The following is a 72,089-nucleotide window of genomic DNA, read 5'->3' as shown; positions in this document are numbered from 1 at the left end:
AGACATTATAATACAGACTTATAATTTGCACTGATGTTTTTTCGAAATTCTATACACGAAAAGTGAGCGCGAGAGCCCTCGGTGCGCCTGCTCGCTGCCGAAGTCAAAGTAAACTTTATTGTCATCTCCGCTACATACAGTCCAGTAAATAGAGAGACGAGACGACGAGGCTCCGGTTACAGCAGTGCAAGTAAACAAACAATAAATATAAGAAGAGTAAGAAAATAAATATACACTTTAGGACCAGGGGTAAAGGTACGGAAGCGTAGAGCTGCCACCCAGGCAAAAGAAAAATACAAGTGTATCACGTTATAACGTGAAAAGTTTATTGTTCTAACAAGATACTTTTCCTGTTTGTACAATATACTATCATGTTTGTACAATATACTATCATGTTTGTACAATATACCTTTCACGTTTGAACAACATAATATCACGTTATTACAATATACATAATTATCACGTTCGTACAATATAATTATCACGTTCGTACAATATAATTATCACGTTCGTACAATATAAATATTATATTGTACGAACGTGATAATTATGTATATTGTAATAACGTGATATTATGTTGTTCAAACGTGAAAAGTATATTGTACAAACATGATAGTATATTGTACAAACAGGAAAAGTATCTTGTTAGAACAATAAACTTTTCACGTTATAACGTGATACACTTGTATTTTTCTTTTGCCTGGGTGGCAGCTCTACGCTTCCGTAGTAAAGGGATCGATAACAATTTAAAATTTATAATTTACAGTTTGATGATTTAAAGTCTCACACACAGCCCGTCGAAAGGGGAGGGGGCTGGCTGCTTCCAAATAGAACACATTTTAATCATAATGATGTAAATCCAAGCCCATTATGTATTCATGATTTGAATCCTGGGTTGTGTGAAATCTCAGAAATAAACCCTAAACAAAGTAATTCTGTGAACTAAGTTGGAGGTCTATTAGGTTATGTTGTGGTGATCCTTGAGTTGGGGGATTTGTGTTCATACTGGAGTGCAAAATTAAAACCAAGATGGACAAGAAAAGTTCAACGCCATCAGGTGCTCAGTTTAGAAAAAAGAGAAAGGAGGAGAAATGAGCAAAAGATACAGGTAAGCAGATGTGTCATTGGATAATGGCAGGTCATCCTGAAATCAGAATCAGAATCAAAATACTTTATTAATCACTAAGGAAATTATGTGAAATACAGCTGCTCCAAGAAGAAATTGTAAAAATAGTAACAGTAACAGACTAAACTCCAAACAATACAATATGTTACAGATTTTAATATTAATTAGTCATTGTCAATTGTTGATTTGTCCTGTTCTCATTGTATGATAAATTATGATGGCTGTTTGGTAGCTGTTTGCATACAATGCATACTCTCTCTCTCTTCATATGTGTGTGTCTGTGTGTGTTTCTCTGGTGAAATTCAGTATGGTTCCAACAACAGTTTTATGTTAATGTATAATCCTTAATATGTTTTGTGTGTGTGTGTGTGTGTGTGTGTGTATGTGTGCGTGTGTGCGTGTGTGTGTGTGTGTGTGTGTGTGGGGGGGGGGGGTGCCTACTGGTGATGGCCAGAGGGGCTGGTGGCGCGATATGGCAGCCTCGCCTCTGTCAGTCTGCCCCATGGCAGCTGTGGCTACAACCATAGCTTGCCTCCACCAGTGTGTGAATGTGAGAGTGAATGAATAATGGAATTAAAAGCGCTTTGAGGGCCCCAAAAAGCGCTATATAAATGCAATCCATTATTATTATTATCATAATACAAGTCAGAGCTTTATAAAAAAATAAAAAATAAAAAAAGTAAGTTGTGTTTTTGAAATTGGAGTTAAAGTTATTTTTACTTCCAATAGTGTTAACATACTACACAGCTCATGAACAAGATTTATTTATTAATTTTTATTGTAAGTAGGCTAAAGCAGTTAATTAAAAGTAGTCTAACATAAATGTAAATGCTGTAATTTGATTATTTTAATAAACCATGTAACTTGGATGGATAAGATGCTGGCGTGACCACAGTCCACACGTCTGATGTCGCTCACCTTGGTCAAAGGGATCGCTCAGGGAGTTTGTGTGTTCGCTCAGACGCGTGAAAAATTAGATCAATGTGTTATATCAGCCAGTCAACAGTACTCCAGCCCACTTAAAAAAACAGGAAATCACACCAATCTTAGATCTTCACTCCAATTACAACAAACAAGAGAAAATGATTTATTTTTTTGGTCAAAAAACATGAACAACACAGGCTGTTGGTTATAATTTGCTAATGCTACCCAGTCATATGGAAAGTGTCAGGGCCGATGTGTGAGCAGTAAATTGCAGTAACGTAATTGTTGTGGATAGGCGTAGCTTTGGGTCACGTGGTGTCGGTAATAGTAATAGTGATTGCTATATCACCTGTTCACGTCCCGAGGGAATTTTTGTGAATGTGTAGGTGATGGGGGAAGTCGACTTTCGCTGACCGCTCAAGCTTAGAATGTTTTTTGATCACTGTTTTTCTACGGATTTTAAGGATTTGATAACAAATAAAGGAGTTTTAACCTGGAACCTTGACTTACGTGTTGAGCAGCGTAAGTCAATATTCCCCTATTCAGCTGCTCGGCGACTCAAAGGTTTGACAGTCGCCAATATTTGTCAGCAAAAAGTGCGACGGCAATGGAGCCTCCCGCAATCAGCGCTGAATAAACGCCGACGCGAGCCCACACACCGCCGCCACTACACCCATAAAATTGACTAGTCTAACAGATAAGGAGAAGACGACGGTGGTATGTAAACTGTGTTTTTGTGCTGCGTGTTGTTTGTTTGAACGCAGTTTGGATTCTGACCATACTAAGATGTTTTTTGTGACACGCCCACCGCTACATTTGCTGTTGGATTTGGTGTGTGTGTGTGCGCTGTGGCTCTGCAGGCGTTCAACTGAGTTTGAAGGAATTGCTGTTGCCTTTGTTTTGGATTTTGGCATGCTGCTTATGTTGAATGCTTTAAATGAGTGGATCGCAGGTTGCATCTGTTGTTGGAAAAACTGAAAAGGATAAAAGATTAATTTCCCTCACTGAGAAAGCTCTTGCAAACAAAATTGAAACCATCCAAACAGATCGGAAAAGGCATGTAAACAAAATGAAGTGTTATTATGTCTCTTAAAGAGCTAATGAAAGATGATAAAAATTATTCACAAGTCAAAAAACAGTTTGATGAGTTAACACACCTGTTTAAGGATGCCAGTGCATTGCATGAATCTTTACTTTCTCTAATCTCATTTGATGAGAAAGATAAACAAAATACATGGTTCTCAAGCATCGCTAAATACAATAAATGTGTTATATCCACACATAACCCTGCGGACCTTGCCTCCAGAGGTATGAAGGCAGAGACCTTTTTACATGACACTGAGTGGATATCTACGGTGGCCCTGAGAGGCCAAACGGACTGCAACTTCAGAAAACACTTGCAAAAAGAAAAATGCTGCAAAAAGAAAAATGCTGCAAAAAGAAAAAACACTTGCAAAAGAAAAAACACTTGCAAAAAGAAAAATGCTGCAAAAAGAAAACGCTGCAAAAAGAAAAGCGCTGCAAAAAGAAAAAACACTTGCAAAAAGAAAAGCGCTGCAAAAAGAAAAACACTTGCAAAAAGAAAAACACTTGCAAAAACAAAAAGCGCTGCAAAAAGAAAAACACTTGCAAAAACAAAAAGCGCTGCAAAAAGAAAAACACTTGCAAAAAGAAAAGCGCTGCAAAAAGAAAAACACTTGCAAAAACAAAAACACTTGCAAAAACAAAAAGCGCTGCAAAAAGAAAAACACTTGCAAAAACAAAAAGCGCTGCAAAAAGAAAAACACTTGCAAAAAGAAAAGCGCTGCAAAAAGAAAAGCGCTGCAAAAGCACACACAACACAACGGAAATAGGAAAAAACACAACGGAAATGTTTCTGGGGAGACAATAACCGGACGGACCAGTTGACCAAAACATGCTAACAAGTGCACTGGGACTGGGAGACACTTCAACGAAGTGGAAGCAGAGCGGCCAAAGAGTAAACTTTCAAAAGTAAGTTCTGAATATTATGTCACTTATTTATGTGCAAATGTTTAATAACGAGGAACATTAAAACATTACTGTTGGCCACATGCCGGCAAAGTTATGACATTAGCGATGTTTGTACTTTCAGCGTTTACTTTGTTTTAAAGTCTTTACTTTATACGCTGTTAGATAGTCGACCTTAATCTTACAGAGAATGTAATGATTTTGTGGATAATTAAAGTCAGTCATATATCCACAAACACAACAGGCTGAAAGTCAGTGATGCTGCTCGGTTTGCAGTCCTGAATATCACGGCACAAGCAGGATTCACTGCACTGTTAATGTTAGCTATGTTATATTGCTGCCTCTGTTTGGTGGTGTTGAGCCAAACGGACTTTAACGTGTGTTTGAACAAGCTGACGGTTCACTCATTGTAGCGACTTCCACAGTCGCTAGAGGCCGGGGATGGAGCCCGCCTATTTGCCTGACGCGCTGTCAACTTTAGCAATAATGCGAGAGGTGGAATTGTTTGCTTGTTTATTAAAGTGTTTACAGAGTAATGTCATTTCGAGATTTGGACTCTTACAACGTCACAGGCTCTAATGTAACAAGACGAAACATGTTGTGCAGCGGTCAACAAAAACTAAGGCTACCCATCCCTCCTCTCTGTCAAAATCAAAACCAGTGAATGACAGACTGACAACGCCCTCTTAATGTCGCCGCTAGCACCCACGTGACTCCCATTACACATCACCATAGCAACCAAACAAATGAAAACCCAGTGATCATCAAAAAATTCAATACATTTAATTATGGTTCCTACACTCATTAAGCTGAAAGAAAGATGCTTTAATCACAGCAGTCACACATGTGTCCACTGTACCAGCTGGGAACTCTTCTTGTTTAGCACTCGTAATAACACTAAATCCTTCTGTTTGTAGCAGTGTATACACCTGAGACTGTCACCTGTGTGTCTGTCCTGCACTCTCTCTCTGTTTCTTTCTCTCTGATTGTGGAATAAAAGTATGAACATGTATTTATAAGTTACACTTGTGTTTGAATCCTGCAGCTTATCACACATTTGATTTCCATGTGTGACGACTGCAAGTGTCCAGAGTGAGGACAGACTGAGGGACCCACTGCTGCACATCATCTGTGAGGCTTTGCACCCCCAATGATCCACCAGGAGAAACTCAGCAGTGTGTGAGGAAGAGGAGGAGGAAGAGCCAGCAGCAGCTGACAGATGGAGAGAATAGACAGACTGTTCCCTGTTTGTGAAGGACTGCTAGGAAAGTTTAAAATCACTAATTGTCTGTCCTGAATCAGTCTTATTAGGTAATGTTCAAATAATTTTATCATTCCAGTGTTTGCAGTGTGGGAGAAAGTACTCAGGGCCTTCAAGTTACACACTATGAAAGGCAGCAACAAGTTTAATGTTCAGAAACCTAAAGTATGTATCAGCAGCAGAATGGAGCTAAAAATAAATGTTTGTTTTAGTTCTATGAAGCTTTGAGTATTTTGGATCAGTAGCACTGCTGTGTTTGTTGCATCATATTGCTGTAATTGTTTATATGCTTTATATATTCTGAGGTAAGTTGATCTATAGTGTTACATCATATTCTATAAGGATGTTATGTGTTTGTATACTTTCTGCCCAGTTTGACCCATTTAGCAGAAGTCAGCCTGTTTAAGGCTCTGATATCTATTCTGTATGACTTAAAGCAGTTATGACATGGTCTGATTTTCTCACCCAATAAAGGAATATTTCATATATCAGTCTACTCTTCATTTTATCAGAAACAGTTATCACAGCTCGTACATTTGCTTCTTCCACACATATATGTAAGCATTGAGCCAAATTTACTAATGCCAACATATTAAAAGAACAATATTTGTCTCTTATATATAATACATCTATATATACACTGTCACAGATACTTGTCTTTAAGTGAAGATTTAAGGTGATAGGAAATATAAATAAATGCAACTTGAATCTTTACTGAAGCTCAGTGTTTGACACAGAGTTCACTCACATGTGCTGTACCAGTGTACCTGCACATGTGATGTGACAATAGAAGTGATTTGATTTGAGAGTTCAAGCTCACTGCTGTAATAACTTATAATGATTAATATAATAACTATAATATTGGCCATCTCATATTTACACTGACTTTAGTCTCATGAACAACATTAACTATTTGTTATTTACTAGCTAATCTTATATGACTGTTCAGTACAGAAATGAAGCCCAACAATCATGTTTTACAGTCCTGTGGTCTCAGCCTCAGATACTTATCAAATCACACAAAGCTCGTGTAGAAACAAACAAACGAACAAAATATGTTCTCCTTCATTTCTGTCAACCACACGTTTCCCGCTATCATGGTTGCTAGGAAACCTGTGCAGCGCGTCGGAGGCTAGACCGTCCCATTTCACAAGCCTCACACTTCCGGCCTTAGCGGTCTTTGAGTACGCGGCCCTTGAGGACCGTTGAGGCTGCGTACTTTAAGGCTGCAGACCCTGAATTGGGATACAGCAATTCAGGGACTGTTTCCCAATTCAGGGTCTGAAATGGGACGGTCTAGCCTCCGACCCGCGCTGCCCAGGTTGCCTAGCAACCATGATACTAACAGCTGGAAACGTTTCATACAGCTTTGTTTGACAGAAATGAAGGATAACATATTTTGTACATTTGTTTGTTTGTTTCTACACGAGCTTTGTGTGATTTGATAAGTATCTGAGGCTGAGACCACAGGACTGTAAAACATGATTGTTGGGCTTCATTTCTGTACTGAACAGTCATATAAGATTAGCTAGTAAATAACAATTAGCTAATGTTGTTCATGAGACTAAAGTCAGTGTAAATATGAGATGGCCAATATTATAGTTATTATATTAATCATTATAAGTTATTACAGCAGTGAGCTTGAACTCTCAAATCAAATCACTTCTATTGTCACATCACATGTGCAGGTACACTGGTACAGCACATGTGAGTGAACTCTGTGTCAAACACTGAGCTTCAGTAAAGATTCAAGTTGCATTTATTTATATTTCCTATCACCTTAAATCTTCACTTAAAGACAAGTATCTGTGACAGTGTATATATAGATGTATTATATATAAGAGACAAATATTGTTCTTTTAATATGTTGGCATTAGTAAATTTGGCTCAATGCTTACATATATGTGTGGAAGAAGCAAATGTACGAGCTGTGATAACTGTTTCTGATAGAATGAAGAGTAGACTGATATATTGAATATTCCTTTATTGGGTGAGAAAATCAGACCATGTCATAACTGCTTTAAGTCATACAGAATAGATATCAGAGCCTTAAACAGGCTGACTTCTGCTAAATGGGTCAAACTGGGCAGAAAGTATACAAACACATAACATCCTTATAGAATATGATGTAACACTATAGATCAACTTACCTCAGAATATATAAAGCATATAAACAATTACAGCAATATGATGCAACAAACACAGCACTGCTACTGATCCAAAATACTCAAAGTTTCATAGAACTAAAACAAACAATTATTTTTAGCTCCATTCAGCTGCTGATACATACTTTAGGTTTCTGAATATTAAACTTGTTGCTGCCTTTCATAGTGTGTAACTTGAAGGCCCTGAGTACTTTCTCCCACACTGCAAACACTGGAATGATAAAATTATTTGAACATTACCTAATAAGACTGATTCAGGACAGACAATTAGTGATTTTAAACTTTCCTAGCAGTCCTTCACAAACAGGGAACAGTCTGTCTATTCTCTCCATCTGTCAGCTGCTGCTGGCTCTTCCTCCTCCTCTTCCTCACACACTGCTGAGTTTCTCCTGGTGGATCATTGGGGGTGCAAAGCCTCACAGATGATGTGCAGCAGTGGGTCCCTCAGTCTGTCCTCACTCTGGACACTTGCAGTCGTCACACATGGAAATCAAATGTGTGATAAGCTGCAGGATTCAAACACAAGTGTAACTTATAAATACATGTTCATACTTTTATTCCACAATCAGAGAGAAAGAAACAGAGAGAGAGTGCAGGACAGACACACAGGTGACAGGTCTCAGGTGTATACACTGCTACAAACAGGAGGATTTAGTGTTATTACGAGTGCTAAACAAGAAGAGTTCCCAGCTGGTACAGTGGACACATGTGTGACTGCTGTGATTAAAGCATCTTTCTTTCAGCTTAATGAGTGTAGGAACCATAATTAAATGTATTGAATTTTTTGATGATCACTGGGTTTTCATTTGTTTGGTTGCTATGGTGATGTGTAATGGGAGTCACGTGGGTGCTAGCGGTGACATTAAGAGGGCGTTGTCAGTCTGTCATTCACTGGTTTTGATTTTGACAGAGAGGAGGGATGGGTAGCCGTAGTTTTTGTTGACCGCTGCACAACATGTTTCGTCTTGTTACATTAGAGCCTGTGACGTTGTAAGAGTCCAAATCTCGAGATGACATTACTCTGTAAACACTTTAATAAACAAGCAAACAATTCCACCTCTCGCATTATTGCTAAAGTTGACAGCGCGTCAGGCAAATAGGCGGGCTCCATCCCCGGCCTCTAGCGACTGTGGAAGTCGCTACAATGAGTGAACCGTCAGCTCGTTCAAACACACGTTAAAGTCCGTTTGACTCAACACCACCAAACAGAGGCAGCAATATAACATAGCTAACATTAACAGTGCAGTGAATCCTGCTTGTGCCGTGATATTCAGGACTGCAAACCGAGCAGCATCACTGACTTTCAGCCTGTTGTGTTTGTGGATATATGACTGACTTTAATTATCCACAAAATCATCACATTCTCTGTAAGATTAAGGTCGACTATCGAATGGCGTATAAAGTAAAGACTTTAAAACAAAGTAAACGCTGAAAGTACAAACATCGCTAATGTCACATAACTTTGCCGGCATGTGGCCAACAGTAATGTTTTAATGTTCCTCGTTATTAAACATTTGCACATAAATAAGTGACATAATATTCAGAACTTACTTTTGAAAGTTTACTCTTTGGCCGCTCTGCTTCCGCTTCGTTGAAGTGTCTCCCAGTCCCAGTGCACTTGTTAGCATGTTTTGGTCAACTGGTCCGTCCGGTTATTGTCTCCCCAGAAACATTTCCGTTGTGTTTTTTCCTATTTCCGTTGTGTTGTGTGTGCTTTTGCAGCGCTTTTCTTTTTGCAGCGCTTTTCTTTTTGCAAGTGTTTTTCTTTTTGCAGCGCTTTTCTTTTTGCAAGTGTTTTTCTTTTTGCAGCATTTTTCATTTTGCAGCGTTTTTGTTTTTGCAGCATTTTTCTTTTTGCAAGTGTTTTTTCTTTTTGCAGCATTTTTCTTTTTGCAAGTGTTTTTCTTTTTGCAGCGCTTTTCTTTTTGCAAGTGTTTTTCTTTTTGCAGCATTTTTCATTTTGCAGCGTTTTTGTTTTTGCAGCATTTTTCTTTTTGAAAGTGTTTTTTCTTTTTGCAGCATTTTTCTTTTTGCAGCATTTTTCTTTTTGCAAGTGTTTTTTCTTTTTGCAGCATTTTTCTTTTTGCAGCATTTTTCTTTTTGCAAGTGTTTTCTGAAGTTGCAGTCCGTTTGGCCTCTCAGGGCCACCGTAGATATCTGGTCCTGCATTTCTTACACAGCCAGAGAACAATTGGCCTGTGAACCCAGAAAACTTGCAAGAACTTCCACATGAAGATCCTGAAGTTAAGGTGTCTGCTGCCATCGGGGTGTCACAAGCACACGATGATGATCATCCTCTGACCCTTTTAATCCATCGTGCCTCATCCTGGACTCGTCTCATCATGGTGATGTGTTGGGGTTTGAGGTTCAAGACATTGCTATTGCATCGCAAGAAGATACATTTCCAGTCTGCATCTGATATAATACAGTCTGACGATGCTCAACATTAGGTTGATTTCCGGCATGGCTTTCTTTCATTTGGAGAGATTGAGGATGCTGAGGCAGGTTATTGGCTGGTAGTTATCTGGGACAGGTCCTTTCTGGAGGTCTTTGGGGATCCGGACTGTTCGGCCTTCAGTTATCCATTCTGGGTCTACTCATGGGTTAGCAGCTGGTTCATTTGTGCTGCCATACGCTCATGGAGTGCAGTTAGCCTTTTTAGCCAGTAGATATGAATCATGTCGGGGCCTGGTGCTGTCCAACTCTTCATACTGGAGACCTGTTCTTGGATGTCTGCCACTGTGATGCTTACTGGACCCTGTTCAGAAAGGTTGCTGTGGTCTGCTCTTAGATCTACTAGCCACTGAACATTGTTGTCATGGGTTGTGTCCTTCTCCCAGATGCTCATACAGCATTGCTCCATTTCCAGCCACGGTGGGGCTGTTCTCATATTGTTCCCTTACCACTGAGAGTACACCTTGGATGGTTCAGTGGAGTACAGCCTACAGTTTATTCTCCTTCTGTCTCTCGGCTGTATGGCAGTTTCTAAGGCCTCAGAAATGGACAGCTTGTTGAATTTCGTAGGCAGCTCCAGTAGTTTGCTAACTTCCTTCAGCACTGCCTTGATTTTTGTTATCTGTCTTTTTTCATCGTCTCTGATGTGTTCGTGTGTGTGTAGGTGCCTTCTTGTTGCCTTACCTTTTCTTTGCTGTACTGTGTGGCATGCCACTCTTCCTCCTGGAAACTGTGATTGGTCAGTACACACAGGAGGGCACTATCACCTGCTGGACCAAGCTCTGCCCGCTGGCACAGGGTAATGAGATCATTTCTGTTTAAATATTTAGTTATAAATCCAGAGGATCTTAAAATGTTCTGTATGTGATGAGAATTCAGATTAAAAATATTAAAAGCAAAAAAAGCTTAGTGTTAATTTAGGCAGAATAGAGTTTTTTTTTTTTTTTTTGAAAAGCCAGACCAGCCATGTCTTAATAAAACAGATGAATGCTGTAATACATTTACTTATCAAAGAATGAGGCTTAGTCCCAGTCTTCTCTGCAGGCTGTGGTAATAATTGAAAAATATTTATGACAGTCGTTTTGAACAATAATTTATATACTATATACTTCATTTAGATTTTTTAACCTGCTTTCACTGGCTTACGACTTGCAGATGTACAGTGGGGCAAAAAAGTATTTAGTCAGCCACCGATTGTGCAAGTTCCCCCACTTAAAATGATGACAGAGGTCAGTAATTTGCACCAGAGGTACACTTCAACTGTGAGAGACAGAATGTGAAAAAAAAAATCCATGAATTCACATGGTAGGATTTGTAAAGAATTTATTCGTAAATCAGGGTGGAAAATAAGTATTTGGTCAATAACAAAAATACAACTCAATACTTTGTAACATAACCTTTGTTGGCAATAACAGAGGTCAAACGTTTACTATAGGTCTTTACCAGGTTTGCACACACAGTAGCTGGTATTTTGGCCCATTCCTCCATGCAGATCTTCTCAAGAGCAGTGATGTTTTGGGGCTGTCGCCGAGCAACACGGACTTTCAACTCCCGCCACAGATTTTCTATGGGGTTGAGGTCTGGAGACTGGCTAGGCCACTCCAGGACTTTCAAATGCTTCTTACGGAGCCACTCCTTTGTTGCCCGGGCGGTGTGTTTTGGATCATTGTCATGTTGGAAGACCCAGCCTCGTTTCATCTTCAAAGTTCTCACTGATGGAAGGAGGTTTTGGCTCAAAATCTCACGATACTTGGCCCCATTCATTCTGTCCTTAACACGGATCAGTCGTCCTGTCCCCTTGGCAGAAAAACAGCCCCATAGCATGATGTTTCCACCCCCATGCTTCACAGTAGGTATGGTGTTCTTGGGATGCAACTCAGTATTCTTCTTCCTCCAAACACGACGAGTTGAGTTTATACCAAAAAGTTCTACTTTGGTTTCATCTGACCACATGACATTCTCCCAATCCTCTGCTGTATCATCCATGTGCTCTCTGGCAAACTTCAGACGGGCCTGGACATGCACTGGCTTCAGCAGCGGAACACGTCTGGCACTGCGGGATTTGATTCCCTGCCGTTGTAGTGTGTTACTGATGGTGACCTTTGTTACTTTGGTCCCAGCTCTCTGCAGGTCATTCACCAGGTCCCCCCGTGTGGTTCTGGGATCTTTGCTCACCGTTCTCATGATCATTTTGACCCCACGGGATGAGATCTTGCGTGGAGCCCCAGATCGAGGGAGATTATCAGTGGTCTTGTATGTCTTCCATTTTCTGATGATTGCTCCCACAGTTGATTTTTTCACACCAAGCTGCTTGCCTATTGTAGATTCACTCTTCCCAGTCTGGTGCAGGTCTACAATTCTTTTCCTGGTGTCCTTCGAAAGCTCTTTGGTCTTGGCCATGGCGGAGTTTGGAGTCTGACTGGTTGAGGCTGTGGACAGGTGTCTTTTATACAGATGATGAGGTCAAACAGGTGCCATTCATACAGGTAACGAGTGGGGGACAGAAAAGCTTCTTACAGAAGACGTTACAGGTCTGTGAGAGCCAGGGATTTTCCTTGTTTGAGGTGACCAAATACTTATTTTCCACCCTGATTTACGAATAAATTCTTTACAAATCCTACCATGTGAATTCATGGATTTTTTTTTCACATTCTGTCTCTCACAGTTGAAGTGTACCTCTGGTGCAAATTACTGACCTCTGTCATCATTTTAAGTGGGGGAACTTGCACAATCGGTGGCTGACTAAATACTTTTTTGCCCCAATGTAGCTGCCATCTTTACTTCTTATTTTTGCCTAATTATTTTGCTTAACATTGACATGTTGTTGTTGTTTTTAGCTATATCAGTGCTCTGTCATATTACTGCTTAAACTGATTTATTTATTTTGTTTTTTGGATGCGTTCTCTCTTCAGGAGCTGGTTATTCTATCATCATGATCCAGCTATATTCCAGGGTCTACAGCATTGTTTTGGCCTGGGCCCTTCTCTATCTTGTTTACTGTTTCCGAGACCCTCTGCCCTGGGCTACCTGCAACAATTCCTGGAACACAGGTCAGATGATTTTTCCAGGCACCTTTTTTTCTGACATGTCCTCCCACACTCTACAGCTAGGAAAGCAGCTAGCCTATTTATATGCTCAAGCTATACCTTTCACCACAGAACAAGTCTCAATGCTTCAATGCTGTTTGAATGTGTTAGCAAACTGAGCTGTTAGATTGGACTTCAATCGGGTCAGCATAATGCATCCTCTCAGAATGGTGCAGGCAGCTTTAGAGGGCTGATTTAAGGCTAAACATTGATCAGGCATAATAGTCTGACAGGTAAAGTGAATAACACTGATTATCTGATATGTTAAAGAGCAAGTGCAGATTTTTTTTCTCAAAGTAAACATGCTAGAAGCAGAAAAAAAATCTGCCTGGGAAGCAACAGTAGTAAATCAGTGACAGGATCACGGGTGGCCAAGGCTCACTGATGCATGAGAGGAGTGAAAACTGCCCCCAAAAAGTTAATTCTAGTTCTCACAGAAAGGTGTCAGAATACACAGAGCATCACAGTTTGTTGTATATGAGGCTGCATAGCTGCAGACCAGTCTGGGCGCCCATACTGACCCCTGTCCACCTAAAAGCACCAACAATGGGCACAAGTCAGCATCAGAACTGGACCACAGAGCAATGGTAGAAGGTTGCATGGTCTGATGAATTACAATTTCTTTTACATCAAGTGGATGGCCAGGTGCGTCTGCCTCGCTTACCTGGGGAACCTTTGACCTTGATACGAACCACCTACCCAAGCAGTGTTGCAGACCCCATACAGCCTTTGATGGAAACAGTACTCGCTGATGGCTGTGGTCTCATTCAGCAGGATAAGGCGCCCTGTCACAAAGCAAAAAATGGCTCAGGAACAGTCTGAGGAGCACAACAAAGAGTTTGAAGTGTTAAATTGCTAACATCCCTCCAAAATACCCAAATCATCTTGCTACTTAGAGGACTTAAAGGATCTGTTGCTAACATCTTGGTGCACATACCACAACACACCATCAGGGGGACCCCAGGTCAGAGCTGCTTGACAATAAAAGAGCAACCAAAACAGTATCAGGCAGGTGGCCATGATGTTATGACTGAGTGGTGTATGTATAGCTGTTTAAGCAGTGCATTGTTATATGGTTGGTATTTCTACAATTTAGCCTCTGTACACCACCGCTGTGGATTTTAAATCAAAGTGTCAAGACACGATTAAAGTGCAGACTTTCAGCTTTAATTCACAGGTTTTAACGGAAGAATCACATTAATTGTTTCTGGCACTGATTCCAGGAGTTGAACTGGCCATGTACAAAGGCAAACGACTTTGTCGCTGTCCAAATACTTATGGATTGAAGTGGATACTTCTCATTACATTTCAATCACTTATAACTGATTCCTTAAGTTTCATGTGAATATAGATACATATTTGCGCTGTGTTGCAGCCAGTGTCTTGAAACAAACAAATATATGGTTTTTGTTGTTTTGTCCAGATTCAAAAACACCCATCACTCTTTTATTCACCAATGTTACATTCAAACAGAGGAACTAACCATTACATCGCTGAACTGATGTCCACAGATAGATGTGTGGACATTACCTCTGCAAACCAGACTGCAGTACACAGTGGCAACGCGACAATAGACTGGAAACTGGGAAATCTCACAACATCGTCAGTCTCAGAGTTCTGGGAGTGAGTCAGCTATTTTTACTTTTTTTCACATTACATGGCAGCTCATTTAACCAGAACTACACTATGTTCTTGTTAAATATTTATGCATAGCTAACCATCTCTGTTTACTCTCCACAGGAGACAAGTGTTGTCCATATCCGCAGGAATAGAGGAGCCTGGTGCAGTAAAATGGGAGGTGCTGCTTTGCCTCCTGGCCTGCTGGGTGGCCTGCTATTTCTGCATCTGGAAAGGCGTCCGCTCAGCAGGAAAGGTCTGTAAAGATGAAAAACCTATACTATGAAACTTTTCTGCAGAATGGGCAAAGTTTGACAGAGGAAGAAAACAGAGAAGAGCCATTTGAGATACATGCACAAGATTTTCATTGGGAGTTGTCCAGATGTCCTCCTGTCTTTTTGTCAATGCCACTTATCCAAACCAACATCGTAACAGGTTTCAAACCATCTTGTTCTTATATATTGGCCATTGGTACTCCTCCGCTCCCAAGGAGTGGAAGATTTTCACTTCCATGGCCTCTCACTCTCTAGGATTGTGGTAAATGTTTTCTATATAGCGTTTTTCTACTCTATTTGAGCACTCAGAGTGCTTTATACAACATCCCTCTTTCACATACAAGCATTTTTAAAGAAGTGCTTTCTATTTAATATTCACACTGATAAACTTATTGGAGAGCAACTTGGGGTTCAGTATCTAGGATATTGGTATATCTGTAGCAAGGATACTTGTTTAAAGACCAGAGTAGCTGGGAATCAGACCATCAATTTTCCAATTAGTAGATGACCTACTCCACCTCCTGACACGCCAGTTGTGTTTCGTGTCAAACAATGCACTGTGAACATGATCCAGACACCCTGCTATCTTCTCTCTGTTAAAGTTGATTTAAAATGGACTGAAGAGAAGTGGAAAACTGTTCTGTGGTCAGACGAATTCTAACTGGAAATTCCTTTTGGAAAACATGGACGCTGCATTGTTCTGAGCAGCAAGACAATACTAAACTGTGTGTGGCATCTACTACACCAGCATGACTTTGTAGCAGAAGAGCCTGGGTGTTGAACTCACCTGCCGGCAGTTCAGACCTTTCACCAACTAAAAACATTTCCTCACAAAAGAAAAACAAACATTACAAAGTGGACTCAAGAATGTTGAGCAGCTAGACTCCTGTATAAGACAAGAATGGGACAACCTTCCTCTCCCAAAAATCCAGAATCCGGTCTCCTCAGTTCCCAAGGTTAGGGTTAAGGTTAGGTTTGTGTTTACAGGCTGTTAAAAGAAGAAGGGATGCTACACAGTGGTATGCACCTTATTGAGATGTGTTGCTGATGTCAAATTCAGATTTGCAGATAATTACATTCTGTTTTTAGATTTTGCACAGCATCACAAAATTGTGAAATTTGAGCTATACATAGTGGTAAATTGAGACCCAGCTGGTGTAGTTTGTCAATGAGCTGAGACAACAGCGCTGAAATCAGAGCTTAGTCAAGAAATAACACCCCTATTTGAGCCCTGTCCTTCCAGATGGGTCAGGGCTATGTGGAGAACTAAAGATAAAGCATCCTTTGTAGATCTATTAGCTCTCGAAACCAACTGTTTTCATTTTACCAGCCAGTGTGACATCATTATGGGGGGAAACAGATCTGCCTTTTGGGTCAGTAATAGCTCTAATGCTTTTCTAAATGTCCCTGGTAAATGCAAAATTGTCTGCACATTTCCCGTAGATGTCTTTTAGAAGTTTTACTGTGGGCTGTTTTGTGACCCTAAATTTAGATGCTTGGTCATGTGCTTTCAGCAGGTGCTTCATCTTTTTGTTCATCTGTATTCTTGTCAATGGTGGTATTATTGACATGACTATGGATGTAACAATAAATAAATAAATCTTTCAGATCATCAAACAAGTCTTATTATTAGACAAAGATAACCAGAGTAAATAGAAAATGCAGTGTATAAATGATTATTTCATTTATTAAAGGGAAAAAAGCTCTCAAACCTACCTGGCCCTGTGTGGAAAAGTTATTGTGCCCCGCTCGTTCTGATTATTCCCACGCCTGATGAATCACCTGTTTGATAAACTGACAGACTATAAAAAATCTCCAAAACCAACACATCATGCCACAATCTAAGAAACACCTGAGGTCACAGACACTGACATCTATAAGTCTGGAAAAGGTTTACAAAGCCATTGCTAAGGCCTTAGTTACCATGGTGAAACCAATTAACCGAATCCTGAGAAAACTTGGAACAGTGGTGACCCTTCCCAGGAGCTGCCTTCCATCCAAAATTACCTCAAGAGCACAATGAAGGCTCATTTGGGAGGTCAAAAAAGAACCCACAAAAACATCTGAAAAACTGCAGGCTTCACTTGTCTCAGTTAAGGTCAGAGTTCATGATTCAACAGTAAGAAAGAGACTGGGGGAAATGGATCCATGGGAGAAATCCAAGGAGAAACCACTGCTGACCAAAAAGAACACAAAGGCTCGTTTGCTCATTTGCCAAAAAATAACTTGATGATTGACTTTTGGGAAAATATTCTGTGGACTCATGAGACAAAAGCTGAACTTTTTGAAAGGTTTGACTCCGTTACATGTGACATAAAACTAACACAGCATTTTATTAAAAGAACATCGTACCAACAGTTAAACATGGCGGTGGTAGTGTGATGTCTGGGGCTGCTTGCTGCTTCAGGACCTGGATGACTTGCTGTAATCGATAAACATCCTAAGTGCTTTCTGTCTGACATTCACACCCTTTGCTCCTGTTTATACATATTGGGAGACTGAGATAGTGTATTGCTATTGTTGAGAGTATCATACAAAAAAAGGAAACAAAGAGGGAGTTAGGAGACTGGAAACTGTGTGCAGACTCCAGGTCTCTACAGTTAATATATGGAAACAGAAAAAACAAAAAACAAATGACTCAACAAATGAATAAAAATGATGTTGATACAAGCGGGAAAATGAAAGCAAAAAAGACAAAATACTACAGAATATTTCCTCATTCTGCCAAACAAAATGATTTCTGTCTGCTTTCAGGTGGTGTATTTCACAGCTGTTTTCCCTTATGTGATGTTGGCCATCCTGCTGGTCAGGGGATTGACACTGCCAGGTGCCTGGGAGGGCGTGGTCTACTATCTGTATCCAGATCCTTCTCGTCTGGCAGAGCTTCAGGTGGGGAAACCTTTGAACTTGTTCGAGATACGGCATTCGTGAAAGGACTTTTATTGTTTTATTGTATAATGCTTTAATCCTGGAAAGTTAAACCTTTTACTTGCGATCGGTTGTGCTGCAAAGTAACAACATCTCTGTGACTGCATGATATACTGATGACTTTATGTGTTTTCTAATCTTTGATCAGGTCTGGATGGATGCTTGTGCTCAGGTCCTCTTCTCGTATGGTGTTTCATCAGGGAGCTTGATCACACTGGGCAGCTACAACAGAAAACACAACAACTGTTACAAGTAATTAATGTGATCATTAACTCTTGTACCACAAGCCTGCCGACGGGCACATTTCACAAGCGTTCTTCAAATGACTGTAACTCAGTTAATGTTTAAGCTAGAGACAAAATTCAAATGGTTTTGGAAAGAAGAGAAGACGAGCTCAGCAGTGATATTTGTTGGAACATGGTAGCACTGCTCCAGAGTCCAGTGACCATAAACGGAGCCAGTGGTTCACTACCTGAGCACCGCACTTACTGTTACCTTCAGCAAATGCTTTGCTGCACAGAATCTGGGTTTCAATACAGTTCATGTTGTACATAGAAAGACAAATGAGATGTAGGTGTATATACAGGTTTTAGAGCAACATCCCATCTCATGCTACCGTCCAGGTCAAGTCTTCTTCAGAGAAGACTGTGCATATTTCAGCAATGCAATAATAAACTGCATAATGCTGCTATTCCAACACAATGGCTTGATAGTAGAACTGGCCTGCCTGCAGTCCACACTTTTGACCAGCTGAAAACATTTAGAGCATCTCTAAATAAAAACAGGACAAAGCAGAGCCAGGATTGCTGAACAGCAAGGATGCTGTATCAGACAAGAATGGGACAACATTCCTCTCCAGCAGCTGCTTCTCAGCTCACAGACGCTTATGGATTGCTACACAGTAGGAAGCGTCACCCTGTCCCTTTTTTTGAGGGACAGTGAAGTGACCACTGTCATCAAATACTCTTACTCAAACCTGCACTGTGTGTGTGTGTGTGTGTGTGTGTGCGTGCTCAGGGACAGTCTGTGGTTGTGTGCGCTGAATAGTACCACCAGCTTTGTTGCCGGGTTCACGGTTTTCTCAGCTCTGGGCTTCATGGCCTATAAACAGGGAATTCCTATTAACATGGTGGTGGAATCAGGTAGGAGAAGCTTTTGTATTTAGAAATTTTGTATCTTATCTTAACTGTCACAAATTTGTTGCAAACGATATGATACAAGTCAAACAGAGGCGACAGATATGTGAATGACTCTCATGTCCTCCCAGGCCCTGGGCTGGCATTCATTGCATTTCCTCAGGCTGCAGCCATGATGCCAGTTCCTCAGCTGTGGGCAGCATGCTTCTTCTTAATGCTCATTTTGTTGGGGATTGATACAGTGGTAAGGTAAAACTCTCATATGCTATTCCCCCAAAATCTTTTCGTTTAACTTACTAAGACTTGTCGCGGCCGCTCAGGCTGCTTCACTGCAAACACATGAATCAAAAATACTTTGTTTGAATAATGACACCACTTAAAGAGCACTTCATAACATCACACTGACTTATGAAACTCCTAAAAATCCTGTTTGATTTTTTTCTCACCCTCCTATTCTACCTACATATTTAGTTGTCATAGTAAACTAAATGGATACTTTAAAAAGGGCCCTTTTTCTGGCTTTATTAGATAAGTACAGTGAAGACTTGACAGGAAAGTGGAGGCAGAGAGAGGAAGACATGTGGCAAAGGGTCTAAAAAAGGTTTTATGTATCAGGACACAAAAAAAATTGTTCAATTCAATTTAATTTTATTTATAAAGCGCCAAATCACAACAATAGTTGCCTCAAGGCGCTTTATATTGTAAGGTAGACCCTACAGTAATACATACAGAGAAAAACCCAACAATCGAATGATCCCCTATGAGCAAGCACTTTGGCGACAGTGGGAAGGAAAAACTCCCTTTTAACAGGACGAAACCTCCGGCAGAACCAGGCAATATTATCTGGTCCTTACCAGGATCTAAAATTATCATAAGCAAGATTTTTAGAGTTTATACCATGTAATTATCAGTTCAACAAAAACAAAACGGAGCAACTTGCCCCTAACCAGTGGCTGGACTTTAAGACACTTTTGCATAAATGAATGTAAACCTCAATGAGCTGACCTCACTGCTGTAAAAAGACTGGGCCAGAATTCGTCCACAACGATCTGAGACTAATAAAGTCATACATAAAAAAATAAAAAAAATTACTTCAATTGCCAAAGATGTTCCAAAAGCTAACTTGTTATGGGGTCCACTTAGTTTTTTGTTAAATAAATAATTACACTGTGTTTCATGCAGTGTCGTTCATCTGAGGTTGTATTTATGTTATTTTGATTCCCATCAAGCACCGGATAACTTTTCCTATGTTCTGATACCTAAAACCTTAGAAATGAAACTCTTTGGTCTCTCTCTTATTATTTTGTCCAGAACTGATAATGCAACAATATACAAACTGAACTGTGGTTTACTGTCAGAGCTTGTGACAGTGGATGCACATGTAGTTAATTTTTCTTGTTCCAATGCAGTTCAGATAGTATCCATACAAATCCGAAATCCTTCTGTAGTAACAGGGTTGAGAGGAATGACAGCTGAGTTTAGGAGGTGCCATACAGACACAATATGACTCCTGTAGTTCAGACACCAGTAGTGTTCTGTTGAGATGTTGTTACCATGCATCTGAGCTCAGCAGCTTCCCAGTGCTGTAATTAGCTGAGTGTTTGTTAAACACCATAGTTTTTGTGGACATTTTTAAGGGCTCCTTCACCTGAAACCTTCTGGTATCATTCGTCATTTCTCTTCCACTACTAAAGTAAGCCCTCGTGTTTACAAGTGTGAAGAAAAGAAGAGTGATTGAATATCCAGCCAGCATTATGACAGAAGCTTGTTGATGGCGAGCAAAAGGACCTGAACATGGTGCCACATGCTAAGGGACATTTCACTAAATATTAGTAGGGATGTATGTATATGTATACTTTTGACTCAGTGTGCATTAAAGAAAATCCTAAATGAATCTTTAAAGTCATTAAAGATCCTGGAAAAACAAAAGCTCAAGAAATGATTAAAAGCCCCAAATTACCATGGCTCTCATGCCCGTGGATCTAAACTGTATTCTCTTTCATTGTTGTCTTGACCCACAAAGAAGAAAAACCATCCTTGACTTTATTCTCCTTCACTGTCATTTATTATTTTTTTCAACCCTGTGTGCGTGTGCTAGTTTACAGGTTTGGAAACTATAACATCATCAGTGATTGACATGTTCCCAGGACAGATGCGCAGACCTTGGCGCAGAGAAGTCTTCCTCATAGTCTTCTGCTTAGTCTGCTTCATCATACAGATCTCCCTCACCACTCAGGTACAGCACAGGACAGCTAACACGCAACAGATTTACATAGGAGTCGAAATACACCTTTCAGTTAGGGGTGCAACGATACTCGTATCGATATTGAACCGTTCGATACAGTGCTTTCGGTTCGGTACGTATATGTATCGAACAATACAAAATTTTTAATTTATTTTATCAACTTTTCTTCTGACGATGCTGTCTGTGTTGAGCGCTCAGTGGATCTGCTTTCGACTACTCCGCCTAGGCTGCACTGTCGAGCGCAGATCCACTGAGCGCAGCGAGATGCTGCTGAGAGTATACCCCAGAAGAAGCGTATAATAGTATAGCATATTAATATAGTATAGCTTTTATTTTGGAAAGAGCCATTTCTCTGTAATAAACTCTCTTTTCTAAAGATGAGTGTTTTCTCAATCAGATAGAATTATTATTTTATCGCCTTGTTGTTTCAGCAACATTAAATTTAAAAACTGTACATTTGAGTTAAAATATATATTTATAATTTTAATAAATGACAAATTAAAAAAAGCATTAACATTTTTTTGTATCGAAAAAATATCGAACCGAACCGTGACTTTTGTGTATTGTTGCACCCCTACTTTCAGTGTATATGTACACGATGTCACTGTGGTCTGTTGTCCAGGGAGGAGTCTATCTGTTCCAGCTAACTGACCACTATGCTGCTAATGGAGCATGTATATTATTCGTGGGTCTGCTCCAATGTGGGGCTGTTGGCTGGGGCTTCGGTAAGTACTGAATTCCTCGCTATTAGCCTTCGTTATCAGGAGGCAGAAAATACACAAAGGGCTGGATTTAAATTGTAAATAGGTAATCAGAGTTATTAAACACCTCAGTCTTCACTGAGGTTTTTGGCTTTAAACTATAGTTTAGGAGAATCTTTCTTTTGGGGACAAACATATTCTGATTTTGAGAGTGAGAGTAAAAATTAAATACCACTGTCATGTCAGTGTGGTCAATGTAAAGCTATAGTCTGCAGTTAGTTTACAGAACCTAAAGAAGGCTTTGGTACTGAAAACGTTTATTAATAATTCTTATTTCAAACCTTTAAAGGCTCATGAACTGCATCAAGGAGCCTGTTATAGTCAAGACCACATATTTTTGAACAGTGATGCAGTTTTTGTGATATTGCATCTTTGTACTCCACTGTAGTGGATTTTAAATCAAGCAATCAAGATGTGATTGAAGTGCAGATTTTCATCTTTAACTCAAGGGGGTTAACAAAAGCACTGTATTAACTGTTTAAGAAGTATAGCCAGTATTATAAACAGTCGCCCTTTTTCACTGGATCAAAAGAATGTGCGTAACTGACAGACAGTTTCCTGAAGTATTAACTTTTTTAAGAAAAATGTTTTCACAACATTTAACCAAGGCAACAACACTCATGAGGCATTGTTATGGAAGGAGGTGTATGGCTGCCAGTGGAAGTGGGTCACTGGTGTTTGTTGGTGATGTGACTCCTGATAGAAGCAGCAGGATGAACTGTTGCAGGGCTGTACTCTGCTCACATTTAGACTAATGCTGCAACACTGAGCGAAGAGAGCAACCCAAAAGTTTCTCAAGGTAAATAAATGGGATATTCCTCAATGGCCGGTTTAGTAACCTCATCTAAACCCAAAAACAGCAACTGATGTTGTTCGCAATAAAGACCTAATGGAGTATTTCAAGTGAGGAAACAGAATTTGGTTTCTTTCTATTTACAGTGTTCCAGAAAGTTTGCACCTAAAAATCTCATAAGCCCACATTTAACTCACAACAGAATACTGAAAACATGTTTAAACTGAGGAATATAAATTAAGAAAAATAATCTTCTTGAATTTGATAGCAGCAACATAAAGCTGAGGAGAGCAGCTGCTGCACTTTTATTAGAGGAATGTTGCTGATAGAGGATTGTAGCGTCTCTACAGTCGTGGCCCTTCTTTGTTAGTTTTCATTTCATGATGCTCCAAATGTTTTTATGAAGTCAGAGGTCTGAACTGCATGCAGGCTAATTCAGCACCCAGACTCTTATGCTATCAAGCCTTTACTATTGTACTTGTGATAATGAGACAAATAACATTCCCAGTGAGCAGAAGCAAAGAGCAGCAGACAGTTTTTAAAGGTCTATTGGTTAAACAGTAAATAATGGGAGTTAATGAAAGGGCACAGGAGGAGATCCTCAGCTCCACAGATTTATACTCAGGGAGTCAGAGAGGACACACAATGTTAGCAGGGCAGAATGAAATAGGTTTAATAGAGACTGTGTGTGCACTAGAGACTATGTGCAAACATATAATCTTCCGGGGTTACAATAAAACCAGGTGAGAAGTTGACAAGGAACTGAAGGAAACGAGAAAAGTCAAGGTTACTTCCTCAACACGTGTAAAAAATCTCAAGGAATGAGAAGAGTCTAGTGTTCAACATAATGAAGACAATGATTTTTTGGAGAATTGTTGCAACGAAGCTGCACAGCGCAAAGTGGAAAGCATCACAGGATGATTTCCAAAGCTGCGAAATGAATTTGTCATGGTTTCAGCTGTGTGGCAGGCAGGAATTAGACCCAAACGCAAACTCACGGGGACACGGGGGATAAACTCAAAAGCACAGCTTTATTGCTGGAAAAACAGATCACAAGTAATACAAAACTAAACTGGGAAAAACTAAATATAAAGCGCACCGGGAAACAAGGAGAATCACACACAGCATGAGGGAGAACACGACACAGAACTGAGGGAGACGCGGACATAAATACACAGAGGGTTAACGAGGGAAGTAGGAGCACACGGGGAACACAGCTGACACAGATAATCGTAACGAGACAGGGCAGGAGTGAACACAACATGACGCATACTGACGAGAGACAGACAGGCAGCGAGAGAGCACAGACATAACGGGCTGGGGAAAACATTGAATGAAACACAAGGAGGGGAGACGAGGGCTCACAGATACACAGAGGGGCACACAGGGGGTAAAAGTCACAAGGGGAAATCAAATAAGGAACAACTTAACAGAGCAACCCAGGAACCATGGCCTAAATGAAGAACAAAATACAAGAATACATGAAAACTAAGAATGCTGGGCCAACATGGCCCAGGATCATGACAGAATTTTCTTCTCTCAGAAATTTTACCTAGTGCGATACTATCTAAATGGAAAACATGCTGAATGAGTAGCTGGGCTGTTTCTAGTGCAGTGGGCAGTTTTGGGAGAGTTAGGAATTATGCTAAATCTGTGAATGACTGTGAATTGGTTTATGAGGTTTGTAAATCATTGCATTCTTTTTTTCCATTTTACACAGACTTCCAACTTTTTTGGACTTGGGGGTTGTATTTTGGAACCTTTGAACGTAACTGGACTTTGTATACAAATGGCAGCAAATTCTAAAGAGTCAATTCAAATTAGTTAAATTAAGTTTGCACTTCTTCAATCACATCTTGTTTGACTTACAGAGGAAAACACAAAATAAAAAAATGTGTTACTGTCCAAAACCTTTGGACCTAACTGTACATAAAGTCCTTTGGTAGGTAATATAATATAATGCATATAATATAATGTAATATGTTATACCAATACATTTTTCTACAATTGCTTTAACATACAGCAAAACTGCAAAAGGGATCCTTTTTGAAATATTTACTTTTAGTTTCACTGTCATAATTCCAATACATGCTCTTACTTGTAAAAGTTTTAAAGAATTAAAGTTTAGTTTAATAATTGTTTTGTACGTCATTCAGGGGCTGAACGGATGTGCGATGTAGTTGAAGATATGACAGGACACAGGCCATCGGTATTCTTCAAGCTGTGCTGGCGTTACTTCACCCCCCTGATCTCTGTGGTGAGTTACACATTGTTAAGATTTGCAGGAGTGACATTTTTTAAGCTACTTATTAAAACATTTATTTGCAGCTGATTCAGGATAAATGTTACAGAAGGCAAAGCCTGTCGTTTTAAGGGTGATCTAGCCATGGTTTATTGCACAGTGCCTGTATACTAGACAACGTGATCCAGGAGTATGTCTGTTTGCATTGTTCACGGAGCAGTGCTACATCATTAGACAGAGATTCAGCTGCTTTGAGTTGTAGTTCATTTAAAGGTTTTAGTGGCAACAGCTGTGAAGATGAAGATGGCCCCAACACTGCCAGTCAGGAAGAATTTGATTTTGTGCCATTGATGAACTTAGGAAACATGTCTAGTTTGTGTCTCAGAGAAGTTGGGACTGATTACAAATCTCATGCACTACCCTCTGTTGTCTCAACAACGCTATAAATAGCTGGAAGCCAAAATTTGCACTCCCACAGTGGACCTCAGCTGTGCAGTTTTATGCAATAAGTGTCGGCATGTGATGTGAAAATGAGTAAAGCAAATCAAATAATTTTGGTTTGGTTGGTGTTTCTACAGATTTTATTGTTATCAAAACAATCATGTCTGAGGTTTGTCCAAATGTGGTGTTTCTAACTGGCACATATTGTCCAGTAGTGATTTTCTTTTAGTGCTGGAACCTAGATTGTGAAAATTTTAATCCCGGTAACATAGATTGTGTTAAGTGTAGGCTGTGTGCAGGCAGGAGTGGTAGTAGGAGGACCCAATGTGCAGAAGCTCAGAGGTGGAACGTGAACTCAAAACAGCTTTAATGCTGAACTCACAGGGGCAACAAAACTAGGAATACAAAATACACTTACGCAGACAGAACACACACAGCTAGATAAGGGTAGATCGCAACACGGACACAGAGAAACACAGGGCTTAAATACACAGAGGGAGCAGTCAGGGAATAGGTAACAGGATGGAAACACAGCTGGGGCAAATCAGGCCTAACGAGACAAAGGAAGCAAAACCAGACACATTTACATAAGACACAGACTTTCAAAGTAAAACAGGAAACATAACACAGACTGAGCTTACAGACACAGACTCACAGGCAGGCACTACAACAGAGGGAACAGAGACGTGGGACCAGGGCAGACACAGACACTGACTGGACACGGGGATATAGCAACTGAGGATTACACCGAGACATAAACCATAAGAAAGAACTCTAACAAAGAAACCAAAGACTAGAAATGATAAATAATATAATAAACTCAAAACCCTGGGTCAACGACCCAGGCATCCTAACAGATTGCCTTCAGATCAGTTCAGTGTATAACACATTGCAGGGTAATAGACAAAATATAATATTATATTTGTAATTTAAGTAGAATTTGTATAAAGAACACGTGAGACTTTTTGTGGATTTGCTGCACAAGCAACACAAGAGCTGCTGTTCACCAGCAGCTGTAAACCTGGAGATAAGACAAAGAATGATGGAACTGATAAGCCAGCTTGTAACATTCAAAAAAAGGACCATTTGTGTCTTGAATGCTTCATTTTGATGATTTGGGCTCATAGCTAATAAAAATCAGGAACTCACTATTTCATTATATTAGAACATTACATTTTGACTTTGAGTAAATTGGTGTTCAAACAGCATGTATAGCATGTTTCTCTCTGTCCAGCACACGGAGCAGGGTAAACCCCAGAAGACCAGTGCTAAAAATTCTGGCTGTTCACAGTTTGCTGTATTCATGGAAATTTGACTGGAAAGGGAAAGTATATTAGGAAAAGGTGTACAAAACACAGGAAGGATTGCAGCCAAGAGGGCTGGTGACAGAGCATCAAGAACCACCACACAGAGATTTTCAGGAGAGGAACTACAATTGTCACATTCTTAATATCAAGCTACTCGTGAGGCAGAGATGATGTCAGAAGATGGTGACTGACTGTTGCTCAGTGGCCCAAAGTCATCTTGTCCTCAGGCTTAACATTTAAGATGGAGAACCATGTGACTGCATGCATACAACTAGTATAGTAGCATGTTAAAAACGAAAGAAAATTTAATTAAAAGAAAAAGTTGTAAAGGAAAAATCATGATTAAAAACAGTGTAATTTCTGAATGAAAAGTTGCACATGTTGGTTGCTAAGGAAACAGTTCTTCTATACTATCTGTTCATATGCTTGATGATATTAGTGCTGCCTGTTTATTCTTGTGTTACTTCCTTAAAGGTTTGCTTCGTCGGCTTCTTTCTGGACTACCAGCCCCTGACATACAACGAAGGCTACATGTACCCAAACTGGGCCTACCATCTGGGCTGGGTCATGGCCCTCTCCTCTGTGGTTGTAGCACCCATCTGGGCTGTTAGCAAGATCTGCCTCAGCAAGGGCCCCCTCAGAAAGGTAACAGCACTGATACAATTCTGACTTTTCTTTCCAGCGATATATTTATGAAACTTTCAACATAAACTAGACACTAATAAAGAAAAAAAACCCTTCTGATAACATCTCTGTCCAAAGTGACATTTGAGGAAAAAGGCATAATCACAAGCAAATCATTTCATTTCATGGGTGCAGGTATTCATTGTGACTTGCCCAAAAGAAGAAGGGGCCCAGTGTGATTGATCACTTTGAAAGCAGTGATGCCACAGCCTACGACAATTAACAACTGACAGTGGATTACTTTAATGTTCAAGAAGTCATAAAAATTGGTGTCTTCTAAAGCAAGTTCTGGTTCTGATCCCTCTGTACTCATTAATCTGTTGTATAATGTCAAATACGTTTTATGATTAAAAAATAAACAATTGAATTAAATTTTATTTATATAGCGCCAAACCACAACAACAGTCGCCTCAAGGCGCTTTATATTGTAAGGTAGATCCAACAGTAACACATACAGAGAAAAACCCAACAATCATGCGAGCCCCAATGAGCATTCACTTTGGCGACAGTGGGAAGGAAAAACTCCCTTTTAACATGAAGAAACCTCCGGCAGAACCAGGCTCAGGGAGGGGCGGCCATGTGCTGCGGCCGGTTGGGGAGAGAGAAGGAAAACAGGATAAAGACATGCTGTGGAAGAGAGACAGAAATTATTAACAAATATGCTTTAAAACAATACTTATTGCCGCCATGGTGTGCCTCAGTTTAACACTGAAAACTGAACTTGTCCATCACAGCCCCTGTGATGCAAACTGCTAATTTAAAGCTTATAGCTGGGGTTAGGCTCGGGTTGTAGATCATCTGCTACATGTAAGGTTGCTGGTTCAATCCCTGGCTCCTCTGGTCTGCATGCTAAATATTCTTGGGCAAGATACTAAGTCCAAGTTGCTCCCCAATGCATCCCTTAGAGTGTGAATGTTAGATAGAAAGCACATGTGTAGAAAAAGCATAGAAAAAAGTGTTTGTGTGAATTGGTGAATGAGACAAGTGCTTGTTGGCCCTGTTGTGCTCAGGTAGAGTAGAAAAGTTTAAGAACCAATTCCTTTGCCAGTTACAGCACAACAGGGCCTGTCTAAATGGTGTAGCTATAGCTGATTATTCTGTGTAATATATGGCACATTACGAAAACCCTGCCTTCCAGTTGGAAATCTGCTCAAGTCTTTATCATCAACTTCTTTTATCAAACTGCCATTTTTTAAAATTTTACATATGATATTTTAGGATTAAATATTAGCAACTCTTTTTGACATCATATTGTCAAAACGTTTAGCTGCTTTTTGAAAGAGTATAATTAGAGCATCATTCAGACAATGTGGAAGGCTTATTTGGAAATGTCTTTGTGTAACTTTTGGTTTACCTCTTAAAACTACCCTTGTCTTATTAATGGAACTTTACAAATACAAAACTGGATGCAAAATCTGACATCTAACACAGGATTTGTGCACAACAAAGTACCAGCTTGAGACAAATACTGCCTGGGCTTTCATGCTGTAGCCATTTTGGACACTTTCACTGAGCAGTGCCTTCTCAGGTGGCTTTGGCTCAGAAGATAGAGCATGTTGTTTCAGGCCAGACCGTTCTCACTCCCTAGGCGTGAGAACGTGTTGTTCAGGCAACTGTTGATGTTGTGCATATAAATAACATTGAATTGAAAAATTGAGTTGAAAGATCAGTGCTTCAGTCCTCGTCAATAAGACAGTGTGACTTAAAATCTAAAGATTGGCTTGAGTCCCCAGTAAGTATACTCTTTCAGGAGTATGAAAGCATTTGCTTTCATAAATGCTTTCCCAACTCTTGAGCGATCGTGGCTCAAGAGTTGGGAGTTCGCCTTGTCGTCGTTGTGTCCTTGGGCAAGACACTTCAGAGGTCAGTGGTCAGAGGGCCCGGCGTCCGGCAGCCTCGCCTCTGTCAGTGCGCCCCAGGGTGGCTGTGGCTACAATGTAGCTTGCCATCACCAGTGTGTGAATGTGTGTGTGAATGGGTGGATGACTGGTTGTGTAAAGCGCTTTGGGGTCCTTAGGGACTAGTAAAGCGCTATACAAATACAGGCCATTTACCATTTCCATAATTGCATCCAGTTAATAATGGATGGCAATACGGTTCCCATTTCTGTATCTCCCTCCCCTCCAGGGTCACAGTCTGCTTCCATGTTCATGCCATCACTGACTGTTTTCATCAGTGAGCTTCACCTGCTTCATTGTTTTCATGCTTGTCCTGCCAGAAATCAACATCGTTTTCTATATTTTACATCTCTTTGACCATCTTTCTCTTTGTCTGTTTGTCATTTTTATTTTTACAACAGCGTGTGATCGATATCTGGAGCCCTGTTGATGCCCCCATGGTGAGACCAGAAGATATCCAAAATGAATTAGAGATTAAAGCAGTGTCACTGAGTTCTGAGTAGAGAGAGTATTTCTGATGCACAACATATTAATCTATGTATCCATATTCTTTACTTAATAAATATTACTAGAAAATAAAGCTTTGACATTTGAGTGCTCAGATAAATCTGCGTCTTGGTCATTTACCCTTATAATAGCACTTGCAGCACCTTCTCTAATAATGAGGGGAAAGTCTGATGACTGTCCTTTTGGCACTTATTACTAGGGATGGGTATCGTTTAGGTTTTATCTGATACCAGTACCAAACCGGTACTTTTGAAACGGTGCCGGTGCTTAAACGGTGCTCAAACCGGTGCTTAAAGAGTGGAGAACACAAAATTTGTCCAAAAACCTCTCATGTTTAACTGTTTTCCACTTTTTCTTTGGTCATTTTAGCTTTTTTGGCCAGGGTGAAGGGAGTAGCTGCCATGAAACAAGAAGACAGCCGCATGTAGCTATGATGATGTTTGCTAGTTCACCTTACCTGCATTAATGTAATAACGTGGTTAGCATACTCAACGTAAATTACACACGAACAACATTAAGCTACTCACGCAGAGAAGAACGGCTGCTGCTGCCATCATCATCCGTCATCATTTCTGCTACACTGGCAGGGCTAGGGGCCAGGACTCTCCTCTTCGGGTTTTGGGGGGATGTTGCTAACTCCGGCTCCGATAACAGGCAACCAACCCGCAGTAGATGTGCACGGTGTGAGGTCTCGCAGCAAGCTATCAAATACGGCGCATTTCTCGGCTTTTAACAAAATGCTATACATCGCCAGGTGTTTCATCGGATTTGAGGTGTTACCTCCTTTGCACAGTATCACAGTATCAGCTTAAAGCACTTGTTGCAGGCTGCTGAGTTTGCATCTTTTGCTGTGAAGTACAGCCAGACTTTTGACCGCTTCGCCTTGGGCATTTTTAATCTGTAGCTCTGCTCTAAAAGAACGTACGTACCTGGGCCCGCCTACTATCCTCGGAAACGTAAAATGATTGGCTAGAATCTAAAGTGTATCACAGCTCAAGAAAAAAAAGCACCGAAATGAAGCACCAAAATGTGCGCTGCTTTTTGGTCTGGTTACTACCATTTATGGCAGAACCGGTGCCCTTCCCTACTTATTACACATTAGAACACTGGAAGTGGATTTACCTTAACATCAATTAATTTACATTCCTCAATCTTTGTCTAGTTCACAGAGATGAGAAATACCAGCCCAGTATATATTTAATTGGCATGGTTTTTTTTAGTGAAAAATAGTTGCAGCAAATTCTCTTGAGGTGTCTCAGCTACTGCTGCCTCTTCTTATGTCACTGAACCGCTCTGACTTCAACCTAGGGGCCAGCAGAATGTGGTGCTGCACATACCATGTACAGAGACGTGTACATGCATGCAAAAGATTATAGGCATACCTAGGTGGCTCCAATCTCATCAGATAAACCGCTCTCCCAGTCTTCATGTTCACTGGTCTTAAGTTGCACTTCCTCACAACAATGAGAGTTCAACATTTAGTTCAGAAGACATGACAAAAGTAACAGTTGAATTTAATTCTATTCAGTTCAATTTTATTTATATTGTGCCAACATTTGCCTCAATGGTCTTTATATTGTAAGTTACAGAGCCTTTAATAACACGGAGAAAAATACATCAAAAATCAAATGGCCCCTTATGAGCAAGCACTTGGCAACAGCAGGAAGGAAAAGCTCCATGCAGCATATGGTCACCTGCTCACCCACTGAGCTAAACCGGCACCACTAGGAAAAACTCCTTTTTAATTCAATTCAATTCAATTTTATTTATATAGCGCCAAATCACAACAAAAGTCGCCTCAAGGCGCTTCATAGATACAGAGAAAAGCCCAACAATCATATGACCCCCTATGAGCAAGCACTTTGGCGACAGTGGGAAGGAAAAACTCCCTTTTAACAGGAAGAAACCTCCGGCAGAACCAGGTCAGGGAGGGGCGGCCATCTGCTGCAACCGGTTGGGGTGAGAGAAGGAAGACAGGATAAAAGACATGCTGTGGAAGAGAGACAGAGGTTAATAACAGATATGATTCAATACAGAGAAGTCTATTAACACATAGTGAGTGAGAAAGGTGACTGGAAAGGAAAAACTCAATGCATCATGGGAATCCCCCGGCAGCCTACGTCTATTGCAGCATAACTAAGGGAGGATTCAGGTTCACCTGGTCCAGCCCTAACTATGTGCTTTAGCAAAAAGGAAAGTTTTAAGCCTAATCTTAAAAGTAGAGATAGTGTCTGTCTCCCGAATCCAAACTGGAAGCTTGTTCCACAGAAGAGGGGCCTGAAAACTGAAGGCTCTCCCTCCCATTCTACTTTTAAATACTCTAGGAACAACAAGTAGGCCTGCAGAGCGAGAGCGAAGTGCTCTAATAGGGCGATATGCAGGGCTGGACTGGGACAAAAAATCGGCCCGGGCATTTTGACTAGAGACCGGCCCACCAGGTATTATAGGAAAAACCATAAAGCCTTTGAATGAAAACAAACGCTGTTGTCACAGTGATGTACACTGTCTCGTTGGTATATATGTATCAGTCTAATAAACTTAAACCTACACCATCCTCCCTATTCTGGTATTCTAAACAGTACCCGAAAGTAGACTGCTTGGTCGAGTTAACCTCCTAAACTATCTAGAACACATGGTGAAAACCTGAAATTAAGACAGAGAAGACTAGAGGTGAGACATGATTATTACTGATTACTGATGACAGATTTAGATATATTTTTCATAAACCATTTCGAGGATGCCAATGTTCACATTTTGGACAGAGAGGACAGATGGTTTGAAAGAGGAGTGAAAGAAGCCATCTATGTCCACTGTGAGCAACCATCTTTGAACAGAGGCGGTGGTTTACGACACCAACTCTCTGCCATCTATAATCCAGTTTTGAGATCCCTCCTGTTGGATTATAATATTATTTTATGCCATGTTAGACCCCTAATTAAAGATTGTGAATTACTATGTAGTTTTAGTTTGCATTATTCTCCTGAATTAGAAGAAGGTGATAACTATTACATTTGTTAAACTGATTTGCATTACATTAGACTGCTGATTTATTGTGAATGAATGATATTGTTTTATGATGCATTATACTGCTGAGTTATAAGAAATACTGTTCGGAGAAAGTCATCGCCTTATTTGTCTGATTAGAAGAGAACAGAGCATACTGCCCCATCTCAGCAGGAGCAGATAAACAGGGAGCCAAGGTTGTAGCTTAGGCGCTGTGTGAGAGAAAGAATGTGAATGTTTAGGCTTTTATGATTAGGTGGGGGCCACTAGAGGCTATAAGAGTTTGATCAATGCTCCACCATTTTGAGATCTGATGCTGTCTGCTGTATGGTGTCCATCTCCCACGCGTGTTCATTAAATCGTCGTTTGACTCAACCCGGCCGGACCAGTGTTGTTAATTTGGTTTTTCCTCTTGTATCCATCCCCAATATTTGAATCCGTGACACTCCCCAGACACCTTAACGCCCACTTACATCTTGGGCCATCTGACCTCAGGAATTCGCATGATAAGGTGGGGCCAGGTTTCACAATGAGCTCACCCGAAACTCTGGCTAATTGGGACCCACACCCAGTTTCACACCTTGGCTCAGGCGATTAGAGGATCATCAGGGGGTCCTTTTGTCCCTCTGTGGGGGGACACTCCCACTAGGTTTATATCTGGGACTCTCCACCATTTGACCTTAGAACTGAAGAAGCTTCTCGGATGAGAGGTGAAACGTCTTCAAGTAACTTAAAGAAGTCCAGACGCTTTTCTTTGCAAGCTCCTTTGACTACGATGACCTGGATGACTGAGAACCTTCACAGACACATAAACCATTCATTTGCCACATCAATAAACAGCATGGCAGGGCAAAATATTTTTTCTAACATGGCAACCTTTAAAAAGTGAAAGGAGATAGAAAGACAGGTGAGAAAGAATAAAACTTAATTGACTTTTTAATGGCATTTTACACAGAGTACTGGTACAGTATCTAGAAAATGTGGGAAAATACTGGCAAAATCAGCTGATCACTGATCAGTTTCATGATTGAAGTAGAAACAGGAGAGGGAGGGGAGAGAATGAGAGAAGAAGAGGCAGCTGTGCAGCAAAGACAGAATAACTCCAGCTTTGTGTCTTTTTCATTGTAGCTGAAGTCCGGGACAAACTGTGGTCCTTTTCACCTCAATACGAAAAACGCGCAATATTTTCTCTGAATACGAGACAATTCCGTTTTTTACAGGACGGTTGGCAACTCTAATAACTAACCTTATAAATAAAATAAGATAAAACAGGTTCAACATCAATAACATCATAGCACCCGCCCAGCAGTATATAAACTCCACAAAATATGAAAACACAGGAATATTATTCCAGATTAAATAAACTAAAAACAAAACAAAACTTTAACTTTTTAAAAATTATGCAAGTTAGAAATATGAACATGCTGCCAAAACCCCCAGAAAAAATAAATGAAAGCATACACAAGGTTGGAGCCGCATGTAGACGGAGCTGGGCATTGCTTCAGGAATGGAACTAATAAACTGTGCGGGCCATTCAGTGTCGTACTTTCCCTGAGTGTATCATTGGTCGTGTCCAAATTCATGGGCTGCATCCTCCTGAGGCTGCATTTGTAGACCGATTACGTCACAGCGACGCGCCGAAGGCTGTCCAAATTCGTAGACTCCTCCGAATGCAGCCGACAAATGCGTCCTCCTTTTCCCCAAATTTGAAGGATGGGTCGGGTGTGTCCTTCGTGGCCTACCATATCCCAGAATTCATAGCGCGGCCCAGCCAAACTCCAGTTTCCAACAATGGCGGCCGCTACTATGTTTTAAAATTACTCATACTAATCTTTCTGGGTCACAAAATAAACTTTTAACATATTTTCAGGCGAAAAAGTAGCTGTGTAAACATCAAATGTCTGCTCGGTTTATCAAGATATTGCATATTTTCAAAAGTCATTCGATGTTTTCGGAGACGTCTGCTACCGACCAGCTCGATAGCTAGCCAGGAGCTCGAGGGTTACTGATGCGGCCGAGAACGGCACAACTCCCAGCACATAATTTTCAGATCACCGCGGACTTTCGCTACTCAGGTTAAACGTAATATATAAGTCACTTAGACAACGGTGTGTTCACACCGAACGCGATGGACGCGAATAGAGCGTCAGGTTTACATGTAAAGTCAATGGAAAAGCGCGATGACGCGCGATTGTGGGTCCCGCGAAAATTCGGAAGGCAGATCCAGCCAAAGCCCTTCATTCTTCATTCAGTATGGAGGAAAAGCTAATCAGTGCCGTGGCTAATCACCCGGAGCTATATGATGCTAGCTACTACTTCTACCGAGACAGGAATAAAAAGGACCTAGCTTGGAGGCACATAAGTGAGGAGATCGGGCAACCTGGTAAGTTCATTCCTTCTTCTTTTTAATTTTCAGACTGACCCGATGAACCCGCGCAAAAGCTAGCAAGCCCGCCTACTGTCCCGCTATTTTCCCACTGATGTACAAATACCTTTCCGCTAACAAGATAATGCGTTTATTCAGAGGACATCTGCAGGAGAAAGTGGAAGAGCCTCAGGGACACTTATAATAAGGAGAAGAAGACAGAGAAGGAGAAGAGGAGTGGGTCTGCAGCAGGATCGGGGAGAAAATGGAAGTTCTTCGCGGTCATGGGGTTTCTGGACCCCTTCCTCACCCCGCGGGAGACTAGCGGTAATATGGTGCGGACCGTGGAGAACTTCTCCCCCGAGGACCAGGGACAGCCCGAAGAGGCAGCAGGGGAGTGTCAGTCAGAAGGTATGTTTACATAGAGTTAATGTAGGCAGTTAATTTATGCGTGTTGTCATACAGGAACATATTTTGTTTATTAATAAACAGTATACAGTAGTCCCGCTGTTCATCCGTCACTGCCTCGCCTTTTCGCTGATTTTTTTTTTATGGCACCGTACAGCTTTCAACAATGCGCATTGCATTCTGCAGCCCAAATGACAAATCTCCTCCGTGTCGTGTCTCCTGCGCTTGCCAAACTTATCATGTTTGGTTTTGATAACCATCACGTCCAATAGAAAAAAACAGCACAAAAACACTCATAACTATGACCCTCATTCGGAAATAGACACCTGCACCAGGAGCAAAAAAGGCGCACAAAAGTGGCGCCGCAGACGGAGAAAAAGCGCGGCATAATACTTTTACGTTTTAAAATCGACAAAGGTTTTCACTTTGAGAATCAACTTGTGAGAACTGTGACTACTGTTCATGTGCTGCAATAAATGAGAGACCACTGTATATAATAAGTATATAAGTATATAATAATATAATATTCTCTATGACTATTGTCTTCAACCTGTTAACATTTAATATTGTCTTCATAGAGTCAAGTAATCATGCAGCAGAGTCCACCCCTGTCTCTTCTCCTGGCTCCCCAGTCCTTGGTCCCTCAGCTCCTGCTGCTGCACCCACAGGTATGAACATCAAGCACTGACAGCTTTTTACTTGCTTGAATTCCCTTGTGATCACCTTTACTAAATATCTACAACCAATCTGTTTATATCATGTTTTTTTCAATTTTGAAAATGAAAATCTAGTAGCAGCCTTCTCATTACTTTGTGTTGTTTTGTGCTGTGTTTTACAGGCCCACAGAGGAGGACAGCTCGAAGGCGGGCGAGGGACGGGTCCCAGGACGGTCCATCGGCGGTGGAGCTGGCCATCCTGGAGTCCCTAAAGAGGCCACGCCCGTCTCCAACTGAACATTTCCTCCTCGGCCTTGTTCCTGTTCTGGAGAGCATGCCGCCTCAGACACGAGAATTCGTGAAATTTCAAATTTATAAATTAGCTTTTGAAAACAGCACAGCTGTGTTAAATTTGGAAACATTGGACCCTAATGATCAGTAGTTTTCTGATGAGGCAGCAGCTCTCCAGGGCAGAAACAATGTTCTTATTTTTCTCCTCCTTCTCCCTGAGGCTCTTCCACTCCAAGCTGGGTCCTTTTTATTCCTGTCTCTCTGTAAATAGTTAAATTTCATATATTTATGATAAATGTTTTTGTTAATGAATTTATATTTTTTCAAATAAACATTTATAATGACAAAATGTCTCTGTTCTACTACACAGCAAATATTGGCACCCGACTTGACACAAGTAGAATTTATTTCATATTATACTAATGACAAAACATACTAATACAGTGGGATGCAAAAGTTTGGGCAACATTGTGAAAAGTAATTATTTTCTTGTACAAATCATTGGTTGTCACAATAAAAATAGTCAGTTAAATATATCATATAGGAGACACACACAGTGATATTTGAGAAGTGAAATGCAGTTTACAGAAAGTGTGCAATAACTGTTTAAATCAAGCAGGTGCATAAATTGGCGACACAAAAAAAGAGAAATGAAATAAATATTTAGTGTATATCAATGTGTGTGTCTCCTATATGATATATGTAAGTGACATTTTTCATTGTAACAGCGATTCATACAGGAAAATAATGACTATTAATAAGGTTGCCCAAACTTTTGCACCACACTGTATATAGGAACATAGTGAAGACAAGTTACTTAAGAGAGTAAAAAGAGGTTAGTTTATTTTGGAGTAGAGCTCCATTTATTAAGAAAAATTTAAAAAGACAGGAACACTCTTTAGAGGTTTGTGGGTGGCTCTTAAAAGAGCCGTTGTGGGGAAGTCACTCAGACTTCAAACAGGCTACTCCTTTGGTTGCCAAGACACAGCTCCCTCCGCCGAGAAGTGAGCCATGAATTTCTCCCTCACCAGGACAGCCTCTCTGGAGGAGTTGTTTGCTGGCAAGGAACCTGGACAAAATTGTTTAAAATGAGTATTATGTGTACTGCAGTTACAAAATACATTATTGAAATTCCAAAATTACAAATTGCAAAACATAAATCTTACATAAAACATTTTGTAATTATAAGGATAATTACCTGCGGTGATTATATACAAATATTCAACTATCCCAGAATTAAACCAGGTCTAAATAAAAAGGAGTGAGTATCACTACAAAGGTTAACTCAGTGGTCCTAATGCTACAGTTTGATATCAGCAAACACCGAGCGCATACATTGATATGACACCACAGCCATGCTATCATTCAAACACTGATAACAGCATAAATCGAATTAAATCGGGACTTGATGAGACCTTCTGAGTATCACTAGAAATATTATAAACAGTCGTCTCAGTACCACAGTTTGCTTTCAGTAAACACCGAGAGCATTCACTGTTAGCATACCACATCCATGTTAGCAGTGTATAAATGGATGGTTTAGCATATATTAGCACAGGTATCAATAAAGGACTACCATATTAAATACTTTTACTAACCTCAGGCAGATGGACAGGCGCTCTGCAGGTGGGATTGAGCGCCTGTAATTGGTGTCTAGGCGGGCGATTCTGGGACCGACGCGGGGAAGCAGGTCCTCAAACTGGCCGAGTGAAAGACGGTGATGTCGCTGGAATCGGCCGTCATCCAGGCGCAGCTCCTGGAGCAAATGGTGAAACTCACCAAACTGCTCATGCCTCTGGAGGACCTGATGGACCCAGGTACGGCGAGGGCGTCTTTTACGCCGCTGCTCTGCTCTCCACAGTACATAGAGAAGTGAGACTCTCTCTTCAAGCGCTAACTCGACAGCTGCCATCTTGCAAAGATACCGGTCTGGCACAACTTCCTCCCACATCCCTCCCACATGGCTTTTTCTTGGACACGCGTTGAGGCGCGAATGTGCACGCGTCAAATTAGGGGCGTTTGGGGCGTTTTTGTTCACGTCCATCGCGTTCGGTGTGAACAAAGACACAATATTGAAAAGTGATGACGAAGATGAGGACGACGAAGATAAGAATGCCCAGGCCTATGCAGAGTTAATACAGATCCTGGATGATAAGAGTTTATCGCTCGTGATGAGAGAAGCTGCCGACGATGGACGCGAGGCACTGAAAAATTTAAGAGACTATTATGCGGGAAAAGGTAAACCAAGAATTATCAGCCTTTATACTGAACTGACTTCTCTGAAGAAAGCAAGCAGTGAGAGCGTCACGGAGTACATCATACACGCAGAGACATTTATTACAGCCCTGAGAAATGCTGGAGAGACAATTAGTGATGGTCTGTTTGTAGCGATGGTGTTAAAAGGTTTACCAGAAGCATTTAAACCTTTTTCTGTTCACATTACCCAAAGTGAATCAGAAATCAAGTTTGCGGAATTTAAAACAAAACTCCGCAGCTATGAGGACACTGAGAAAATGCGCTTAGTGGAACAAGAGGATAACATCATGAAGGCGAGAGTGCAACCTAGCGCGAGACCCACAGCAGCTGCTAGTGACCACAGGAGAGACATGTTAGACATAGTCTGTTTTAAGTGTGGCCAGCGGGGACACAAGGCCAGAGCATGCCGCTACAGACAGTGGTGCGGTCACTGTAGAAGCAACACCCATCGAGAGTCGACTTGCAGGAGACGACAACGGAATGATGAAGCGCGCACAGCCTCGGAAGGGGGCGGCAACGCAGAGAGCGACGACACCTATGTCTTCCGGATGAGTGATGACTACGCGGAACCTCAACAGCGACAGGACATCAGGACCAAAGGCCTGATGGTGGATACTGGCGCAACATCACACATCCTGAATGATAAAACAGCATTCAAGAAATTTAATGACGACTTCCAGCCGGGAACACACTGTGTGGAATTAGCTGATGGCACCAGGTGTAAAGGAGTGGCTGAAGGCAGAGGAGATGCAGAGGTGTGCTTGATTGACAGCAGAGGGAGACAGTGTAAAACAACACTGAAAGACGCTCTATACATTCCCTCATTTCCACAGAATATCTTCTCTGTAAGAGCGGCCACCGCGAATGGAGCTACTATCATCTTTAAGAAAGGAAGGACCGTCCTTCAACACAGAGACGGTACAAAGTTCTACATCCATGAGCACAACAGACTTTATAACCTTGAAACTGTAAGTGAGTACGATGATAAGTGTAATAATTGTTTTGATGTGCAGACATGGCACGAAATTTTGGGACATTGCAATCATAGTGACATTCTGAAGTTACAAAATGTGGTTGAAGGTATGAAAATCAAGGGGAAAACAGACAACCAAAGTTTGAACTGTGAGGTGTGTATCCAGGGAAAATTTGTCCAGACTAGGAATAGAAACCCTGACAGAAGAGCCGAGAAACCTCTTGAGCTGGTACATACGGATCTAGCAGGGCCGATAGATCCAGAATCACGAGATGGACACAGATATGCATTATTGTTTACTGATGATTTTTCCGGTGCAGTATTTGTATATTTTCTCAAAAACAAAAGTGAAACAATGCAAGCAACTGAAATCTTTTTGGCTGATACAGCCCCACACGGTGATGTTTCTAAATACGGGATGATTCCGTTTTTTAAGGGATGGTTGGCTACTCTTCATCCATTTTGAATTGAGCTTTATAAGTTTTCATAATTTGGAATTCTGTTGCTGTATACCTGTTTGGACTTTTGAAGTAAATATTGAGAAACTATCAAGGACTGTTTGGGGTTTTTTTGGATATGGAAAGAGGGACTAAGCGGAGCGTCAAGCTAAGGCTCCATTCGCAGGAAACCTACAATATTGTTACACTGATTTTTTAAAAGCATGTAGATAAGCGACATCATCATAAATGTGGAACTTTGTTTATGAGGGGCAACATGTTTCTATGCAAAATACACATTTTGCTACCAAAACATTACCAAAATAATATTATTAACATTATTATGAATATTATTTAAACACAATGAGACCAATATTTATTTTTCAAGGGAGACCTTTTAACAAAAAAAAACAAAAACAAAAACACCCTATACAGTGGCCCCTCGCTATATCGCGGTTCACCTTTTGCGGCCTCGCTGTTTCGTGGATTTTTTTGCGTGCAATTTTGCATCCTTTTTTTTTTTTCTTACAGCACATTGTGTTCTGCGTCCTGATTGGCTGTAGACCACTGTGAATCAATCTCGTGTCGTGTCTTCTGTACAGTACAGAATGCGTCCAGCTTGTCAGATTTACATAAATCTTTGATCGCTAGCAGTGTGACTCTGAAGTGCTGCACTGTATGTTTGTAAGTTTGCTCTCCAACAAACACAACAATGTCGAAGCGCTGTTTTTGCCTTTGGTTTCATTCTATAATACTGGATTTATTTTTCTACAAAGGTGTGAACTTTGAGGGTGTTTAAACAAGAGAGGGAAGTGTGGAAATGTGTAGGTTTGAAACTTCTATAATAATTGTAAAACAGTTGGCTGCTTTGCGGATTTCACCTATCGCAGGGTTTTTTTTGGAACGTAACTCCGAATTAACAATAAATGAGGGACCACTGTACAGAACCCTGAGACATAGATCTACATAATAAAGTAAACAGTTATACATGACAAAAAGCTTTTCACCAAGTTGACGGATCTAGGACTCAGCTCATCACTGTGTCAGTGGATCCTCAACTTCCTCACAGACAGACCCCAATCAGTGAGGGTGGGAAAACAAGTCTCCCCCTCCATCTCACTCAGCACTGGAGTGCCTCAGGGCTGCGTTTTAAGCCCCCTGCTGTACTCACTGTACACTTATGACTGTGTAGCCAATTCAGACACCACCTCCATTGTCAAGTTTGCTGATGACACTGTTGTTGTAGGCCTGATCTCCGACAACATCGAGACGGCCTACCTGGAGGAGATTAGGAACCTGGAGACCTGGTGCCAGGAGAATAACCTCCTCCTAAACATCAGCAAGACTAAGGAGCTGATCGTGGACTTCACCACAAAGCAGGCGAGGAATTACAAACCCCTCATCATCAGTGGCACGCCAGTGGAGAGAGTGGACAGTTTCCGATACCTGGGTGTCCACATCACTCAGGACCTGTCATGGTCCTGCCACATCAACACCCAGGTTAAGAAAGCTCGTCAGCGTCTCTTCTTCCTCAGAAGACTTAGAGACTTCCATCTGCCACTGAAGGTGCTCAAGAACTTCTACTGCTGCACCATCGAGAGCGTCCTGACGGCAAACATCTGCACCTGGTTTGGGAACAGCACCAAGCAGGACAGACGAGATCTGCAAAGAGTGGTGCGCTCAGCCGAACGCATCATTCAATCAGAGCTCCCTGACCTGCTGTCCATCTACACCAAGCGGTGCAAGTCCAAAGCTAGGAAGATTATGATGGACCTCTCCCATCCCAACAATGGACTCTTCTCACTGTTGAGGTCTGGGAAGCGCTTCCGCTCCCTTAAGGCCAAAACAGAGAGAATGAGGAGGAGCTTCTTCCCCCAGGCTATTCGGGCCCTGAACCAGGTGTAGGACTGTACTCTCCCACACACATCACTATAAGACTGGACTCTCACACACATCACATCACCACACGCACCACCACACATTTCCTATAATTTCCTATAATTTATAATCTTTATAATCTCTCTCTGCTGTTTGCACATTTTTATTTATTTTTATTTTTACTGTAAATTCCTAAGTTAATTTGTAAATTTTGTAGTAAATTGTAAATACTGTAAAAACGTTTTTCTGTCATTTAATGGTCGGGCATTGCGCAGCTACAAGCATTTCACCCCCATGTCATACTGTGTATGGTTGTGTGTGTGTGACAAATAAAATTTGAATTTGAAATAAGAAAAGCATGTGCAAGAGTAGTTGTAGATAAATAAAATAATCTATTTTCAAAATGTTTACGTGTTCTGTATTGGATTCCAGAATTGAATTTAAAATCCTTCTACTCACATAAATATTCTTAAATAATCAGGCCCCAGCTTATAAGCTTACTTATAGTACTGTATCACCCCATTAGAGCACTTCGCTCTCAGACTCTACCTACTTTGGGTTCCTAGAGTATTTAAAAGTAGAATGGGAGGCAGGGCCTTCAGCTTTCAGGCTCCTCTTCTGTAGAACCAGCTTCCAGTTTGGATTTGGGAGACAGACACTATCTCTACTTCTAAGTTTAGGTTTAAAACTTTACTTTTTGATAAAGCATATAATTAGGGCTGGGTCAGGTGAACCTGAATCCTCCCTTAGTTATGCTGCAATAGTGCTAGGCTGCTGGGGGATTCCCATGATGCACTGAGTGTTTCTTCTTTACTCTCTGTGTTTATACACCACTCTGCATTTAATCATTAGTTATTATTTATCTCTGGCTCTCTTCCACAGCGTGTCTGGGTCAGTCATTTCCCAGTCAGTCAACATTTTAGAGTTGGTTGTTATATACAGTCTGTATAAGTATGGTTAATCTAATAAACATTTGTAAGGAGATGGCAGTTACTGTGAATGTACAGCAGGTGATTAGTAATAAACAGTCAGACAATGACCCAGACAATCTCATTCAATCTTTCAGATTGCACCTTCTGCGGAAAGTGGTACCACACAGTGTGTGTGGACTTCCCCTGTGCAGAAGGCGACTACTAATGTTGTGGGTGCTAAATAAACAGAAAACATTGATCCCTGTTGTCTTTGTTTACTGATTGTTTTTAGTGTTGACAATCCACATTGCTGGGATTGCATCTTTCAACATGTTTGTGGGTAGATTTGGATGTACCAGGGGTAAGTGCAGCCACTCAGCCTCTACTCAATGTGATCATAGCAGCAGGTGCAGATGTGTCACAAGTTAATCTAGTAGGCTATGGTATTTGGCCACAGGTGGCAGCAGTGGACTGACCTCCATTGGAGACTGCTCCAGCTGCTATGTGATAGTGGATCTGCTTCAAATTGAAGATCATATGCAAGTTTTGGAAATTAACCCTTGTATTATGTTGAAAAACAAAAAAATGACATTGATTTTGTTGCGGGTCATTTTGACCCGTACTGTGTAAATCCACTCAGGATTGTCAAGAAACTGCACTGAAACAATAGCAACTTTATTTCCCATGAGATAAACATGTAGAACACAGACATACAACAGTTTGACTTTCCATAACTATTGTAGGAACAATTTGGTTTTTCGTTCTTACAAACACATTTCTTTTGAACCTGCCCAACGTTCTCAGTTTTTCAATGTTCAACATTTTCAATTTTGTCCACATGATGGACAGAATGTAACTGTGTGCTTTCTGCAGATGTACTTCTTTCTCACAAAAAGTGCTTGTTTTAAAACAGGAATCTTCCTAACTTAGATTTAAAACAAAAGATTTCTACGTCTCCTCCAGTCTGACAAACAGATGACAAACCAATCGACACACTGTCACTGACTTTCTTAAATCCACTCACTCTCACTGGCTCTGTTTATTACTAATCACTGTGTAACTGCTGTGAATTCACAGTAACTGCCATCTCCTTACAAGTGTTCATTAGATTAACCACACTTATACAGACTGTATATAACTACCAACTCTCCAGCCATGTTGATGAATTGCCTATATTGGCTGGAAATATTCATTTCCAGAGAAAAGACACAGGCAGACTCTGCTTACAGGATGTGATGTGACAACACTAATGAAATATTGATGTGTCATATTTGTCCGAGGCGTATTTCATTGTTATGGAAAAAGAGAATATTAAAATCATGATGAACAGGGGTGGTGATTTCTATGACTTTGTGTATATAATTTGGAATTTTGTACAAATGTAGGCCAATAAGGAATATATGATATCATTTCATTCTTGTCAAAGGTTTATTTGCATGACGCACAAACAGAGACAATTGAAAGGTACAAATGTGTTGTGCATGAAACGAATTCAAACGTGCTGCAGATGTGTGTCACAAGTTGATCTGGCTGTAGGCTGTGGCACTTGGCCAGAGGTGGCGCTGGTTGATTCGAGTCCATGTTAGTGCACAAAGTAAACTGCTTGCTTTAGTTGTGAAGCAAAACCGCTGAAACCGGAGAAATAAAACGTGCGAGGGGAACGATAACGACGACAAGAGTCTCCAGATCGTTTACTCTTGCTGTCCTGTGAACAACATCGGCGTGGTGTTAATTGTTTGCTGTTTTCGCAATCGCGTCGCGCATGAGGATATCACCAGGTAAACTCGCGACATTTTTAAACATTGTGTTGTTCAACAGCATCAAGACTGACGGAGTGTGTTTGAGATAACCTCACAAGTGTCACAGATGACACATTTGGCGTGTTTTTGCTGATTTGTCGGTAGCAGCTCCTGAAACGCAAGACTGCCACACATCTGTTCGACCAACGGCAGTTGATCTAAACGCCAGTAGATCTGGAACACCGGTTGCAGCAGATGGCCGCCCCTCCCTGAGCCTGGTTCAGCCTGAGGTTTCTTCCTGTTAAAAGGGAGTTTTTCCTTCCCACTGTCGCCAAAGTGCTTGCTCATAGGGGGTCATATGATTGTTGGGTTTTTCTCTGTATCTATGAAGCGCCTTGAGGCAATGTTTGTTGTGATTTGGTGCTATATAAATAAAATTGAATTGAATTGAATTGAATTAAAAAGGAGTTTTTCCTAGTGGTGCCGGTTTAGCTCAGTGGGTGAGCAGGTGACCATATGCTGCATGGAGCTTTTCCTTCCTGCTGTTGCCAAGTGCTTGCTCATAAGGGGCCATTTGATTTTTGGTGTATTTTTCTCCGTGTTATTAAAGGCTCTGTAACTTACAATATAAAGACCATTGAGGCAAATGTTGGCACAATATAAATAAAATTGAACTGAATAGAATTAAATTCAACTGTTACTTTTGTCATGTCTTCTGAACTAAATGTTGAACTCTCATTGTTGTGAGGAAGTGCAACTTAAGACCAGTGAACATGAAGACTGGGAGAGCGGTTTATCTGATGAGATTGGAGCCACCTAGGTATGCCTATAATCTTTTGCATGCATGTACACGTCTCTGCACATGGTATGTGCAGCACCACATTCTGCTGGCCCCTAGGTTGAGGTCAGAGCAGTTCAGTGACATAAGAAGAGGCAGCAGTAGCTGAGACACCTCAAGAGAATTTGCTGCAGAAACTATTTTTCACTAAAAAAAAAAAAAACATGCCAATTAAATATTTACTGGGCTGGTATTTCTCATCTCTGTGAACTAGACAAAGATTGAGGAATGTAAATTAATTGATGTTAAGGTAAATCCACTTCCAGTGTTCTAATGTGTAATAAGTAGGGATGGGTACCGGTATCCGGTGCCATGATGGCACCGGTTCTGACATAAACGGTAGTAACCAGACTGAAAAGCAGCACACATTTCGGTGCTTTTTTTTCCTGAACTGTGATACACTTTAGATTCTAGCCAATCATTTTACGTTTCCGAGGATAGTAGGCGGGTCCAGGTACTTACGTTCTTTTAGAGCAGAGCTACAGATTAAAAATGCCCACGGCGAAGCGGTCAAAAGTCTGGCTGTACTTCACAGCAAAAGATGCAAACTCAGCAGCCTGCAACAAGTGCTTTAAGCTGATACTGTGATACTGTGCAAAGGAGGTAACACCTCAAATCCGATGAAACACCTGGCGACGTATAGCATTTTGTTAAAAGCCGAGAAATGCGCCGTATTTGATAGCTTGCTGCGAGACCTCACACCGTGCACATCTACTGCGGGTTGGTTGCCTGTTATCGGAGCCGGAGTTAGCAACATCCCCCCAAAACCCGAAGAGGAGAGTCCTGGCCCCTAGCCCTGCCAGTGTAGCAGAAATGATGACGGATGATGATGGCAGCAGCAGCCGTTCTTCTCTGCGTGAGTAGCTTAATGTTATTCGTGTGTAATTTACCTTGAGTAGGCTAACCACGTTATTACATTAATGCATGTAAGGTGAACTAGCAAACACCGTCGTAGTTACATGCGGCTGTCTTCTTGTTTGATGGCAGATACTCCCTTCACCCTGGCCAAAAAGGCTAAAATGACCAAAGAAAAAGTGGAAAACAGCTAAACATGAGAGGTTTTTGGACAAAGTTTGTGTTTGTTCCATTGTTTAAGCACTGCTTCCAGCCAAGAGTGATACCATATATGCCCTATAGCTGCAGAAAAGGCTAACATTGTTATATTTTTACAAAAAAACCAGCTAAACCTGAGAGGTTTTTGGACAAATTTTGTGTTCTCCACTCTTTAAGCACCGGTTTGAGCACCATTTAAGCACCGGCACCGTTTCAAAAGTACCGGTTTGGTACTGGTATCGGATAAAACCTAAACGATACCCATCCCTAGTAATAAGTGCCAAAAGGACAGTCATCAGACTTTCCCCTCATTATTAAAGAAGGTGCTGCAAGTGCTATTATAAGGGTAAATGACCAAGACGCAGATTTATCTGAGCACTCAAATGTCAAAGCTTTATTTTCTAGTAATATTTATTAAGTAAAGAATATGAATACATAGATTAATATGTTGTCCATCAGAAATACTCTCTCTACTCAGAACTCAGTGACACTGCTTTAATCTCTAATTCATTTTGGATATCTTCTGGTCTCACCGTGGGGGCATCAACAGGGCTCCAGATATCGATCACACGCTGTTGTAAAAATAAAAATGACAAACAGACAAAGAGAAAGATGGTCAAAGAGATGTAAAATATAGAAAACGATGTTGATTTCTGGCAGGACAAGCATGAAAACAATGAAGCAGGTGAAGCTCACTGATGAAAACAGTCAGTGATGGCATGAACATGGAAGCAGACTGTGACCCTGGAGGGGAGGGAGATACAGAAATGGGAACCGTATTGCCATCCATTATTAACTGGATGCAATTATGGAAATGGTAAATGGCCTGTATTTGTATAGCGCTTTACTAGTCCCTAAGGACCCCAAAGCACTTTACACAACCAGTCATCCACCCATTCACACACACATTCACACACTGGTGATGGCAAGCTACATTGTAGCCACAGCCACCCTGGGGCGCACTGACAGAGGCGAGGCTGCCGGACGCCGGGCCCTCTGACCACTGACCTCTGAAGTGTCTTGCCCAAGGACACAACGACGACAAGGTGAACTCCCAACTCTTGAGCCACAATCGCTCAAGAGTTGGGAAAGCATTTATGAAAGCAAATGCTTTCATACTCCTGAAAGAGTATACTTACTGGGGACTCAAGCCAATCTTTAGATTTTAAGTCACACTGTCTTATTGACGAGGACTGAAGCACTGATCTTTCAACTCAATTTTTCAATTCAATGTTATTTATATGCACAACATCAACAGTTGCCTGAACAACACGTTCTCACGCCTAGGGAGTGAGAACGGTCTGGCCTGAAACAACATGCTCTATCTTCTGAGTCAAAGCCACCTGAGAAGGCACTGCTCAGTGAAAGTGTCCAAAATGGCTACAGCATGAAAGCCCAGGCAGTATTTGTCTCAAGCTGGTGCTTTGCTGTGCACAAATCCTGTGTTAGATGTCAGATTTTGCATCCAGTTTTGTATTTGTAAAGTTCCATTAATAAGACAAGGGTAGTTTTAAGAGGTAAACCAAAAGTTACACAAAGACATTTCCAAATAAGCCTTCCACATTGTCTGAATGATGCTCTAATTATACTCTTTCAAAAAGCAGCTAAACGTTTTGACAATATGATGTCAAAAAGAGTTGCTAATATTTAATCCTAAAATATCATATGTAAAATTTTAAAAAATGGCAGTTTGATAAAAGAAGTTGATGATAAAGACTTGAGCAGATTTCCAACTGGAAGGCAGGGTTTTCGTAATGTGCCATATATTACACAGAATAATCAGCTATAGCTACACCATTTAGACAGGCCCTGTTGTGCTGTAACTGGCAAAGGAATTGGTTCTTAAACTTTTCTACTCTACCTGAGCACAACAGGGCCAACAAGCACTTGTCTCATTCACCAATTCACACAAACACTTTTTTCTATGCTTTTTCTACACATGTGCTTTCTATCTAACATTCACACTCTAAGGGATGCATTGGGGAGCAACTTGGACTTAGTATCTTGCCCAAGAATATTTAGCATGCAGACCAGAGGAGCCAGGGATTGAACCAGCAACCTTACATGTAGCAGATGATCTACAACCCGAGCCTAACCCCAGCTATAAGCTTTAAATTAGCAGTTTGCATCACAGGGGCTGTGATGGACAGGTTCAGTTTTCAGTGTTAAACTGAGGCACACCATGGCGGCAATAAGTATTGTTTTAAAGCATATTTGTTAATAATTTCTGTCTCTCTTCCACAGCATGTCTTTATCCTGTTTTCCTTCTCTCTCCCCAACCGGTCGCAGCACATGGCCGCCCCTCCCTGAGCCTGGTTCTGCCGGAGGTTTCTTCATGTTAAAAGGGAGTTTTTCCTTCCCACTGTCGCCAAAGTGAATGCTCATTGGGGCTCGCATGATTGTTGGGTTTTTCTCTGTATGTGTTACTGTTGGATCTACCTTACAATATAAAGCGCCTTGAGGCGACTGTTGTTGTGGTTTGGCGCTATATAAATAAAATTTAATTCAATTGTTTATTTTTTAATCATAAAACGTATTTGACATTATACAACAGATTAATGAGTACAGAGGGATCAGAACCAGAACTTGCTTTAGAAGACACCAATTTTTATGACTTCTTGAACATTAAAGTAATCCACTGTCAGTTGTTAATTGTCGTAGGCTGTGGCATCACTGCTTTCAAAGTGATCAATCACACTGGGCCCCTTCTTCTTTTGGGCAAGTCACAATGAATACCTGCTCCCATGAAATGAAATGATTTGCTTGTGATTATGCCTTTTTCCTCAAATGTCACTTTGGACAGAGATGTTATCAGAAGGGTTTTTTTTCTTTATTAGTGTCTAGTTTATGTTGAAAGTTTCAGAAATATATCGCTGGAAAGAAAAGTCAGAATTGTATCAGTGCTGTTACCTTTCTGAGGGGGCCCTTGCTGAGGCAGATCTTGCTAACAGCCCAGATGGGTGCTACAACCACAGAGGAGAGGGCCATGACCCAGCCCAGATGGTAGGCCCAGTTTGGGTACATGTAGCCTTCGTTGTATGTCAGGGGCTGGTAGTCCAGAAAGAAGCCGACGAAGCAAACCTTTAAGGAAGTAACACAAGAATAAACAGGCAGCACTAATATCATCAAGCATATGAACAGATAGTATAGAAGAATTGTTTCCTTAGCAACCAACATGTGCAACTTTTCATTCAGAAATTACACTGTTTTTAATCATGATTTTTCCTTTACTTCTTTTTCTTTTAATTAAATTTTCTTTCGTTTTTAACATGCTACTATACTAGTTGTATGCATGCAGTCACATGGTTCTCCATCTTAAATGTTAAGCCTGAGGACAAGATGACTTTGGGCCACTGAGCAACAGTCAGTCACCATCTTCTGACATCATCTCTGCCTCACGAGTAGCTTGATATTAAGAATGTGACAATTGTAGTTCCTCTCCTGAAAATCTCTGTGTGGTGGCTCTTGATGCTCTGTCACCAGCCCTCTTGGCTGCAATCCTTCCTGCGTTTTGTACACCTTTTCCTAATATACTTTCCCTTTCCAGTCAAATTTCCACGAATACAGCAAACTGTGAACAGCCACAATTTTTAGCACTGGTCTTCTGGGGTTTACCCTGCTCCGTGTGCTGGACAGAGAGAAACATGCTATACATGCTGTTTGAACACCAATTTACTCAAAGTCAAAATGTAATGTTCTAATATAATGAAATAGTGAGTTCCTGATTTTTATTAGCTATGAGCCCAAATCATCAAAATGAAGCATTCAAGACACAAATGGTCCTTTTTTTGAATGTTACAAGCTGGCTTATCAGTTCCATCATTCTTTGTCTTATCTCCAGGTTTACAGCTGCTGGTGAACAGCAGCTCTTGTGTTGCTCGTGCAGCAAATCCACAAAAAGTCTCACGTGTTCTTTATACAAATTCTACTTAAATTACAAATATAATATTATATTTTGTCTATTACCCTGCAATGTGTTATACACTGAACTGATCTGAAGGCAATCTGTTAGGATGCCTGGGTCGTTGACCCAGGGTTTTGAGTTTATTATATTATTTATCATTTCTAGTCTTTGGTTTCTTTGTTAGAGTTCTTTCTTATGGTTTATGTCTCGGTGTAATCCTCAGTTGCTATATCCCCGTGTCCAGTCAGTCAGACACAGACGTCTGCCCTGGTCCCACGTCTCTGTTCCCTCTGTTGTAGTGCCTGCCTGTGAGTCTGTGTCTGTAAGCTCAGTTTGTGTTATGTTTCCTGTTTTACTTTGAAAGTCTGTGTCTTATGTAAATGTGTCTGGTTTTGCTTCCTTTGTCTCGTTAGGCCTGATTTGCCCCAGCTGTGTTTCCATCCTGTTACCTATTCCCTGATTGCTCCCTCTGTGTATTTAAGCCCTGTGTTTCTCTGTGTCCGTGTTGCGATCTACCCTTATCTAGCTGTGTGTGTTCTGTCTGCGTAAGTGTATTTTGTATTCCTAGTTTTGTTGCCCCTGTGAGTTCAGCATTAAAGCTGTTTTGAGTTCACGTTCCACCTCTGAGTGTCTACACATTGGGTCCTCCTACTACCACTCCTGCCTGCACACAGCCTACATTTAACACAATCTATGTTACCGGGATTAAAATTTTCACAATCTAGGTTCCAGCACTAAAAGAAAATCACTACTGGATAATATGTGCCAGTTAGAAACACCACATTTGGACAAACCTCAGACATGATTGTTTTTGATAACAATAAAATCTGTAGAAACACCAACCAAACCAAAATTATTTGATTTGCTTTACTCATTTTCACATCACATGCCGACACTTATTGCATAAAACTGCACAGCTGAGGTCCACTGTGGGAGTGCAAATTTTGGCTTCCAGCTATTTATAGCATTGTTGAGACAACAGAGGGTAGTGCATGAGATTTGTAATCAGTCCCAACTTCTCTGACACACAAACTAGACTTGTTTCCTAAGTTCACCAATGGCACAAAATCAAATTCTTCCTGACTGGCAGTGTTGGGGCCATCTTCATCTTCACAGCTGTTGCCACTAAAACCTTTAAATGAACAACAACTCAAAGCAGCTGAATCTCTGTCTAATGATGTAGCACTGCTCAGTGAACAATGCAAACAGACATACTCCTGGATCATGTTGTCTAGTATACAGGCACTGTGCAATAAACCATGGCTAGATCACCCTTAAAACGACAGGCTTTGCCTTCTGTAACATTTATCCTGAATCAGCTGCAAATAAATGTTTTAATAAGTAGCTTAAAAAATGTCACTCCTGCAGATCTTAACAATGTGTAACTCACCACAGAGATCAGGGGGGTGAAGTAACGCCAGCACAGCTTGAAGAATACCGATGGCCTGTGTCCTGTCATATCTTCAACTACATCGCACATCCGTTCAGCCCCTGAATGACGTACAAAACAATTCTTAAACTAAACTTTAATTCTTTAAAACTTTTACAAGTAAGAGCATGTATTGGAATTATGACAGTGAAACTAAAAGTAAATTTATCAAAAAGGATCCCTTTTGCAGTTTTGCTGTATGTTAAAGCAATTGTAGAGTATACATATTACATTATATTTTATACATTATATTATATACATCATATTATATTACCTACCAAAGGACTTTATGTACAGTTAGGTCCAAAGGTTTTGGACAGTAACACATTTTTTTATTTTGTGTTTTCCTCTGTAAGTCAAACAAGATGTGATTGAAGAAGTGCAAACTTAATTTAACTAATTTGAATTGACTCTTTGGGATTTGCTGCCATTTGTATACAAAGTCCAGTTACGTTCAAAGGTTCCAAAATACAACCCCCAAGTCCAACAAAGTAGCATAATTCCTAACTCTCCCAAAACTGCCCACTGCACTAGAAACAGCCGAGCTACTCATTCAGCATGTTTTCCATTTAGATAGTATCGCACTATGTAAAGTTTCTGAGAGAAGAAAATTCATTTCGTAGCTTTGGAAATCATCCTGTGATGCTTTCCATTTTGCACTGTGCAGCTTCTTTACATCCATCTGCCTGGCACTCCTGGATAGAACGCACGCACACGCCATATTTGAAGGCTGGAGGTTGCAACAATTCTCCAAAAAATCATTGTTTTCATTATGTTGAACACTAGACTCTTCTCATTCCTTGAGATTTTTACATGTGTTGAGGAAGTAACCTTGACTTTTCTCGTTTCCTTCAGTTCCTTGTCAACTTCTCACCTGGTTTTATTATAACCCTGGAAGATTATATGTTTGCACAGCTCCCTTAAATAAGGCAGTCACTATTAAACCTATTTCATTCTGCCCTGCTAACATTGTGTGTCTTCTCTGACTCCCTGAGTGTAAATCTGTGGAGCTGAGGATCTCCTCCTGTGCCCTTTCATTAACTCCCATTATTTACTGTTTAACCAATAGACCTTTAAAAACTGTCTGCTGCTCTTTACTTCTGCTCACTGGGAATGTTATTTGTCTCATTATCACAAGTACAATAGTAAAGGCTTGATAGCATAAGAGTCTGGGTGCTGAATTGGCCTGCATGCAGTTCAGACCTCTGACTTAATAAAAACATTTGGAGCATCATGAAATGAAAACTAACAAAGAAGGGCCACGACTGTAGAGACGCTACAATCCTCTATCAGCAACATTCCTCTAATAAAAGTGCAGCAGCTGCTCTCCTCAGCTTTATGTTGCTGCTATCAAATTCAAGAAGATTATTTTTCTTAATTTATATTCCTCAGTTTAAACATGTTTTCAGTATTCTGTTGTGAGTTAAATGTGGGCTTATGAGATTTTTAGGTGCAAACTTTCTGGAACACTGTAAATAGAAAGAAACCAAATTCTGTTTCCTCACTTGAAATACTCCATTAGGTCTTTATTGCGAACAACATCAGTTGCTGTTTTGGGTTTAGATGAAGTGACTAAACCGGCCATTGAGGAATATCCCATTTATTTACCTTGAGAAACTTTTGGGTTGCTCTCTTCGCTCAGTGTTGCAGCATTAGTCTAAATGTGAGCAGAGTACAGCCCTGCAACAGTTCATCCTGCTGCTTCTATCAGGAGTCACATCACCAACAAACACCAGTGACCCACTTCCACTGGCAGCCATACACCTCCTTCCATAACAATGCCTCATGAGTGTTGTTGCCTTGGTTAAATGCTGTGAAAACATTTTTCTTAAAAAAGTTAATACTTCAGGAAACTGTCTGTCAGTTACGCACGTTCTTTTGATCCAGTGAAAAAGGAAGACTGTTTATAATACTGGCTATACTTCTTAAACAGTTAATACAGTGCTTTTGTTAACCCCCTTGAGTTAATGATGAAAATCTGCACTTCAATCACATCTTGATTGCTTGATTTAAGATCCACTACAGTGGAGTACAAAGATGCAATATCACAAAAACTGCATCACTGTTCAAAAATATGTGGTCTTGACTATAACAGGCTCCTTGATGCAGTTCATGAGCCTTTAAAGGTTTGAAATAAGAATTATAAATAAACGTTTTCAGTACCAAAGCCTTCTTTAGGTTCTGTAAACTAACTGCAGACTATAGCTTTACATTGACCACACTGACATGACAGTGGTATTTAATTTTTACTCACTCTCAAAATCAGAATATGTTTGTCCCCAAAAGAAAGATTCTCCTAAACTATAGTTTAAAGCCAAAAACCTCAGTGAAGACTGAGGTGTTTAATAACTCTGGTTACCTATTTACAATTTAAATCCAGCCCTTTGTGTATTTTCTGCCTCCTGATAACGAAGGCTAATAGCGAGGAATTCAGTACTTACCGAAGCCCCAGCCAACAGCCCCACATTGGAGCAGACCCACGAATAATATACATGCTCCATTAGCAGCATAGTGGTCAGTTAGCTGGAACAGATAGACTCCTCCCTGGACAACAGACCACAGTGACATCGTGTACATATACACTGAAAGGTGTATTTCGACTCCTATGTAAATCTGTTGCGTGTTAGCTGTCCTGTGCTGTACCTGAGTGGTGAGGGAGATCTGTATGATGAAGCAGACTAAGCAGAAGACTATGAGGAAGACTTCTCTGCGCCAAGGTCTGCGCATCTGTCCTGGGAACATGTCAATCACTGATGATGTTATAGTCTCCAAGCCTGTAAACTAGCACACGCACACAGGGTTGAAAAAAATAATAAATGACAGTGAAGGAGAATAAAGTCAAGGATGGTTTTTCTTCTTTATGGGTCAAGACAACAATGAAAGAGAATACAGTTTAGATCCACGGGCATGAGAGCCATGGTAATTTGGGGCTTTTAATCATTTCTTGAGCTTTTGTTTTTCCAGGATCGAATGATTGTACAGCATACATCTTTAATGACTTTAAAGATTCATTTTGGATTTTCTTTATTGCACACCGAGTCAAAAGTATACATATACATACATCCCTACTAATATTTAGTGAAATGTCCCTTAGCATGTGGCACCATGTTCAGGTCCTTTTGCTCACCATCAACAAGCTTCTGTCATAATGCTGGGTGGATATTCAATCACTCTTCTTTTCTTCACACTTGTAAACACGAGGGCTTACTTTAGTAGTGGAAGAGAAATGACGAATGATACCAGAAGGTTTCAGGTGAAGGAGCCCTTAAAAATGTCCACAAAAACTATGGTGTTTAACAAACACTCAGCTACTTACAGCACTGGGAAGCTGCTGAGCTCAGATGCATGGTAACAACATCTCAACAGAACACTACTGGTGTCTGAACTACAGGAGTCATATTGTGTCTGTATGGCACCTCCTAAACTCAGCTGTCATTCCTCTCAACCCTGTTACTACAGAAGGATTTCGGATTTGTATGGATACTATCTGAACTGCATTGGAACAAGAAAAATTAACTACATGTGCATCCACTGTCACAAGCTCTGACAGTAAACCACAGTTCAGTTTGTATATTGTTGCATTATCAGTTCTGGACAAAATAATAAGAGAGAGACCAAAGAGTTTCATTTCTAAGGTTTTAGGTATCAGAACATAGGAAAAGTTATCCGGTGCTTGATGGGAATCAAAATAACATAAATACAACCTCAGATGAACGACACTACATGAAACACAGTGTAATTATTTATTTAACAAAAAACTAAGTGGACCCCATAACAAGTTAGCTTTTGGAACATCTTTGGCAATTTTTTATTTTTTTTTTTAATGTATGACTTTATTAGTCTCAGATCGTTGTGGACGAATTCTGGCCCAGTCTTTTTACAGCAGTGAGGTCAGCTCATTGAGGTTTACATTCATTTATGCAAAAGTGTCTTAAAGTCCAACCACTGGTTAGGGGCAAGTTGCTCCGTTTTGTTTTTGTTGAACTGATAATTACATGGTATAAACTCTAAAAATCTTGCTTATGATAATTTTAGATCCTGGTAAGGACCAGATAATATTGCCTGGTTCTGCCGGAAGTTTCATCCTGTTAAAAGGGAGTTTTTCCTTCCCACTGTCGCCAAAGTGCTTGCTCATAGGGGATCATTCGATTGTTGGGTTTTTCTCTGTATGTATTACTGTAGGGTCTACCTTACAATATAAAGCGCCTTGAGGCGACTGTTGTTGTGATTTGGCGCTTTATAAATAAAATTAAATTGAATTGACTTGAACAATTTTTTTTGTGTCCTGATACATAAAACCTTTTTTAGACCCTTTGCCACATGTCTTCCTCTCTCTGCCTCCACTTTCCTGTCAAGTCTTCACTGTACTTATCTAATAAAGCCAGAAAAAGGGCCCTTTTTAAAGTATCCATTTAGTTTACTATGACAACTAAATATGTAGGTAGAATAGGAGGGTGAGAAAAAAATCAAACAGGATTTTTAACAGGATTTTTAGGAGTTTCATAAGTCAGTGTGATGTTATGAAGTGCTCTTTAAGTGGTGTCATTATTCAAACAAAGTATTTTTGATTCATGTGTTTGCAGTGAAGCAGCCTGAGTGGCCGCGACAAGTCTTAGTAAGTTAAACGAAAAGATTTTGGGGGAATAGCATATGAGAGTTTTACCTTACCACTGTATCAATCCCCAACAAAATGAGCATTAAGAAGAAGCATGCTGCCCACAGCTGAGGAACTGGCATCATGGCTGCAGCCTGAGGAAATGCAATGAATGCCAGCCCAGGGCCTGGGAGGACATGAGAGTCTTTCACATATCTGTCGCCTCTGTTTGACTTGTATCATATCGTTTGCAACAAATTTGTGACAGTTAAGATAAGATACAAAATTTCTAAATACAAAAGCTTCTCCTACCTGATTCCACCACCATGTTAATAGGAATTCCCTGTTTATAGGCCATGAAGCCCAGAGCTGAGAAAACCGTGAACCCGGCAACAAAGCTGGTGGTACTATTCAGCGCACACAACCACAGACTGTCCCTGAGCACGCACACACACACACACGCACACACACAGTGCAGGTTTGAGTAAGAGTATTTGATGACAGTGGTCACTTCACTGTCCCTCAAAAAAAGGGACAGGGTGACGCTTCCTACTGTGTAGCAATCCATAAGCGTCTGTGAGCTGAGAAGCAGCTGCTGGAGAGGAATGTTGTCCCATTCTTGTCTGATACAGCATCCTTGCTGTTCAGCAATCCTGGCTCTGCTTTGTCCTGTTTTTATTTGGAGATGCTCTAAATGTTTTCAGCTGGTCAAAAGTGTGGACTGCAGGCAGGCCAGTTCTACTATCAAGCCATTGTGTTGGAATAGCAGCATTATGCAGTTTATTATTGCATTGTTGAAATATGCACAGTCTTCTCTGAAGAAGACTTGACCTGGACAGTAGCATGAGATGATATGTTGCTCTAAAACCTGTATATACACCTACATCTCATTTGTCTTTCTATGTACAACATGAACTGTATTGAAACCCAGATTCTGTGCAGCAAAGCATTTGCTGAAGGTAACATTAAGTGCGGTGCTCAGGTAGTGAACCACTGGCTCCGTTTATGGTCACTGGACTCTGGAGCAGTGCTACCATGTTCCAACAAATATCACTGCTGAGCTCATCTTCTCTTCTTTCCAAAACCATTTGAATTTTGTCTCTAGCTTAAACATTAACTGAGTTACAGTCATTTGAAGAACGCTTGTGAAATGTGCCCGTCGGCAGGCTTGTGGTACAAGAGTTAATGATCACATTAATTACTTGTAACAGTTGTTGTGTTTTCTGTTGTAGCTGCCCAGTGTGATCAAGCTCCCTGATGAAACACCATACGAGAAGAGGACCTGAGCACAAGCATCCATCCAGACCTGATCAAAGATTAGAAAACACGTAAAGTCATCAGTATATCATGCAGTCACAGAGATGTTGTTACTTTGCAGCACAACCGATCGCAAGTAAAAGGTTTAACTTTCCAGGATTAAAGCATTATACAATAAAACAATAAAAGTCCTTTCACGAATGCCGTATCTCGAACAAGTTCAAAGGTTTCTCCACCTGAAGCTCTGCCAGACGAGAAGGATCTGGATACAGGTAGTAGACCACGCCCTCCCAGGCACCTGGCAGTGTCAATCCCCTGACCAGCAGGATGGCCAACATCACATAAGGGAAAACAGCTGTGAAATACACCACCTGAAAGCAGACAGAAATCATTTTGTTTGGCAGAATGAGGAAATATTCTGTAGTATTTTGTCTTTTTTGCTTTCATTTTCCCGCTTGTATCAACATCATTTTTATTCATTTGTTGAGTCATTTGTTTTTTGTTTTTTCTGTTTCCATATATTAACTGTAGAGACCTGGAGTCTGCACACAGTTTCCAGTCTCCTAACTCCCTCTTTGTTTCCTTTTTTTGTATGATACTCTCAACAATAGCAATACACTATCTCAGTCTCCCAATATGTATAAACAGGAGCAAAGGGTGTGAATGTCAGACAGAAAGCACTTAGGATGTTTATCGATTACAGCAAGTCATCCAGGTCCTGAAGCAGCAAGCAGCCCCAGACCATCACACTACCACCGCCATGTTTAACTGTTGGTACGATGTTCTTTTAATGAAATGCTGTGTTAGTTTTATGTCACATGTAACGGAGTCAAACCTTTCAAAAAGTTCAGTTTTTGTCTCATGAGTCCACAGAATATTTTCCCAAAAGTCAATCATCAAGTTATTTTTTGGCAAATGAGCAAACGAGCCTTTGTGTTCTTTTTGGTCAGCAGTGGTTTCTCCTTGGATTTCTCCCATGGATCCATTTCCCCCAGTCTCTTTCTTACTGTTGAATCATGAACTCTGACCTTAACTGAGACAAGTGAAGCCTGCAGTTTTTCAGATGTTTTTGTGGGTTCTTTTTTGACCTCCCAAATGAGCCTTCATTGTGCTCTTGAGGTAATTTTGGATGGAAGGCAGCTCCTGGGAAGGGTCACCACTGTTCCAAGTTTTCTCAGGATTCGGTTAATTGGTTTCACCATGGTAACTAAGGCCTTAGCAATGGCTTTGTAAACCTTTTCCAGACTTATAGATGTCAGTGTCTGTGACCTCAGGTGTTTCTTAGATTGTGGCATGATGTGTTGGTTTTGGAGATTTTTTATAGTCTGTCAGTTTATCAAACAGGTGATTCATCAGGCGTGGGAATAATCAGAACGAGCGGGGCACAATAACTTTTCCACACAGGGCCAGGTAGGTTTGAGAGCTTTTTTCCCTTTAATAAATGAAATAATCATTTATACACTGCATTTTCTATTTACTCTGGTTATCTTTGTCTAATAATAAGACTTGTTTGATGATCTGAAAGATTTATTTATTTATTGTTACATCCATAGTCATGTCAATAATACCACCATTGACAAGAATACAGATGAACAAAAAGATGAAGCACCTGCTGAAAGCACATGACCAAGCATCTAAATTTAGGGTCACAAAACAGCCCACAGTAAAACTTCTAAAAGACATCTACGGGAAATGTGCGGACAATTTTGCATTTACCAGGGACATTTAGGAAAGCATTAGAGCTATTACTGACCCAAAAGGCAGATCTGTCTCTCCCCATAATGATGTCACACTGGCTGGTAAAATGAAAACAGTTGGTTTCCAGAGCTAATAGATCTACAAAGGATGCTTTATCTTTAGTTCTCCACATAGCCCTGACCCATCTGGAAGGACAGGGCTCAAATAGGGGTGTTATTTCTTGACTAAGCTCTGATTTCAGCGCTGTTGTCTCAGCTCATTTACAAACTACACCAGCTGGGTCTCAATTTACCACTATGTATAGCTCAAATTTCACAATTTTGTGATGCTGTGCAAAATCTAAAAACAGAATGTAATTATCTGCAAATCTGAATTTGACATCAGAAACACATCTCAATAAGGTGCATACCACTGTGTAGCATCCCTTCTTCTTTTAACAGCCTGTAAACACAAACCTAACCTTAACCCTAACCTTGGGAACTGAGGAGACCGGATTCTGGATTTTTGGGAGAGGAAGGTTGTCCCATTCTTGTCTTATACAGGAGTCTAGCTGCTCAACATTCTTGAGTCCACTTTGTAATGTTTGATTTTCTTTTGTGAGGAAATGTTTTTAGTTGGTGAAAGGTCTGAACTGCCGGCAGGTGAGTTCAACACCCAGGCTCTTCTGCTACAAAGTCATGCTGGTGTAGTAGATGCCACACACAGTTTAGTATTGTCTTGCTGCTCAGAACAATGCAGCGTCCATGTTTTCCAAAAAGAATTTCCAGTTAGAATTCGTCTGACCACAGAACAGTTTTCCACTTCTCTTCAGTCCATTTTAAATCAACTTTAACACAGAGAAGATAGCAGGGTGTCTGGATCATGTTCACAGTGCATTGTTTGACACGAAACACAACTGGCATGTCAGGATGTGGAGCAGGTCATCTACTAATTGGAAAATTGATGGTCTGATTCCCAGGTACTCTGGTCTATATACAAGTATCCTTGCTACAGATATACCAATATCCTAGATACTGAACCCCAAGTTGCTCTCCGATAAGTTTATCAGTGTGAATATTAAATAGAAAGCACTTCTTTAAAAATGCTTGTATGTGAAAGAGGGGTGTTGTATAAAGCACTCTGAGTGCTCAAATAGAGTAGAAAAACGCTATATAGAAAACATTTACCACAATCCTAGAGAGTGAGAGGCCATGGAAGTGAAAATCTTCCACTCCTTGGGAGCGGAGGAGTACCAATGGCCAATATATAAGAACAAGATGGTTTGAAACCTGTTACGATGTTGGTTTGGATAAGTGGCATTGACAAAAAGACAGGAGGACATCTGGACAACTCCCAATGAAAATCTTGTGTATGTATCTCAAATGGCTCTTCTCTGTTTTCTTCAGAAAATTTTCATAGAATAGGTTTTTCATCTTTACAGACCTTTCCTGCTGAGCGGACGCCTTTCCAGATGCAGAAATAGCAGGCCACCCAGCAGACCAGGAGGCAAAGCAGCACCTCCCATTTTACTGCACCAGGCTCCTCTATTCCTGCGGATATGGACAACACTTGTCTCCTGTGGAGAGTAAACAGAGATGGTTAGCTATGCATAAATATTTAACAAGAACATAGTGTAGTTCTGGTTAAATGAGCTGCCATGTAATGTGAAAAAAAGTAAAAATAGCTGACTCACTCCCAGAACTCTGAGACTGAAGATCTTGTGAGATTTCCCAGTTTCCATTGTCCAGTCTATTGTCGCGTTGCCACTGTGTACTGCAGTCTGGTTTGCAGAGGTAATGTCCACACATCTATCTGTGGACATCAGTTCAGCGATGTAATGGTTAGTTCCCTTGTTTGAATGTAACATTGGTGAATAAAAGAGTGATGGGTGTTTTTGAATCTGGACAAAACAACAAAAACCATATATTTGTTTGTTTCAAGACACTGGCTGCAACACAGCGCAAATATGTATCTATATTCACATGAAACTTAAGGAATCAGTTACAAGTGATTGAAATGTAATGAGAAGTATCCACTTCAATCCATAAGTATTTGGACAGCGACAAAGTCGTTTGCCTTTGTACATGGCCAGTTCAACTCCTGGAATCAGTGCCAGAAACAATTAATGTGATTCTTCCGTTAAAACCTGTGAATTAAAGCTGAAAGTCTGCACTTTAATCGTGTCTTGACACTTTGATTTAAAATCCACAGCGGTGGTGTGCAGAGGCTAAATTGTAGAAATACCAACCATATAACAATGCACTGCTTAAACAGCTATACATACACCACTCAGTCATAACATCATGGCCACCTGCCTGATACTGTTTTGGTTGCTCTTTTATTGTCAAGCAGCTCTGACCTGGGGTCCCCCTGATGGTGTGTTGTGGTATGTGCACCAAGATGTTAGCAACAGATCCTTTAAGTCCTCTAAGTAGCAAGATGATTTGGGTATTTTGGAGGGATGTTAGCAATTTAACACTTCAAACTCTTTGTTGTGCTCCTCAGACTGTTCCTGAGCCATTTTTTTGCTTTGTGACAGGGCGCCTTATCCTGCTGAATGAGACCACAGCCATCAGCGAGTACTGTTTCCATCAAAGGCTGTATGGGGTCTGCAACACTGCTTGGGTAGGTGGTTCGTATCAAGGTCAAAGGTTCCCCAGGTAAGCGAGGCAGACGCACCTGGCCATCCACTTGATGTAAAAGAAATTGTAATTCATCAGACCATGCAACCTTCTACCATTGCTCTGTGGTCCAGTTCTGATGCTGACTTGTGCCCATTGTTGGTGCTTTTAGGTGGACAGGGGTCAGTATGGGCGCCCAGACTGGTCTGCAGCTATGCAGCCTCGTACACAACAAACTGTGATGGTCTGTGTATTCTGACACCTTTCTGTGAGAACTAGAATTAACTTTTTGGGGGCAGTTTTCACTCCTCTCATGCATCAGTGAGCCTTGGCCACCCGTGATCCTGTCACTGATTTACTACTGTTGCTTCCCAGGCAGATTTTTTTTCTGCTTCTAACATGTTTACTTTGAGAAAAAAATCTGCACTTGCTCTTTAACATATCCCACCATATGCCATGATGAAGAGATAATCAGTGTTATTCACTTTACCTGTCAGACTATTATGCCTGATCAATGTTTAGCCTTAAATCAGCCCTCTAAAGCTGCCTGCACCATTCTGAGAGGATGCATTATGCTGACCCGATTGAAGTCCAATCTAACAGCTCAGTTTGCTAACACATTCAAACAGCATTGAAGCATTGAGACTTGTTCTGTGGTGAAAGGTATAGCTTGAGCATATAAATAGGCTAGCTGCTTTCCTAGCTGTAGAGTGTGGGAGGACATGTCAGAAAAAAAGGTGCCTGGAAAAATCATCTGACCTGTGTTCCAGGAATTGTTGCAGGTAGCCCAGGGCAGAGGGTCTCGGAAACAGTAAACAAGATAGAGAAGGGCCCAGGCCAAAACAATGCTGTAGACCCTGGAATATAGCTGGATCATGATGATAGAATAACCAGCTCCTGAAGAGAGAACGCATCCAAAAAACAAAATAAATAAATCAGCTTAAGCAGTAATATGACAGAGCACTGATATAGCTAAAAACAACAACAACATGTCAATGTTAAGCAAAATAATTAGGCAAAAATAAGAAGTAAAGATGGCAGCTACATCTGTAAGTCATAAGCCAGTGAAAGCAGGTTAAAAAATCTAAATGAAGTATATAGTATATAAATTATTGTTCAAAACGACTGTCACAAATATTTTTCAATTATTACCACAGCCTGCAGAGAAAACTGGGACTAAGCCTCATTCTTTGATAAGTAAATGTATTACAGCATTCATCTGTTTTATTAAGACATGGCTGGTCTGGCTTTTCAAAAAAAAACAACAACAACAAAACCTATTTTGCCTAAATTAACACTAAGCTTTTTTTGCTTTTAATATTTTTAATCTGAATTCCCATCACATACAGAACATTTTAACATCCTCTGGATTTATAACTAAATATTTAAACAGAAATGATCTCATTACCCTGTGCCAGCGGGCAGAGCTTGGTCCAGCAGGTGATAGTGCCCTCCTGTGTGTACTGACCAATCACAGTTTCCAGGAGGAAGAGTGGCATGCCACACAGTACAGCAAAGAAAAGATAAGGCAACAAGAAGGCACCTACACACACACACGAACACATCAGAGACGATGAAAAAAGACAGATAACAAAAATCAAGGCAGTGCTGAAGGAAGTTAGCAAACTACTGGAGCTGCCTACGAAATTCAACAAGCTGTCCATTTCTGAGGCCTTAGAAACTACCATACAGCTGAGAGACAGAAAGAGAATAAACTGTAGGCTGTACTCCACTGAACCATCCAAGGTGTACTCTCAGTGGTAAGGGAACAATATGAGAACAGCCCCACCGTGGCTGGAAATGGAGCAATACTGTATGAGCATCTGGGAGAAGGACACATGACAACAATGTTCAGTGGCTAGTAGATCTAAGAGCAGACCACAGCAACCTTTCTGAACAGGGTCCAGTAAGCATCACAGTGGCAGACATCCAAGAACAGGTCTCCAGTATGAAGCGTTGGACAGCACCAGGCCCCAACATGATGCATATCTACTGGCTAAAAAGGCTAACTGCACTCCATGAGCGTATGGCAGCACAAATGAACCAGCTGCTAACCATTGAGCAGACCCAGAATGGATAACTGAAGGCCGAACAGTCCGGATCCCCAAGGACCTCCAGAAAGGACCTGTCCCAGCTAACTACCAGCCAATAACCTGCCTCAGTACCACATGGAAGCTCCTGCCAGGCATCATAGTGGCTAAGATGAACAGACGCATGGCTCAAATTAATACTGAATGTGGAAAACTGCTTTTCATTTCTATTCTCATACCACAGTACTATCTAAAAACAACTTCTATGGTCATTGTTGTTCAGTTTAAATCCTTTTGTGTTTTCTCTGCCTGTTTAAATCGGTTTGCCCTTCATATCTAGATTTTGTATCCTTAATCGATACAATTCTATGTTTTTCAGTTTTATTGTGTTTGTGTTACCATATCTATTTTGTTGTTTACAGTGTTTCTTTTTATTGCTCATACCTTTTTCATGTCATTTTAAATACTATGGCTTTCTGCCATAAGGTCTTGTAAGTTCATATACATGAGAACAAGGAAATAAGTCTGTGGTGGGCAGGTAAATTTGAGGGTTTTCCACACTAAATTCCGTACTGAAATAGCAAGCTAACCCTGTGCACTGAAGGTGGGAAAACATATAAGGAGTAAAATGTTGAGACGATGCACACATTAGTAATAGAAGCAGTAAATATGAGATTTCCAGCACAGCAAGCTGAGGCGCAACATTGTGAGATCTTGATAAAAGATAACCGTGAAACACTCCAATGCTCGCAGGCTGGCTGAACTCACTCAGTCTCAAGGATAATTTATTAAAGTGATTCACGTTTGTCCAGGTGTGAAACTGCTGAATGTGCTCTACTTTCACTGTTGCAGTAGTTCTTTACCCTCATAAGTACACACTGCATGAGTATAAATGTAATGTACTTGGTAAAAGTCATTTTCAGCATTTACACAGATGTAACTGTCTTAAGACATCATATTATTATTGATGTTCCCAAACATTATGTTACTCTGACCTAAATTTACTGCTTTTATATTGAAGTTTGTTCCCCAGTGGCAGGTAGCTCACACATCAGCCCTGACACTTTCCATATGACTGGGTAGCATTAGCAAATTATAACCAACAGCCTGTGTTGTTCATGTTTTTTGACCAAAAAAATAAATCATTTTCTCTTGTTTGTTGTAATTGGAGTGAAGATCTAAGATTGGTGTGATTTCCTGTTTTTTTTAAGTGGGCTGGAGCACTGTTGACTTTGGGAATTGCTGATATAACACATTGATCTGGAGTTAATTTCACATAATACACATTTTATTTGTTACCACAATATGAAGATTTTCTCTTCTTTCCTGCTCATTTATTCATTGTAGATATAAGAAAAGCACACGCAGGCAAACAGAGGGTTTTGCTCATCTGTACATACTCACCTCCACCATTCTTGTAGCAAAGGTAAGGGAATCTCCACACATTGCCCAGGCCCACCACATTGCCAGCAGATGCCAGGATATATTCTCTTTTCTTACTCCAGTGTTCCCTCTTTTTCACATTGCTCTGCACGTCCATGTTTGCTTCTCAGTTCTCTGACAAGTACTGTCTGCACACACCCTTATTTATCTGTAGAGGCAGTACTGTCTGTTTAACCAATGAAGTTTGCAGGAGCCAATCAAATGTGTGATAGTTTATAGTTTTCCTGTCTTTTAATCCACAGCTTAAAAAGCGACACTGAAAGTTACTGATTAAAAATGTGTGTTAGTTACACAGTAACACAGCTCAACATGGGACTATGGGGCTTTTTGATTTTGCCGCAGGTTTTAAAAACATTAAAACAAAACAATACTGGCATTCTGTAACTGCCAGTGCAAGGAGAGCATTTTAAGTCAGCAGGCCAATCACAACTTGAGCCTTAAAAACATTTTGGTATTTTTGAGATTTCTCCAAAGGGTGGATGGCCTCTCAGAGATAGGGTGAGAAGTTCAGTCGTTTGCGAGGGACTCAGAGTAGAGCCGCTACTTCTCCACATTGAAAAGAGCCAGCTGGGTTACAAGAACCCACAGTGCAACTGCTGATGCCACTGTAGAGGTCCAAAAAATACCTCAGTCATAGATTTGGTCCAAGGACACATGCTTCATCAAGTAACACAAACTTTGCTTTGAGAGTCTAACTGGTCTTTTTTGTTTTTAGTGCTGACATAACATGTTGACAGATGATGTGGCATGCTTCAGATCATTACCTGTTTCTCTTCCATCATTCTGGTTTCATCTGTCCCCAAAAAATGTTTTCCAAAATTGTGCAGGCCCCTTTTGATGTTTCTGGCAAAGTAATCTGGCCTTCCTGTTCATGAGCGTAACCGGTGTTTGTACCTTGCTGTAAACTGTACTTTCACTCATGAAACCATCTCTTAATTGTAAATTTTGACAAAACATTTGCCTTGTATAGAGTGCTCTTTATTGTTAATTAACAATAAAATGCACATGTGAAATATTTATCTGTAATAGCACAATATGCAATGAAATAGTTCCCAAAGAAACCTTAAAATAAGTTTCTAAAAACAGTGAAATAAAATTGTGAAAAAAAGGTAGTCTGCATTTTTGAATTACAGTTATATCAGGTACTTCTCCATAGTAATATTATAGAAAACAGATTAGGGGCTGCACAGACCCAGTCTTGAGAAGACGACAAGAGTAGTGGCACGTTGTACTGCATGCTGGGGAACAACACACCACCAAATCAAACGGAGCACTGCCCAATCTCACATAATCCAGTGTGTCTGTCAGGTAGTCACTGACATTTCCTGTAAATGACCTGTATGCTGTCAGTGTTGGGAAGGTTACTTTTTAAATGTATTCCATTACAGAATACAGAATACATGCCCCAAAATGTATTCTGTAACGTATTCTGTTACGTTACTCAATGAGAGTAACGTATTCTGAATACTTTGGATTACTTAATATATTATCATGCTGTTTACAACTACATGAATGTACTATTGCTGTGATTTATTACTAGGGTTGCCAACTCCCTGAGAAATAAATAAGGGACACCTCGTGACCAGGGCCAGGCGACCCAGTTGTCTTCACCCTTCCCAGTGTGGTGAATTTTTTAGCTCTTTTTTTGTGTGTGAAATTATTTTTTTAACCATTTGACTTGAATTTGATTTAAGTAGATGCGTATTCTTTGTGATATCAACACATGGGAAACAAAAATCATTTAGCCATTTATTTTTAGCTCAAAATGACAACATTAACACAATAAAACAGGTCTCTTTCTTAAACAGAAGCCTGTCATGCTTAACTTTTGAGAATAAAAGTAAATCTTTCTTTAAAAGAACTCTGTCCTGCTTAACTTAAAATGATATAAATTAATAGAAAACAATAGAAAGAAAAATATTCTTGTAACAGTGCACATTTAGTGCATTTAGTGCAATTGGCTTCAGTAGAGGCATTATTTCAGCTTTTGCTCCCGTTTGTAAACCCACTTGTTCCCATGATTACGCATCATAACTCATCATCATTATTCATCTATGTATTACTTTTATGTATTACTCATCTATTTGTTGTAATCATCTATCCTTGCAGTTGTTTATTACACAAAATAAATTATATTATCACACTTCTGGCCACATAGCGCTGATATTCACTGCACATGCCCATTTTAACCTTAACCAGAGGGTTTAAAAACAAACAAACCAGTGTTTACATACCATATCTGCTTCTGCCCTGGCCTGGTGGACAAAAATTGGTTAAGGGTTCCCCGAGCTTTCACGCCCCATCATGTTCTTAGAAGCATGCCTATGGAAAAAGTGCGCCGGCACACAGTGCAGTGCGCTTTATAGGTGTTATCGTGCACTTTTCCAGCCAGGTGTTTTCCTTTTCCCATTCTTCCCTGTACTTTTCCAGCCTTTTTTTTTCTTTCTCTGAGAGGAACAAACATTGCTGGTCTGATGCTGGGCTTACACTGTGCGATTTTTGGCCCATTTTGAGCCGATTTTTGAGTCGTGCGACCAATTTGGTGGCACGATGATTTTGGCCTTCATCGTGCATCGTGTAGTATACGTGGGGTGACGAGAAGCGATTAACACCTCACGACCAGCTCCCGATCATCAATCGCTCGTGAGGGTGTCACTGCAGCCGCTCACACTGCTCACGCGCAAACACGTAAACGTCGGTGAAAAAGACGGAGCAGCACGGCTGTGCAGCGTGTGATCTGGACACAAGTGATGGAGGCACAACTTGTAGAACTTTGGAAAGCTCATCCGAGCCTTTTCGATGTGGCATCACCAAATTATCACGACCACAACAACCGTGAAAATAGTTGGATTTACATTGCTGCTCAATCACAGCTGCCTGATCATGTTTTTCATTAGCAATTTAGCAAAGTTGATGGTGGTGTGTGTCTGTGTGAGTGAAAGACAGAGGGAGAGCGAGCGACAGATTTTCTGTTATAACCTTCATTTTATGGAGGCACAGTGTGAGCACTCAGGTCGCATCAGAGCATCGGGCGGTATAGTGTGAGACCCTGCATCGTGACCTACGAACTTATAACCCATGCGAGCCAATCGTGCAGTTTGAAAATCGCACAGTGTTTGCCCAGCTTCAGGTGTACTGTCGTCTGAGACTTGCACCGCAGTGTCGGCGTTTGTTTCCCTGTTGGCCATGCTTTTTGTTGTGGTCATCTGTTGTCTTCCGGTATTTTCTCCGCAAGCGACCTTTCCTCAACCAATGAGATGAGCGGTAATCTGAATTGTCATACTCGAATTGTCATAAGTGTGCTGTCAGCTCATTGGTCACAAAGCAGGAGCGGGGCTGGGAATTATGTTTTCAAACAAAGCGTTAATTACATTAAAACTTATAGAACTTATGAAGGTTATAACAGAAAATCTGTCGCTCGCTCTCCCTCTGTCTTTCACTCACACAGACACACACCACCATCAACTTTGCTAAATTGCTAATGAAAAACATGATCAGGCAGCTGTGATTGAGCAGCAATGTAAATCCAACTATTTTCACGGTTGTTGTGGTCGTGATAATTTGGTGATGCCACATCGAAAAGGCTCGGATGAGCTTTCCAAAGTTCTACAAGTTGTGCCTCCATCGCTTGTGTCCAGATCACACGCTGCACAGCCGTGCTGCTCCGTCTTTTTCACCGACGTTTACGTGTTTGCGCGTGAACAGTGTGAGCGGCTGCAGTGACACCCTCACGAGCGATTGATGATCGGGAGCTGGTCGTGAGGTGTAAATCGCTTCTCGTCACCCCACGTATACTACACGATGCACGATGAAGGCCAAAATCATCGTGCCACCAAATTGGTCGCACGACTCAAAAATCGGCTCAAAATGGGCCAAAAATCGCACAGTGTAAGCCCAGCATCAGACCAGCAATGTTTGTTCCTCTCAGAGAAAGAAAAAAAAAAAGGCTGCAAAAGTACTGGGAAGAATGGGAAAAGGAAAACACCTGGCTGGAAAAGTGCACGATAATACCTATAAAGTGCACTGCACTGTGTGCCGGCGCACTTTTTCCATAGGCATGCTTCTAATGGTGGGCACATGAAGAACATGATGGGGCGTGAAAGCTCGGGGAACCCTTAACCAATTTTTGTCCATCAGGCCACGGCAGAAGCAGAAATGGTATGTAAACACTGGTTTGTTTGTTTTTAAACCCTCTGGTTAAGGTTAAAATTGGCATGTGCAGTGAATATCAGCGCTATGTGGCCAGAAGTGTGATAATATAATTTATTTTGTGTAATAAACAACTGCAAGGATAGATGATTACAACAAATAGATGAGTAATACATAAAAGTAATACATAGATGAATAATGATGATGAGTTATGATGCGTAATCATGGGAACAAGTGGGTTTACAAACGGGAGCAAAAGCTGAAATAATGCCTCTACTGAAGCCAATTGCACTAAATGCACTAAATGTGCACTGTTACAAGAATATTTTTCTTTCTATTGTTTTCTATTAATTTATATCATTTTAAGTTAAGCAGGACAGAGTTCTTTTAAAGAAAGATTTACTTTTATTCTCAAAAGTTAAGCATGACAGGCTTCTGTTTAAGAAAGAGACCTGTTTTATTGTGTTAATGTTGTCATTTTGAGCTAAAAATAAATGGCTAAATGATTTTTGTTTCCCATGTGTTGATATCACAAAGAATACGCATCTACTTAAATCAAATTCAAGTCAAGTGGTTAAAAAAAATAATTTCACACACAAAAAAAGAGCTAAAAAATTCACCACACTGGGAAGGGTGAAGACAACTGGGTCGCCTGGCCCTGGTCACGAGGTGTCCCTTATTTATTTCTCAGGGAGTTGGCAACCCTAATGAAGAGAGATTGCAAGGTCAAAAAACTATGTGGCTCCACTGTCCTCTCGCCCAACTTCCTGTTTTTTCCTGCACTATCAAAATAAAAGCACACATTTCAAATTAAACTACAAGTAGGCTCCTACAAATATCTTTAGTGTTTTGAAAGGTGCTTTCTTAAATAAAATGTATTATTATTATTATTATTATTATTATTATTATCATCATGTTTCCAATACACCATCTTACAAGCCAACTACATCTAACAGCTAGATCTTGCTGTGTGAGCAAAAACACTTGGATCATCGGTTACATGAAAGAAATGAACGCTCGAAGTTGTGCACGATGCGACAAACTGTGGTGGTGGGGTGTGATTATAGGTTAGCTGCAGGGGGGAGAGGTGGAGCTGGGTAGTTCAGGGAGCAGTGCCAGGTGGGACTTGTTGGCACAGCTGCCACTCATTTGCTAATCGGAGTCAAAATAAAAAACAAGATGAAGGATTGACAAATGCAAAGGGACAGAACGAGATTTCCACTGAAAGATTTTAAAAAAATAGCAGCAACAACCTAAAAAAAAGTCCAGTGGTGCATGATTTTTATTTTTAGGGGCCCTTTCCCAGAACTTTTTGATCACACCTCGTATGTGGATTTGTTGAGCGTGAACAGCATTTCTCCGTGAGGTCTGGTTTCTGCCATCAAAACACGCTAAGCTAACCCTGTCTATTTTAGCACATGGCACTGCCACAGGAAGGATTCTTTAATTCAAACAGATAAAAAAAAAATTACACTTTGCTTAAAAATGGGAGCTGTGGTAAAATATCCAGGCTCATTTTTAAGAAGTTAGCAAGTTTAAAAAGGAAAATTGTGAAGATACCGAGCACGTAGGGAATGATTTAGTAGGGCAAGGTTGTCTTCGGGTACAGAATTATTTTTAAAAAGGGAGCGGTCAAAGAGGGCTCATGTAACTCAACTCCGAGACGTTTTACACAGGCGCCTCATCAAACTCAGAATTTAGTTCACATTCTTGTGATTCTTTCCTGAAGTCATGAGTAAGTACTGTTTGCCTATAATGCTGTAGCAACATTTTGACTGATGGCGACTAATATGTAGCATAAAAATGTTCTGCACACATGACTGAGACATTCACGCTCACAGTCACCACAGTCATTGCTTCATTACTTCCCTGTTGTAGTTTTTAAATTTAGTGTAAGAGACCTACTATAATGCTTTCCATTTACGCAGCATTTTTCTAGATTAGTGGTGGAACATACACACGTCTTGGGCAGGAATGGAACCAGAAGAACACGATCTACCTTGCCGGGGTGGAGTTAGCATGTTCCTCTGTGTGTCCGTGTTGGTTTATATCAGGGGTCGGCAACCTGCGGCTCTTTAGTCCTTATACTGCGGCTCTGTGTGGTTTGGGAAAATAAATTTAAATAAAGTATTTAGCTGAAGTGTATTTTATTTATGTTAGTTCTTTTTTTTTTTTTAACTTGTTCTAAATTGGAAGATTATTGTGATATTGAAATAAAAAAAAAATATATTCTATTAGTCTTCTTCATCGCTCAAAATAAGCATCACACTCGCGGAAGCCAGTGTACCTGCCGAAACGCCGTGCATTTATTGAGACTTTCAACCATTACTATTATGGA

General features: G+C 40.6%; 3 protein-coding genes and 1 long non-coding RNA gene across 4 annotated transcripts in view; 2 read left to right on the top strand and 2 right to left on the bottom strand.

The window, feature by feature from the left end:
- Positions 1-29,843, top strand: part of LOC146514961 (sodium- and chloride-dependent betaine transporter-like) — a 33,814-nt gene extending 3,971 nt beyond the window's left edge. Inside the window, exons 2-14 of the mRNA XM_085167303.1 lie at positions 10,584-10,718; positions 12,832-12,969; positions 14,517-14,628; positions 14,746-14,878; positions 17,652-17,786; positions 17,974-18,077; positions 18,843-18,967; positions 19,093-19,205; positions 21,060-21,197; positions 21,829-21,931; positions 24,917-25,017; positions 27,225-27,395; positions 29,734-29,843. Coding sequence (XP_085023429.1) covers positions 10,584-10,718; positions 12,832-12,969; positions 14,517-14,628; positions 14,746-14,878; positions 17,652-17,786; positions 17,974-18,077; positions 18,843-18,967; positions 19,093-19,205; positions 21,060-21,197; positions 21,829-21,931; positions 24,917-25,017; positions 27,225-27,395; positions 29,734-29,835 — 1,610 coding nt within the window. The 3' untranslated portion in view covers positions 29,836-29,843. The remainder of the gene's footprint in view (positions 1-10,583; positions 10,719-12,831; positions 12,970-14,516; positions 14,629-14,745; positions 14,879-17,651; positions 17,787-17,973; positions 18,078-18,842; positions 18,968-19,092; positions 19,206-21,059; positions 21,198-21,828; positions 21,932-24,916; positions 25,018-27,224; positions 27,396-29,733) is intronic.
- A 5,203-nt stretch (positions 29,844-35,046) lies between these two features.
- On the top strand, positions 35,047-36,911 carry LOC146514960 (uncharacterized). The gene is made up of 3 exons (XM_085167302.1): positions 35,047-35,225; positions 35,367-35,618; positions 36,194-36,911. Exons 1-3 carry the CDS (start codon positions 35,096-35,098, stop codon positions 36,301-36,303), a joined length of 492 nt encoding a protein of 163 aa, XP_085023428.1. The 5' UTR covers positions 35,047-35,095; the 3' UTR covers positions 36,304-36,911.
- Positions 36,912-46,503: 9,592 nt separating this feature from the next.
- On the bottom strand, positions 46,504-61,025 carry LOC146514959 (sodium- and chloride-dependent GABA transporter 2-like). The gene is made up of 10 exons (XM_085164730.1): positions 60,952-61,025; positions 58,068-58,202; positions 57,777-57,880; positions 56,887-57,011; positions 56,649-56,761; positions 54,624-54,761; positions 54,422-54,524; positions 51,942-52,042; positions 49,558-49,728; positions 46,504-47,219 (listed from the first exon to the last, which is right to left on the bottom strand). Exons 2-10 carry the CDS (start codon positions 58,167-58,169, stop codon positions 47,118-47,120), a joined length of 1,059 nt encoding a protein of 352 aa, XP_085020856.1. The 5' UTR covers positions 58,170-58,202; positions 60,952-61,025; the 3' UTR covers positions 46,504-47,117.
- Positions 61,026-61,250: 225 nt separating this feature from the next.
- Positions 61,251-63,670, bottom strand: LOC146514958 (uncharacterized). Its single transcript, XR_014874853.1, has 3 exons — positions 63,538-63,670; positions 62,889-63,026; positions 61,251-61,320 (listed from the first exon to the last, which is right to left on the bottom strand). It is a non-coding gene; the product is annotated as an uncharacterized LOC146514958 (long non-coding RNA).
- Positions 63,671-72,089: the final 8,419 nt, after the last annotated feature.

Source organism: Neolamprologus multifasciatus, chromosome 7 (genome assembly GCF_963576455.1).
Source record: "Neolamprologus multifasciatus chromosome 7, fNeoMul1.2, whole genome shotgun sequence".
NCBI lineage: Eukaryota > Metazoa > Chordata > Actinopteri > Cichliformes > Cichlidae > Neolamprologus > Neolamprologus multifasciatus.
The sequence above is the reverse complement of the archived record's forward strand: the minus strand, read 5'-3'. Positions and strand labels throughout refer to the sequence as shown.

Bases quoted from the DNA above. Each gene is read 5' to 3' on its own strand.
- LOC146514960 (XM_085167302.1), top strand. From the start codon at position 35,096: ATGGAGGAAAAGCTAATCAGTGCCGTGGCTAATCACCCGGAGCTATAT. The intron at 35,226-35,366 runs GTAAGTTCATTC...GCGTTTATTCAG, and splicing joins TGAGGAGATCGGGCAACCTG to AGGACATCTGCAGGAGAAAG. The intron at 35,619-36,193 runs GTATGTTTACAT...TTGTCTTCATAG, and splicing joins AGGGGAGTGTCAGTCAGAAG to AGTCAAGTAATCATGCAGCA.
- LOC146514959 (XM_085164730.1), bottom strand. From the start codon at position 58,169: ATGTTGGCCATCCTGCTGGTCAGGGGATTGACACTGCCAGGTGCCTGG. The intron at 57,012-57,776 runs GTAATTAATGTG...GTGCGTGCTCAG, and splicing joins AAACACAACAACTGTTACAA to GGACAGTCTGTGGTTGTGTG. The intron at 54,762-56,648 runs GTAAGGTAAAAC...TGCGTGTGCTAG, and splicing joins TGTTGGGGATTGATACAGTG to TTTACAGGCTTGGAGACTAT.